The sequence below is a fragment of the Spermophilus citellus genome (assembly GCF_964194105.1).
Source record: "Spermophilus citellus genome assembly, chromosome: 7".
NCBI classification, from domain to species: domain Eukaryota; kingdom Metazoa; phylum Chordata; class Mammalia; order Rodentia; family Sciuridae; genus Spermophilus; species Spermophilus citellus.
Window position 1 is genome coordinate 93,813,239 of NC_138188.1, and position 72,089 is coordinate 93,885,327.

The following is a 72,089-nucleotide window of genomic DNA, read 5'->3' on the forward strand; positions in this document are numbered from 1 at the left end:
CTCCTTCTGAGAGGCAGCCAGTAATGCCTGGGACTCCTCATGCTTCTGCTTCCCCCCAGTCAGCAAGGGCCTCCTCAGAGTGCTGCTGATTCTGGTCCAGTGCAGCTGCTACAGAGCAGACCTTCCCAAACTCAGACAGGGCATCCCCCAGCTCAAGGTGCAGTTGGTGCCGGGCCCTTTCCACAGAGGCATTCTTGGCATTGGCCACCTGGATGGCTTCAGCAATCTCCTGTAAGTTAATTGCCAGCTTCTTCCAGAAAGGGACAGGCCCACAGGGCATGTGAGACATCAACTGTCACAGAGTACTGAAGTCTCTGTCCATCAAGTCTCCAGGGCTCAGGTTCCAAATAGGAGGGCCTCAAAGGCTGGCTTAATAGAATGAAACTAAAGCAGCTCCTTCTATCTACAGAACCCAGCTGTCAACTGGACCCCATTTGGCTCCTATGACTGCATGGATTTTATTTCCCCTTTCTTTGCAGCCTGGACTTGGAACTCAGAATCTCTTTGAATTCCTATAAATATTTACTTATCCTAAAACTTTAATAAGCAATACATAATTTATTGACAATTTCAGAAGAATTGGGGGAAATAAGATTGTTCTGAACCCCTTACCAATAGTAAGCTATGTGAAAATCCTCACACTTAGTCTCTAAAAAGCTCCTTGACTGTGTTGCTTCCAGGAACCCTCATGCTCTCCTGCTCATTCTCTCGCCCTCTCATCATGTGGCTCCTAAACATGGCACATTTTTTCCTCTTAATGTCTTCTACGTATCAGCTCCTGTGCTGAGATTTCTATTCATCCTAGATCCACCCATCATGACGTCCACTTAATAGGTCCCAGTGCTCTTGTGGGACCCTTTAGTCACTCCAGCATCCTCTGTGATGGAGTGGTTTATTAAAGTGCTTCCTCCATCACCCCCATAACACAGCACTCAAGAATTCTTAATGAATGAAATGTGTTCTCTTGCTTACGTCTCCTGCAGGGTTGCTGGCTGTCCCATTCTTACTCTCTCATTACACTTCTTAGATGAAAGGAACTGTGTATGCCAAAGCTTTCCTGCTCCACTGTTATTAAACTGAAAAAGGTCCCCATGAATCAACATGCGCCACACAACTAGTCCCATCAGTCAGAGCTCTCCAGAGGAGTGGAGACAGTAGAATGTATATATAAGAGGGTTTATTAGACTGGCTTACACGATCAGAGGCTGAACAGTTCCACAGTAGTTGTCTGCAGGCTGGATAGCTGAGGAAGCCAGTAGCTGCTCAGCCCAAGAAGCTGGAAATCTCAGAACAAAAGGGACCAGTGATGTAGCCCCAGCCTAACACTGAACACCTGGATGCCCCAGGAGAGTGGCTGGTGCAAGTCCATGTACAAAGGTTGAAGAATCTATCATCTGATGTCCAGAGATGATGGCAGCAAACAAAACAACAGCTAGCAGGCAAACAAAACAACACTTCAACTGAAGAAGAGCTGAGCATGTGGGAGCTGTCCTTTTCTTCTTCTGCATTTTGTTCCATCTAGTCCCCCAGTCCATTGGACCAAACCACCCACATTCAGTGTGAGTCTTTCTGATTTCTCTGACCAACCTGCCAAATGTTCTGGAAACTACCCCCAGAAACACACCCAGAGTGTTCTGTGTGCTTACCAGTTTTCTAGGCATCGCTCATTCCTACCAAGTTAAGAACCAGAATTAACCATCACAAAGTTCAATAGAGCAGTGTGGTAATAAGCCCCCACCCCCTTTGTTGGGTGGAATCCTACAAAAACCAATCTCTGCTCAGCATTCAAGAAGGTTCTGTGCTTAAGCAAAAACTCTTTGCTCACTGAATTTCTGACTATGTCACCTCACCTCATTTCCTCTTCCCAAGAGGAAATCTCAATAATTTATCCAACCTAAAACAGGAGTCTTATAAAATAATTACATTCATTGTGACTACTTTAGAAATACTTGATTAGTACCCAGAAAACAGGAGTGTACTTTGGGTGACTGACCATGAGGGACTCAGGACATGAGACTTTCAATGTTAAAACTGGAGAATTCTAGGGCAAATTAAACAAATAGGTCACCCTTACATTACTGATAATTTTATATTACATTTAATTAATAACAGCTACCTATTTAGCTGTTTAACTTGCTAACCATAATACCTACTTAGTTGCTTAGCATATATAAACGGATGAGAGAGTGTAAGAAATCAAATTCTTATTCTTGGAGAACCTTGAACTTCAGTTAAAAAAAAAAAAAGCAGTAATTGTACTTAGGTGAGCTTGAGTCTGCTAAACTCATAAGAACCCCATCCAGGAAAGCAAAGCAAGCAGATCTTCAACTTTCCAAATTGAAAAGCATAGAACCCTAAATATATGCTGCCTCTCTCTCTGACGTGATTTAGAAATAAAGCTTTATCTATTTGATGTTCAAATAATTTTTATATCAAAAGTATCTTCAAATACTACCATGCTTGCTTATTACTTTCCTTCTGTTGTCACATTGTGCAAAACTAGTTCGAACAAATTCATGTGGTCAAAAAGCAGTCTGTACTCTTTCTTTCTTTTCTACCCACCTATGTTAGGCGATTATTAATTGCCATAACCAGAATAACAAGAAAAACTTAAAGCAGTAAAGATTTATTTTAGGTTCACCATTTCAGAGGTCCAACCCATGTCTGGCTGAGTGCATTGTTCTGGGCCTGAGGTGAGACAGAACATAATGGAGGAGGGCATGGGAGAAAAAAGTTGCTCAGCTTATGACACTTAGGAAGCAGAATGCCAGAGAGAGCATGAGGAGCCAGGGACAAAATATAGTCCAAGGACATGGCCCCTATGACTTACTTCCTCCAGCCACATCCTGGCTATCATTACAACTCATTAATCCATTCAAATCATTAATCTATCAAATGGACTATTCCACTGATGAGGTTAAAACTCTCATAACTCAATCACCTTTGAACATTGCCACATTGCCTAACATATGAGATTTTGAGGGGGCACACTTAGCTGCTCAGGCACTAAGAGGCTACTGCAGCCATGGTCCAAAAAGGCCCAGCTACTACTTAAGCTGGTAGCAGACCTTGGCATTTTTCATGTGGTGCAGAAATTCTTTTTTCTGCAGGAATTCAGGATGCTGGAGTTAAGGGCTCATGAAGGCTTCCACTGTGATTTCAAAGGAAGGCATGGTAGTTTAGGCAAAGAGTAGCAGAGTCAGAATTCCTGGGGTCAACCCAAGAGGGTAGAAGTAAGAGATATGAGAATGTGGACCTTCTGCCAAAAAAATCTGCAGTCTATGGACAGAGTCAGTTCAGGAGAGAGGCCATGTGGGTTGCAACCAACAAGGCCATAGGAGTAGGGCTGCCCAAGCCTTTTTGGGCCCACATCTCCCCACCACATGTGCTAGATGCTGGACATGGAGATAAGGAACTTAATATTTGCCCTGCTTAGTTTTGGTCTTGCTTTGATCCTGTGGTCCAACTGTACCCCCCGCCCACCTTCTTCTTTTTTTCCCCCCACCTTCTTTTTTTTTTTTTGACACGATTTCCTCTGTTTTAGAATGGGAATGTTTCTTTGTAGCCATTGTGTAGTACATGTGTGTGGATTAGTAAGGATTCTCTAGAGGAACAGAACCAATAGAATATTTATATGTATGATTATAAAGAGGGAGATTTAATAGATTCGCTTCATCATCAAAAGCTGGATTATCCCACATGGCTGGCTGCACACTAAAGAGCCAGAAAAAAACAATAACTGCTCAGTCCAAGAAGCTGGAGCCTCAGAACATGAGGGCCCAATGATACAGCCTAAGTCCAAGACTAAAGGGCCAGGAACTCCTTGGAGAATCACTGTTCAGAGTCCACACTGAAAGAGAGAAGGCTGGAGTCCAACATCCTCAGATAATGGCAACAGCAATCAACACACCTACTAAGAATAGAGCTTACAATGCCTTAGATTCCTCCTCCTTCTGCTTTTTGTTCCATCTGGGGCCCAATTCTATTAGCTTATGATGCCCAATTCAGGTTGGAGGGGTCTCTTCTCAGTTGCTGCCCCACATGCCAATCATCTCTGGATATATCCCCTGCGGGACACAAGAGGAGATAATACACATGCTAATTAACTAGTCATTCCACAATCTAATGTGATTCTTGTAGACACATCCAGAAATTTTAATCCTAGACATTTTATAATCCAATTAAGTTGACAATCCAGATTAACCATCACACCCTTCTCCTGAGAAACAATTAAATAGAATGATAGGTAGGCACCTCAACTTGAAATCTTGAAATTAGAAGAAAAAAATATTTACTTCAGAAGCAAATAACAGATATGATATAAGGAGGCATTGCAGTTCAAAGCCCCATTTTTCTAGGGTCCAAAGTTTTTGTAAAATAACTACCACAGGTATTTTTAGTACCTGTCATTCCAAAATCCTTTTTAAGTCACTGCAGATACAGAAATGGATCACTTGGTACCCCTTCTGGGACAGAACACAGCAGTTGTTCCACAATTATACAGTAATGTAGCTCAATGATTTAGTTGAAGACCAAAAAAGGACATCATTTCTGGTTGAAATTAAAAAGAAATGTATTGATCTGCACTGGATCTTTGCCAAGCTACCAGGCCAGGGACACATCCGTTTCAGTAAACGGATGATTATAAGCTGAGGTTAATTTGATGCTTTATCTCAAATATATAGTCTCTCAACCTCTAAGCATAACATTTCAGTACTGTACCCTGGTACTGGGTCTTCATTTAGCTAGGCTCCAAATTTCTATAGCTCCTGAGAGAAACTTTTAAAACCTCTTCATGGCATTGGCTATGAAATTGATATTCTAACCTTATGGGTGGCCTGGGGATGACCTCTTTTTAAAGCAACCTCTGTCCCATAAGTCAGGCTGATAGATGCTTATGCGTGTCTAATCTTCCCTGTCCATTTTTCAAGAGACACACTTGTTAGTCTATAAGTTATACACCAGAGACACAACGATGATGAATATATATAAATATACACACACAAACACACACACACACTCAATTATTTAGGTGTTCCAAATAAAATGTAGTATTTTAAGTGATATCCCAGTTTTCAGACCATAGTGAAAAGATATATCTTCAATAAAGATTTCACTTATACCACTATAAAGAGTCTTCTTTCTTCCCATGGACTTCTTTATAGTCTCTACAATTTTAAAAATATGTTTTAGCCTTCTAGAGTATGTGCTTCTTGCCACCAGTGATGATTTAGTTTTGGTCTTGGGCTTGCTCATGCATGATGCAAGGATTTGCTAAATGCATCATGAGACTTGAAGACACAGTTATTATTCTCAGACTCCTGTGTGTGATCAGCACCAGTTGAAGGACAGTCCTGCCGTACTCACCTAGCATCCTCCAACTCTTCAATTCTCCGAATGACATCATATTCATAATTCTTTCTCCACTTTAGTATTGCCTTTGGATGGGGTCCAGTGCAGCTCAGCCTTGACCTCTGGTTCTTCCTCACAGAAGGTCACAGTTATGCCTAATTGACAGCACATATTCAAGGAAACTCTGGGACCAGAGGGTACACATGTTTTAAATAGGTACCACTATCAATAACGAGGAAATTCTTAGAGGTGACAAAACTTATTTAAAGATAAAGTTAATAACAACCTGCCACAATTCAAGCAGAACTTCAACCTCATAAGATAATACCAGGGGTAAAATTTGGGACAGGACAAGAAAGGATAGAGAGTAACCTTTGCCATTAAAACAGGGAAGAGTCCTATTTATGGATATGGCAGTCCAACTATGTGGGCTTCAGTGATGGACAGGCTTGGAGTCCTAGAAGAACTTGGAGTCCTGGAGAACACAAAGGTAGCAAGGAGAAACTCATTATCAATTAGGCACTAAGATTTGTTTTAACTGATATGTGAGACTCAGATCTTGTGTGAATCACAAAGAACCACTGTGATTCAGACTAGACTTTTCATTCTGTGGTTGAGGAAACATCTTTAATCTCACATGCAAACCTCTGAAAACTTCACCTCTCATCATAAAATAAAGCTTCACAATAAAGCTTTCTATAACTAGTCAAAATGTTCTATGTGAACATTGTCCAAGATGATAATGAGAAGCCACATGTAGCTATTGAACAGAGACTGTCCAGAACATGAGTAGTCAAAATCGAGTCTTTAATTTCATTTTAATTAATGTATATTTAAATTTAGGTAACTACCTGTAGTATAGTAGTACCTGCTGAGTATAATGAACATTTCTGTCACTTAAATTTTGGTCTGTCCAACCAATCAGCATTATTCCTGGGAGGTAACATCATATAGTAGAAAGAATAGGGACTTGACCAATCTTCAGGGTCCATTTCACAAATTAAAAACAGAATCATCTTAGGCAACTGCAGCTCTGAGCACAAAGCTTATTTAATGGCACCCACAGCCAGACATCCTTGGGCTGAGGAGCATTAATACAAGTTGAGTCTGAGCAGGACACAGGATTTGGAATCAGATAAATTTGGATTAAAATTGTGGCTTCTCTTCTTCTTTAACATGTATTTTTGAGTACCCTTTTAGGCATTAGAATTATAGAAGTAAAGGAGATAAAGACTTTGACCTAAGGAACCAAAAAAAGAATAAGAGCATACACAAAAATCAACATGTAAACTAACAAACATTCTAATAGTTTAAAAAAATACCAACATGATATATAACGTTTGTGTTCTTGTCGTCATTCCTCAAAGAATTGGGAGAGAATATCAGGTATAACAATTCTAAGGTATGAATTATAAAGGCTTATTTAAGAGGCAGACAGGAAGCCAGTTCAATTGGAGGATAGTAATGAGGTAAGCAGATGTGTGAGGTAAGTTCATAGGAGGAAACTGGATCCCAATCAAGGTGGCTTTGTAGACTAATGGGAAGCCCCTGTGAAGGCAGCCAGGAAGATTCTCTAAAATCTAAATCAAGGCATCTCACTATACAAATTCCTTCACATTGCATGTCTAGTTGTGTGGCCTTCATCATGCTGTCTTCTTAGAGCCTTATTTTTTTCATGTGTAATGTAATTCTACCTGCTTCATACAACCGATAACAAAAAATGAGATAACATCAGAGAAGTATCTAGTAAAATGTCCATGTATAAACAGTGGTAGTACTTTAAAAACATATGTGATATACAAATTAAGTAGAATGAGGGAACAAAATTGTACAATTATTATTATGGTTTGCATGTAGAATGTCCTCCATAAAGCTCATGTGTTGGAAGCTCTGTCACCCATGTAGCAAGGTTCTGAAGTGGGGCTTTCAGGTAATGATGGAATAGGAGATCTCTGACTTCATTAGTGAATTAATCCATTTGATGGATTAATAATTTGAATCAACTACAAGGTGATAACTGTAGGCAGGTGGGTGTGACTGGAGAAAGTAGTCCTGGAAACATGCCCTGGAAAATTAGACCTTTTCCCTAGCTTTACTCTCTGTCAATCTCTTTGCTTCCCAGCTGCCATGAGCTGAGAAGCTTTCCTTTACTATGTCCTACCACCATGGTATTTCTACCTTGGAGCCAACTAACCATGGACTGAACTTCTAAAACCATGAGCCAAAATAAATTTTTTCTTCTTCTAAGTTGCTTATTTTTAGCTATTTTGATCACAGAGGTGAAATCTAACAAAAGTATGTTGATTATAATGATGAAAAGCTAACAGTACTAAGTTACTATGTTCTACTACCTCCACCCTCAGGGTATACGTCTTTTAGTGAGATCATGTATAAGTGAGGTACTTTGGCATCATAATAGAAAGATAACTTTGAATATAAACTAAAAATTAGCCTTAAGCACCAGAACTTGAAGTATTGATCTTTTGTCTTTCCACTGTGCTTTCACTCTAAAGAGTTATTTTCCTTTTGGTCATCTACTAACATTATTTCCATAGGAAGAAATGACTAATTTCTACAACTCAAAAGTAAAATAATGTTTATGCAACTTTAGCTCCACTTCTTTCATTCTAGTCTTTGTTTAATTACACTTTTTGGTGAGCAATTCAGGACCAAATCTATAGAGACTTACTGACAGTCTGTTCAGTTAACAATGCAAAATGGAAGCATATATTTTGTTTACTCTAAAGCTGATAAACTATAGAAGTGATTTTAATCACTGAGCAAAATATTTTAGTCATCAGCATTCTTCCTAGTACTTACAAGGTCCAGCATGGGTTTTTCTTCATTACATCTATAGCACTTTTCTCTTCATCTTTTTTGGGGGATGGGGTACTTATAATTGAACCCAGAGGTGCTCTACCACTGAGATACATCCCCATCCATTTTTATTATTTTATTTAGAGACAGGGTATAAATCGCTGAGACTGGCTTTGAACTCACCGTCTTCCTGCCTCAGCCTCCCAAACTGCCAGAATTACAAATATTTGAACACTTATTTTTTAAAACACAGTTAATGATGAGAAATAATTTTACCCTGATTTCCCACTCTAGCTATCTCAGTTCTTCAATTTATGATAAAAGTTGTCTTTTCCTTGGTAAATTGATTTATCAGAGCCCCTTTTTCTTCCAGCCTCCTTAGGAACTCAATTCCAGAAAGTTTGTATAAAATAAATTATTAAGAGATTGACATCTCTAGGGCTGGGATTGTAGCTCAGGGATAGGTGCTTGCCTAGCACATGTGAGGCACTGGGTTTTATTCTCAGCACCACATACCAATGAATAAATAAATAAATAATTTGAAAATTCATCAACAACTAATAAAAATATTTTAAAAAGAGATTGTCACCTCTACTTGACTTACTGAATTTAAAGACACACAAAGTGACTCCTACTCACATGTGTTTGATATTTTGGAAGACTCTAATAAGAGTTCTATTATCATCAAAACCACAGAAATAAGTCTTCTAAGGACACACAAGAACCCTTAAAACAGAACTGATGTCTTACTAGTATGAGTCAATAACAGATAATAGCTACTATTATTGAAAACCTTTCTATGCTCCAGGTATTTTATGTATACTATCTAGGTTAATTCTCATAACTGCTTGGTAATGAAAGTACTATATTATTGTAGAGGAAGAAATCATTTTGTAGAGGAAGAAATAGGGCAACTCACTTAAATGTGAGACAGAAATAATCATAGCTAGTAGTTGGTGGACATATATTCAACTGAAGTTCTTACCATAAGAATATCACTATACTTTTTCTTCTATGTCATACTCCCTTATTTATTATATGTGGTTCTCACAATTTATGGCTATATAATTTTTAGATAATTATAATATTTTTGTCTTATTTGTAAATGAAGCTAGTGTGTTAATCAACTTTTTGTTACTATGAAAAGTACATGAGATAATCAACTTATACAGCGAAAAATTTATTTTGGCTCATAGTTTTAGAGGGCTCAGTCCATCATCAGTTGACCCACTGCTTTCAAAAAGGCAGCAAATAATAGTGGGATCATGTGACAGAGCAAAATCGCTCACCTCTTGGCTTGGAGTAAAAGAAAAGAAAGAGGTGGTATTAAGAACCCACAACCCCCTTTAAGGGTATGGCCCCAGTGACCTCAAGACCTCTCAGTAGGTCATACTGCTTAATGTTTTTACCACCTATTCTAATGGTGTCAAGCTTGGGACCACATTTTTAACACATGGGTCTATAGGAAACATTCTGGATCCAAACTCTGGTAAAGAATGATGGAATGAAAAACTGCTAATGAAAACTGATTATGAATGTATTTTGTAGACTGAATTGCTAAATTAATAAGACAGTCATTTAAAGGTATGAAATGTGACCACAAGAGGGGGTAATGCCAATACATTCGACTTCTTTGCTTGATTTATTTATTTTTATTAGTTCTAGTTAGTTATATATGATAGTAGAATATATTTTCACACTTTGTACACAAATGTAACATATATTCCTCTGGCTATATATGGTATAGAGCCACACCAGTAGTGTAACCATGTGTATATAGGATAATAATGTCTGTCTCATTCTACCACCCTTCCCTTCCCCACAGTACCATCCCCTGTCACTCCCCTCTGCACAATCCAAAGTTCCTTCATTCTTTCTTACCTCTTCCCTTAACTGTGGGTCAGCATTCTCTTATCAGAGAAAACATTCAGCTTCTGTTTTGGGGGGGGGGGGGGGATTGACTTATTTTTCTTAGCATGATATTCTCTAGTTCCATCCATTTACCTGCAAATGCCACAATTTAATTTTTATTTAAGACTGAATAATAGTTCATTGTATATATTTACAACATTTTCATTATTCATTCATCTGTTGGTTCCATAGTTTAGCTATTGTGAATTGAGCTGTTATAAATTTTGATGTGGCTGTGTCATTGTAAGCATGCAGATTTTATATCCTTGGGGTATAAACAGGTCAAAGGGTGGTTCCATTCGAAGTTTTCTAAGGAATCTCCATACTGCTTTCCACAATAGTTGCACCAATTTGCAGTGCCACCAGCAATGTATGAGTGTGCTTTTTCTCCACATCTTCACCAATACTTATTGTTGCTTGTATACTTGATAGTTGCCATTCTGACTAGAGTGGGATCAAATATTAGAGTAGTTTTGGTTTGCATTTCTCTAATTACTAGAGATCTTGAACATTTTTTTCATATATTTGTTGATTGGTTGTATATTTTATTCTGAGAAGTGTCTATGAAGTTCCTTAGCTCATTTATTGATTGGGTTATTTGTTTTTCTTGGTGTTCAGTTTTTTGAGTTTTTTATATATCCTGGAGATTAGTGCTCTATCTGATGTATGTGTGGTAAAGATTTTCTCTCACTCTGTAGGCACTCTCTTTACATTGATTGTTTCCTTTGCTGAGAAGCAGCTTTTTAATTTGAATCTATCCCATTTATTAATGCTTGGTTTTATTTCTTGCATTTTAGGAGTCTTGTTAAGAAAGTCAGTTCTGAAGCCAACATGCTGAAGATTTGGGCCTACTTTGTCTTCTATTAAGTGCAGTGTCTATGGTCTAATTCCTAGGTCCTTTATCCACTTTAAGTTGAGTTTATGCTGCATATGGATTTCCAGTTTTCCCAGCACCATTTGTTGAAGAGGTCATGTTTTTGGCACCTTTGTCTAGTATAAGAAAACTATATTTATGTAGGTTTGTCTCTGTGTCTTCTATTCTATACCATTGGTCTACATGTCTGTTTTGGTGCCAATACTTTAACTGCACAAGTCCAATGTTCTACATGATGAATGGGTTTTTTAAACTATGAGTAAACTTGTGCCAAATAAACATTGGGTTATGGTAGAGCTAAATAAATGCCTCTTCAGCAGAGTAAATCTAAAGCTTTACAATATCTTTTAAAATTACTTATAGCATTACTCTCCATACACCATTATAATTAAATTACCATTGTTTGTATTGTTCTATAATTTGTCTTAATGAAAATAAACATAATAAAAGTATTTTCAAATTGATATGTTCACATTAATTCATCAATTTATGATGTTTATTTTCCAATATAATTACTCTTCACTGAACTTGTACTACCTCCTTCATATGTAATTATACCAGGTATAATTTAGTTTAAGTCAGTCTAATACTAAATGATGCTTATTAGTATCTGAATCTGCAGGTTGGATAGTGAAGAAGCAGAGTAGGTTGCTGTCATTTTCTATAGGGCACGTAAACAAAGGATTACAGGCTACAAATGCTCTTGTTTGTGTATAAAATAAAACAATTTCTTTAAAAGTATTTTTGTTGAGACATAATTGGATTTGATGTTTGTTTTTACTAAAAACATCACTATGCACAATATTACAAAAGTATTTTAGTATGAATTCTCTGAAATTTTTTATTTTGTGCTTCTAATATTATCTGTAGAAGATAAAAAGGCACATTGACTATCTTTATGAATAAAGAAAAATACTAAGCAAAAACATCAGTTTTCCTATTAGTTTGAGAACCTATGTTTTAGTCCATTAAACAACATTTAGGTCATGAGCATTTCTGAGCATGGTCAAAACAATGTTCTCATTTATCCTTTAATTTTTATATCTCAATAGAGAGTTATTAAACTTTAAATTATTTTTTGATTGACTTTTTAAAAATTTCATTATTTTTCTTTAAGGAATTCTAAGCTCTTACTACTGTACACTGTAACAAAATTGGACAAGCAGAACAAAACGGAGAAAAATCATTGTGATTTGAAATTTACTTTTAGTTCACTTAATGGATTTCACCTTAAACAAATCAAAATGAAGAATGATGACTTTCTGAAACATTTAAGAGAAAAGTACCCACAGAGTAAATTTAAAACCAGCAAAGTGGAGAATGGTTAAATATAATTTATTATAGATAGAAGACTTGTGATTTTTTTAAAAAATGTTAAAAATATAAGAAAAATATCTCCAATCAAGTAGCTGACCTGCAGAGATAAAAAAAAAATATGCTACAGTATAACAACAAAGTTACTTAAGATATTTTAAAATTACTAATCATATAAATTAAATGTGTTAATGGATAATGAAATATTAATAATTACTCAAAAAAACTAAATGTAATAATATTTCTTTGCCTTAGGTTTTTAAAAAATATGTTGATTAGTGACTGGTGGAATTGGATGATGAAGATTAAGATAAATTTGTACTCATCTTCAAACCTTTTCCTTTCCTTTTTATTCAAGCCATGAACACACACAGCCAAGGCACCAGATCCTATGTTCTGAAGCCCTGACAAACTTTCAACTAAAAGATGCAGTGGAATATTCCACAGGAGCAGCACTGCATAAGACCAGTTTTTTCATTATCCTACTGATTTGTGAATGGGAAGGGAGGGGCATAGAGACAAAGGCTGAATACAAGTAGTTCTTTCAAACTGTAAAATGAACATACACAGAAATTTCACTGTTCAATACACTAGGTCCAGAAGACTAGTCCATGTTCTGCAGAGTCAATGAGAAATGTGTATATAAACAGAGAAAGTAAATATATATATGATCCACAATCCATATTTTTCCATTTATTCATAGCAATGCAAAAGAAAAAGCACAATCATATGTGTCTATGCCTCCCATAAAAATTTACATCAAAACAATTAACATGTAAGCAAAAGTAACCATGTCTTTTTTTATGTGGATCAATGTAAATAAAAATTTTAAATTCAGGCATTGATTTTGAAATGGAAATAATTGAAGCAACTTGAATTAGTTCACATTTTTTTAAGGTTTAAAGCTATTTATTTACAAGTATTTAGCACTATAAAATAAACACTGATATATTGGGTCCTAGTTAATAGCAATACGTATCATTTGGATGATCATACTATTTAAACAACAAACTACACTGAAAAAATAATGCTGATAAAAAATAATATTATGATTAAGAATTTTTTATTTTTTTCAGTTGTTGATAGACCTTTATTTTATTTATTTATATATTTATATGTGAACCTTAGAATCAAACCCAGTGTCTCACATATGCCAGGAAAGTGTGTTATCACTGAGCCATATTATTAAACAATAAAATATATGAATTGAAAATATGATTGCTTGAAATTTGTACATGGAAGTAAACTCATTTGTGATTTTGAATTTATTTTTAGTTCACTTTTAGCGTATAACATAATCTGAGGGGGCAGTGGAGGGCTATGACCCAAATGATATCTTTCAAATGAAGAGAAGGATAAAAATGCAAAGCAACATTCTTTATCCTTTCCTTCTACATGAATGCTGGATCATTTGCTATTGTGTCACAGGACTCTGACCCAAGTTTCATGTTATTTTCCAGAATATTTTCTCTGTGTTGTTCAGACTCAATAGGTCCTGTTAGTCTGTCTTCAATTTCAATAATTCTACCCTCGGTCCTCTCCATTCTACTATTGAGCCCATCAGGTGAGATCTGAATTTCTCCTATTGTCTTTTTCAATTCTAGAAGTTCTATTTGAATTTTAAATAATGTCTATATTTTTCTTAATGTGGTCTATTTTCTGTTTCAAGAAAATTTTAATTGCATATTAGAGCATTTTTATAATGATTACCTCATAATATTTGTCAGATAATTCATAATGTGGATAACTATTATATCTAAAACTTGGATCTTTCCTCTTTTCCAGATTATATATTTTATTTCTTATTTTTACATTTCTCTCAAAGCCTTGATGTCACTCAAAGGGCAGTTCAGAGTAAAATTTCTCACCAGCTAAAGGGAGAGTTCAATAGTTATCATCTCAGATGGAGCCAGGAAGAGAGAACTACTAAAGGGATTTGCAGGGGACTGTGACATGGTGGCACATAGTGCAGTGCACAGTCTCTGAGGACTACCACGGGATCCCAATATCATAATAGATGGCTGTGTTTTCTTTATTCCTTACAACTGGCCCTTTGAAATAAAAGGGAGGGTAGGCATCATATTTGTGTAAAATGTTTTGTGGAAATTACTAACAGTTTCTCAACATCAAGGCTTCTAGTCTTTTGCATTTTCTCTTTTTTAATTAAAAACATTATTTTTAAAGTATGCTACTTTTTACTACATTGTTTTACTATATTTTATTTTTTACCTTTAAAAATATTTTTAGTTGTAGATGGACACAATGCCTTTATTTTATTTATTTATTTTTTCCTATGGTGCTGAGATTCAAACCCAGTACCTCACATGTGCTAAGCAAGCACTCTACCACTAAGCTATACCCCTAGCCCTGGTTATACTATTTTAGATCTAGGCACACACAAATTTTATTCACAGACCTGAAATTTTGCTAGTTATACTTTTTTTTTATTTTTGCACTGTGGATTGAACCCAGGGGCACTTAAAAATCTTTTATTTTGAGACAGGGTCTCACTGAGTTGCTTAGGGCCTCATTAAGTTACTAAGGCTGGCTTTGAACTTGGAATCCTCCTGTCTCAGCCTCTTCACCCGCTGGGATTACAGACATGCACCACTGCACTCTGCTGCTAGTTGCACTTTTAAATACATTCTTGCTATGCCAAATAAAAATGTTTCACATTTTTTTAATACATGTTTTTTGTTGTCTAAAAGTACTGTGTTCTTTAGAACAATAAGAGATATAACTTAGTTTTGGTTAAAAATTAAGGAACTGAATAGTGTATCAGAAAGAATATCTGAATATTTTTTCTCCAATCTCAGTAATAAATTATATCTCTGCAGATTTCCACACGGTCTGTAACTGACCCTATTCCTATACCTCTTGGTGATTCAAATGTCGACAATGATGCCAAGTCTTCAGAAAAACAGAAAAATAGGACAAATTTGACCAATGAAGAGATGATGGAGAAATTAAGTATGTTACCTACATTCCAAATTATTCATGAATTAACAACATTTTTTAAAACATGTTAATTGGATCCAAGTCTGGGGATATAACTCATTATATATATCACTCACCTGGTGTGTGCAAGGCCCTCAGTTCTATCCCCAACACTACAAAAAAAAAAAAAAAAAAAAAAAAAAAAAAACAAAAACAGGTGGATTGTAATATGTGCCTTTTATTTTACCTGAAGGCAGAAAGAAAAGTTGTTTCCCTATAGGAGTAATTGCTTACATTAAAATGTAGTGAGCTGGGCATGGTGGCACATGGCTATAAGCCCAGCAATTTAGGAGACTGAAGCAAAGAATTTCAAGTTCCAGGTCAGTCTGGGTAACTGAGACCCTGTCTCAAAATAAAATATAAAATGGCTGGGGATATGGCTCAGGGGTAAAGTGCCCCTGATTCAACCCCCAGTACCACCCAAAAATAGTGAAAGCAAAGTAATATTCGTTTTGTTTGTCATGGCATTTGAAACATATTATGTATTGATAGTGAAGTCAGTCCCTTTGGGAGCAATACTTCTTTCCTGTGAACCAAATATAAAGGATATGAACATGGGTGTAGTTGGAAACTTTATCAAAGGAGGTTTGTACATATTTGCCCAAACCTATAGCTTTTCAAAATAGGAACGTATAGTAATAAGATATATCCAAGGAAAAACACATTTTCCTTGTCTCTTTTAATTCATTTACTGTCAGTGGCCTGAATACAGCATTATAAATAATGTAAACAGTTCCAGGAAGGGAGTAACAATAAGGTCTGCTTACAAGGCTCCAGTAACTATAGTTATAAAGAAGAACGTGACCTAGAAGGCTCAAGGAAAAGTACTCTATAGATGGTTTGTTATAAGCACTTACATGCTCAACATTTGTTCTTGATTCCTCAGTGCTTTCCAATATGAAACTGCTTTGACTGTGGAATACAGATATTTAGATATAATAGGACTTATCTTAGGAGGGCTGCTGTTTTTTAAAAAAAAATAAACCGGAATGGTAGTTGTGACTATTCATTTGTGACCTTTAGTTATCACATCCCCTGTCTTTATGCCCTTAGCTTCTTGATTTGAAGCTTAGTAGCTAACTTGAGATTGAGTACCTATATAAGATTATTTGTGGGACTTTTCTTGATATGTCCCTGTCTTCTTTGAGCTCAAGTAAGTAAAAATTTAATGTGATTTTCTTATGTTTTGACTTACTGGTCTTAAGAATTTACATTATAAATTTATATCCAACCTCCTAATTTTACCATTTCTTGTCATGACTTTGAACATTCCTAAAATATATACATAATTAGTTCATATTAGAGTAATCTCTACAGTAGGAGGTGGTTTCCTAAATATATTGAAAGAAGAAATACTGGAATAGTTGGTAAAGCCAGTTAGGGTTATTCATTTGACTATCATTCATTTATTATTACTAATAGTAGTTTCATAACTTTAGTGTGTAATAATACATGCAGTGGAGAAGAAAAGTAGAGTGAGGAATTTCCCAGGAATTGCCAAGTTTTTGTTTATTTTTGGTACTGGGGATTGAACCCAGGGGTGCTTTACCACCAAGCTACACACCAGCCCTTTTTATTTTTTGTTTTGAGACAGGTCTCTCTAGGATTCCAAGACTGATCTCAAGCTTGTGATTCTTTTGCCTCAGCTCCTGAATAATTGGGATTACAGGCATGTGCCACCACACCCTGCTGGAATTGCCATTTGGAAAGGTGTACATCCCGAGAATCCCCTGAGGTTTCAGGCAGACTAGAACAATTGGTTGTTCTGAATTTTAAGAAAGTGATTAGTTAGGAATCCTAACCTAAGGGAGAGTATGTGTCTTCTTGTTTCTGATACCTTTTTGCTTTTATTAAGTTTCTTTAGTGTTTTGTTGGAAACAAATCATTGTTGAAACTTGCTGTGTTTGAAAACCACTGGTTTAAAATCAGTAGAATTTATTAAAAGGAATAATGATACCAAAAGTTAATTTGCATTTAAAATGCTTGACTGAGCTTTGAATGTTGTTCTTGTTTAAAATAGGAACTATTGTGAGCATTGGTGACCCTAAGACAAAATATACAAGATATGAAAAATTTGGACAAGGGTAAGTGCTTATGATTATATTGTTATAATGTTCACTACTTACTGGGTATTGGCATGAGCTCTCCCTTTCCCCTGATATTGGGCACTCACTGTATTCTATGACTGGTACCTTAGAGGATTTCTGTGAATACATAATGCAGTTGTTAAAAACCCTCCTTGTTAGCAATAACTTTACATCATTGTTTCTACTTGAATGTTATTTCTCATAAATGACAAGGGATTATTAGATGGAAAAATTGCCCATGACATATTTAAGAGACAATTTTACTACAGAATTATAGGCCAAAAAGCATTGATTTGAGGCCAGGTATGTAGTTCAGTGTAGAGCATTTGCCTAGGATACATGAGATCCTGAGTTCCATCTCTGGCATTGCAAAAACAAAAACAAAGCAAACCAAAAACCCATGCATTTAGCTGGGTATAGTGGTACACACCGACAATCCCAGCAACTCAGGAGGCTGAGTTAGGAGGATTTCAAGTTTTCAGCTAGCCTCAGCAATTTAGTTAGATCTTAACATAAAAAGAACTGTGGAGTTAGCTCAGGGGTAAGGCACCCTGGGTTTAATCCCCACTACTAAAAAAAAATTAATATTTAAAATGTTTTTGAATTTTATCATTGAGTATTAATCTTTGGGTCTGCCACTCTGATTTTGTTCAATAATTTGTTTTTAAAGTATACTAAGCTTTTTCCTCTATTGCTTGAGAGCAAATTAACATCTTGAATTTTTAATGTTACTAACCTCTAGAAAATGTTCTGTGAATTTAGAAAGAATTAGTAGAACACAGAAGTAAAAACATTTGGAAACTTTTTTATGAATTTATTTTTAACAACTAAATTTAGTTCAGCACTGATTTTAATAATCATAAAAAATTGAAAATCACCTTAATATTTTGAACATGATAATAGATGTTATGTATTGAATAATTAGTAATGAATGAATAAGACTAATAACTATGTATATGGATACATATCAGAAATCCAGGTGAATTTATTTATTTATTTATTTATTTATTTATCTATTTATTTATTTATTTTTGGTACTGGGGATTGAACCCAGAGGTGCTTTACCACTAAGCTACTTTCCAGCTTGAAGTGTTTGAAACTTGCTTGTGCCACCATGCCTAGCCAGATTAATTTTAAAAAGCAAATTGCAGGGAAATACATAAACAGAAACATCATAGTTAAATGTGTAGAAAAGTACATGGAAATGATGCACATCCAATCAAGATAAACATCAAATACAGGTTACCCTTGGGTACAGGGAGAATGCCATATGAAAGGGCGAACCAGGAATCTTCAAGATTATTTGCAGTTCTTTGTTTCTTAAGCAGGGAACTGTATTCATGAGGGTATATTATTTGTTATTTTTTAAAATATTTTTTCCCTATATTTTTGTAGGTCTGAAATATTTCAAATAAAATTTTGGCTACAAGGATTGCCTCCTCTTTTTCCTTTTTTTCTTTTTGTTTTGTTTTTAAGATGCTAAATCTTCAGTGGTTTTGATCCTTTTTCAATTGTGAGAAGGGTTAAGTCTTTGGATATTATAAATGGCTGTGATTTAGAAGTCTTAATTCTGATTGTGTCTTTTTCCCACTAGATCTTCTGGTACAGTTTTTACTGCTATTGATGTGGCTCTGGAACAAAAGGTAGCAGCTTTCTCATACTTCTAAATGTTATGCTAGTTTTTTGTTTAGAAGAAAAACTAGATAAAGCTAAGCATAAGCAATAGGAATATATTTTTAAGTAGGATATATTGTAAGAATTAATCTACATAATTTAAAAAAATTAGATGTTGATGTACCTTTATTTTATTCATTTATTTATGTGTGATGATGAACATCAAACACAGTGCTTCATACATGCTCAGCAAGCACTCTAGCACTGAGCCACAACCCCAGTCTGCTAATCTATATAATTTTATAGCCATTCTCATTTTATGGGAAACAAAGAAGGAATTATATCATGAATAAGTAAATATTTAAAAAAATATTTTCCTAGGTTGGAGTGAAAAGAGGATAATTGCTGATACTGGACTGACCTTAGGTTGGTTAATCAACTTCAAGATAAATCTGAACATATTTAGGGTCTGGGTAGTGTAAAACACTGTACATAGTCAGTGTGCAAGTAAAACTGGTACTTGTCAGTTATTATCTCACTATGTAATATTGTGTGTTACGATAAGTTAGTAACTGGTTGGTGTTTGTTATTTTCTAAGACAATTAGGAAAACCATTGATTTTTTTTCAATTCTGTTTCCATTAGAGGTTGTGATAAAACAGATTAATTTACAGAAACACTCACAGAAGGAACTGATCCTTAATGAGCTCTTGGAGAAGAAAGAATTAAAGTATCCCAACATAATTCACTCCTTAGACAGGTAAATATGTTTGAGGTTCTTTTAAACATTGGGATAATATGGACATTTCTAATCTGGTGGTTCCATGGAGGCTAGTCACTTTGAGGTGTCAGTAGTGAGAAGGAAACTTAAAAGAGAAAGAGGAGAGGTGAAAATAACATATTCTAAGTTGGAAGGTCCTTTTGCCACAAGGATATTTCTTGGCAAGTGACAGAAGGCTGCTAAATGTAGGATATTGCTGATAGTGTGTATATTCATGCAAATGATCAGAAGCAAAAACATGAGGAATGGTCAACTGGGATTCATGTCTTAACCCAGAGAGATGACTAGCATACAATTGTTAAATGTTTAGATCAGTTATTATTTCAAATGCTGTTCTTCATGGGCAAATTATATATGTTTTTCAAAGCTCATTTAGGCGAGGTGCAATAGCACATGCCTGTATACCAGCAAATGGGGAGGCTGAAACAGGAGGATTTTGAGTCCAAAGCCAGCCTCCACAATTTAGGAAGGACCTAAGCAACTCAGAGAGACCCTGTTTCTAAATAAAATACAAAATAGGCGTGGAGATGTAGCTCAGTGGTTGAGTGCCCCTGAGTTCAATCCCCGGTACCCCTACTCCCCCCAAAAAGCTCATGTAGTTTAGAAATTGATGTTTAAAAAAAAGACAAAATGGAAAATTAAGTATATTTTTAAAAAGTTATTATATATATGAAAGAAAGACTACTAGTAAAAAATAGTACTAGTGGTTATATTATAGGGTTAAAGGTGATTTTCTTCCAAATATAAATTTGTTTAGGGTGGGGAATTGGTAATATATTTTGAGACTTTAGCCCTAATTATGGAGTATGAATTCATAGAAATAAATTTTCAGGTACATTTCTATGCTTTTTAAAATAATATTTCAAGTCAGAATGGAATGCTGGTTAAGATAAGCCATAGGCTTTGGAATCATTAGAACTTGACTTCAGATGCTGATTCTATCACTTACTATGTGATCTTAGATGAGTTCTTAACCTCTCCAAGCTTCTGTCTCTGTATCTGCAAAACAAGACCAATAATCCCTATGTTATAGGGTTATTTTGGTTGGAAAACTCCAAAATATACGCCTATACTGCTATTATGGGCAAACTATGACTTTAAAATCTTAATAAATATCATAATGACCCTCTGACTTTTTGTTCTGTTAGATAGTAACTTTCCAGTTTTCTTCTGTTTTGCTCTCAAACTATCAGCTCTGTTGTTCTATTATTATGGTGCTTAATATTTGAGTTCTTGAACATAGAGGGTCACATGTTTAAAAAAATAGAATGTAAGTTTTGGATGTTCTATTTTTAGTTACCTGGTAGGAGATGACATGTTTGTAGTAACAGAATACCTTGCTGGTGGGCCACTGACTGATGTTGTTACAGCAACCTGCATGGATGAGGCACAGATTGCTGCTGTGTTCAGAGAGGTGAGTTTGCTTTCTTTGGGATAAAGTAGGGTGATGTGGGGTTAGCAAGAGATGATTATGGGGCTGGTGTTGTAGCTCAGTGGTAGAGTGCTCACCTAGCTTGCATGAGGCACTGGGTTCGATCCTCAGCACCGCATAAATGTAAAATAAAGACAATGTGTCCACCTAAAACTAAAAGATAAATATTAAAAAAAGAAAGAGATGATTAAAAGGAAGGTTTTCCTACACGGGGAATTTTTATCGTACACATTCTCTGCAAGATATACCATATTGTTTCACCTCAGATGACAGTTTCAGCCCTTCGCATATAGGATACCTTGGGAATGAGTTATAGGTCCTTTTTTATTTTTTATTTATTTATTTTGCTTTATTGGGGATTGAATCCAGGGGTGCTCTACCACCGAGCTAAATCCCCAGCCCTTTTTATTTATTTATTTTTTTCATTTTAAGATAGTCTTAAAAGTTTCCTAGGCTGGCCTGGAACTTGTGATCCTCCTACTTCTGCCTCTGGAGTAACTGGGGTTACACACATGCCCTGCCCAGTTGAGGCCTTTGAAGAACAAAACTCACTGGGCAGATCTCATTATAGTCATCACAATAGTTTATCTTCCAGTTAGGGCACTTCTGAGAATAACTGGGGATGCTATTAAAAATATGCCACTCAGCCAGGTGTGGTGGTGCATGCCTGTAATCCCCGTGACTGAGGAGGTTGAAACAAGAGGATTGCAAGTTCAAGGCTGGCCTCAGCAATTTAGCAAGGCCCTAAGCAACTTAGTGAGACCCTGTCTCAAAATTTAAAATAAAAAGGGCTGGAGATGTAACTCAGAGGTAAAGTTTCTTTATGTTAAATCCTCAGTATCCCTCTTCTTGTGCCCACCCCTGCCCCTTGAAAACTGGGAACTAGAACTATCACAGACAAAGCAAGACACATGTCTACTTTTAAGACCTTTAAGTCTGCTTTTGGCTTCATTGAAGGTGAAGAAATTGATTGTTTCTTTTTTTTTAATGAATTTCCAGGTGTTCTATTTGCTCAGGCTAGTAGAATCTTCCGAATTGTCTAAGTCTAAGCCAAAAACAAGTGTTCCATCTGTCTTAAGTTTTTGTATAGACGAGACTTAGATTAATGGTTTGCTTATTGTCACTGAAATTGATACTACTCTGTCCTGATGTCACAGGGACCATTGTAATAAATGACAAAGTTATAAAAGTTATGAGGAACTATTATATAATACATAGTGAATTATGAACTTTGTATAGTACATAGTGAATTATTTTTATTAAGGTAACATTCTTGGAATGTTGTGAGTTGTGCTCTACCCACAAAGGAAGGAAATATTAACTCTTTCATAGTTTTGAATATTATATCCCTTAACAAAGTATGTTTGGTCACTTTAAAACTAATCAAAACTTAACAAGAATTTATCTATTTATACTTAATTTGTTTTTCTCACTTTTTTCCATAGTTGATATAAAATCAATTTCAGGATTTGTTCTAACTTCATTCACTTTGGTGGTCTCTTATGTGCCAAAATTTTTAAATTGTGACAAGTTAATTTCTATTTATTTGTACAAGTAGTTTTCTGTGGCTTTATTCTTTTCAAGAATCTGATTGAATGCCTGGTAAATATGATTGTACCCTTTATATCAGTTTTTTTCTTTGTGTAATAGTAGAATATTTTTGAATAAGAATTTTAGTAATTACAAACAATGTGCAGACTTTGTTGTTCTACTCTGATGGGAATAAAAATAAAAATACAACTAACTTTTCCCAAATGTATAATTTATCCTTTCAGTTTATATTCAAAAACTATGGGGCAAAGAAATTTTTAAAAATCTCATCTTATTCTTGTATTTAAGGAAGGGAGGAATTTATTCTTACTTTTAAAAAATATTTTTAGTTGTAGATGGACACAATAACTTTATTCATTTGTTTAATTGTGGTGGTTTTGTTTGTTTTGTTTGTATCGGTTTTGGGTATCAGACCTAGAGCCTCACACATGCTAGGCAAGTGTTCTATCACCGAACTCTAACATAGACATATTCTTTCGTTTTTGATGTCAGGTTGTGGATAGAGCTTGACACAAAATCTACCAGAGAAGAAATGAAGAAAACATAGTACATTACATTGATGAACCCCTGGATGCAACAAGACAACCTTCTATCTTACCTGCTTTTCTCAGTAGCTCACCTTGATTAGACTTCTGGGTACCTGAGGTTCAAGTGCAAATAACCACAAGTTTATTCTCTACTGTTGAAATAATTTCTAAAGAACTTATGCTTATTAATCAAGTTCTGTGTACTATTAGGCATTTAAACCTAAAAAGGCTTACAAGTTATGTGGATTCATTCATCACTGAAGACTAAGCTTTAAAAATCCATGGCAGAGACTGGGGATGTAACTCAGTGGTAGACTATTGGCGTAGCATACACAATGCCCTAGCTTTGATTCCCAGCACTGAAAGAAAAAAAGAAAAGAAAGAAAGGGAAGGAGGGAGAGAGGGAAGGAAGGAATAAGTGATGGATGAGCTGGGCATGTGACAGATATCTGCAGTTTTAGCAGCTCAGGAAGCTGAGGCAGGTGCATCATTTGAGGCCAGCCTGGACAAAATAGAAAGGCTTTGTCATAAAAAAAAAAATCATTGTGAAAGAAAGGACTTAATAAGACATGATTTAATGATGTCTCTAGCTGAGATCAGAGTGTGGGAGGGAATCTTCTTACTAATTAAGGTATTATGTTTTCATAACTTTGCATATGGTTGTCTTTATAAATGTTAAGTATTGCAGGGTCTTTGGCTGAATACTACAGGCTGTGCTCAGGCCACAACTACTATTATAATGACTCTGTGTGAACTAGTGAATGGGACTTTCCAGGACTGTTTCATTGATACCTGATTTCTTTTTTTCAGTGTTTGCAGGCCTTGGAGTTTTTACATGCCAATCATGTCATTCACTGGGACATAAAAAATGGCAATGTGCTTTTGGGAATGGAAAGAGAAGTTAAACTTAGTAAATACAAAGTGAAGAAACATACATTATTTATTTTTTACTATACTTTCTTCATATATATATATATATATATATATATATATATATACATACATACATATATATACCCCTCATCTGTTTATATTTTTGAAAATTAATAAATGGAAGAAAAAAGAATCTAGTGGTAAATATTATGAACTGATAACTGGGCAGGGTTTAAATAGCAGACCTGCTACTACATGCTGAATATTTTGGTCAAGTTAATGTCTTTGTGTCTCTTTTCTCATTTATTCACTGAGGAAGATAATAGTACCAATCTCAGGGAGTTTTTGGAGGTTAAAAAAGTAAAGGACTAAGAAGCAGTGCCTGGAACTGTCCTAGTGTTGATGCTGTCTTAACGAGATCAAGTTGAATTTGTTTCTGCCATCTGTTATGCTGGTTTTGCTCATTGTACTCTTCAGCATTCTCTGAGTTTTGTACAATATAGCCTAATCAGGAGAGGGCTAGATGACCTGACCTCAGAGATGACAAGGAAAATATCCCACTTCTCTAACATTCTTCTGTATGAGACATTAGGGTCATGAAAAACATCCTGAACTTTTATGTGTCCATAATCTCTGAATTCCTGCATGCCCTCTGGAGGACTCGAGCAGAACTATTAAATTACATCCTGTAAAGGTTATTTAATCAATCAGGGTCATCAAAATATAAGATTCTATCTTTAAATGTTCTTAGTGGGCAAGTTGGAAATAGCTAATCACATATATTTTTGATTGAGACATATGAAAATGGAATTAGACTTTTTTTGGTTAATGTTTTGTGGTGACTCTTCCATTTACTATATGAATGATCTTAGGTGAATTCGTTAATTCACCTATATAAAATATATATGCCCTGGTTACCCTATTTGTAAGTGAGAATAATCTTAATAGTAAGCATACCTGGGGCTGGGCTTAGCTGAGCATGCCTGTATTCCCAATGGTTTAGGAGGCTGAGGAAGGAAAATCTCAAGGTCAAAGCCAGCATCAGCAACATAGCCAGGCCCTAAGCAACTTAGCAAGACCCTGTCTCTAAATAGAATATTTAAAAACCTGGAAATGTGGCTCAGTGGTGAAGCACCAAGCTAAATTACCCAGAACCAAGTTTTTAAAAATTTCTTATAGGGTTATCACGAGGATCATATAGTTTTACAAGGTACTTGCAACAGTACCTGGCTTTTGTAAACATTCATTTTCATTATAAATATTATTTTACCTAACAGTTGCTCTTCTCAGTATTCACTTATATAGAATTACTAAATATCACAATTACTAAAAGGATATTCCCTGCAACATGGTAAAGAAAAACTAAACTATCTTAAATGTCAAAGAGTAAAGGAATGGTAATTTGGTATGTTTATACACTGTAATACATTATAGTTTTTTAAAATGATGCAAATGTATGTACTAATATGAAGGATCTCTTAAATAAACAGTTTACGAAATCTCCTAGTTAGTAAAACAAACCAAGCAGTTCATAGCTATTATTCATTCTTCTGTAAATACAAAACAGCTTGAAGCTTACAGACCTGATACTAGTAGTTACATAAGTAGTTGAGTGGCTTTTAACAGTAGAAGGGAAGAAAAGATTGTAAATTCTCATCCTAACCTTTTCAAAAAATTACTACAAGTACTAAAGTAGGTTTTCTGTTCTTCAGTTATAGTGGAGACAAGTAGGGTAGATTAATGCTAGTGAGTACCTTGTCAGTACAATTGCACTCAACTGTGTTATTTTTCTAAGCTCTCTGCTAAGTTGTATGCTTAGGGACTTTAGCTTATCTTTATTTTATTCTAAAGTAATTTCAGTGTCTTGACCTTTGCGGGAGATTCACTACATTTAGGATTAGTGTCCAACTTCAGTGATTCCCCCCCCCCGCCCATTTTGAACCTCTTTCAGTTTTACTAACATTTTTAGAATAAAATGTATTATTAAGAATAAAAACCCTCCTACTAATTCACACTCTGTTGTAGGAAGAAAAAGCAAAAAATGGCAATATATAACATCATCAAAATATTTTAATCCCAGTCTGGATTATTAAATTATTATTAAATTCTCTTTTTTAAAAACTAAAAGAGCCTGAACAGTCAGGATGTAATTATGGCATAACCATCCCTAGAAGCTATTAACTCTAGATGTTTTGTTTTTGTTTCTTAGCCGACTTTAGTTTTTGTGCTCAGATCACCCCTGAGCAGAATAAACGCACTACCATGGTTGGAACACCTTACTGAATGGCACCAGAAATGGCTACTCGGAAAGCTTATGGCCCTAAAGTTGACATTTGGTCTCTAGGTATCATGGCTATTGAAATGCTCAAAGAAGAGCCTCCACACCTGAAGGAAGATCCCACAAGGGTAAGACCGGTTTAACACCAGCTTTACTGTAAGAAAAATACTTCTCCTTATAGCATAGTTCAAATTTCCTTGTGTTGTTCATTGGCCAAGAATTTACAATCAAAACTTTATAAAACCTAATGTCTGCCCTTATTTTGTATCTACAAATTATACTGCTTCTGAGTTAGAGAGGTGAAAGTGTTAGCTGAAGAGTGTAGATTTTTGTCAGTCAGTTGTATGGTTTCTTATTTGTGGTATAAGTAAGAATATACTCAGCTTTCTACATAGTTGAAGTACCCTATTTAGATGCCTTTTTTCTACACAGAATTAGGGTACTTTTCTTATACATTTAAGTACCCTGGATATAGAAATCAGGTTATATCCACTTTGAACTTTAGCCTCTGAACCCCAAGGTCCAGAAAAGAGGAATGCAAGATCACACCTCTGCGAAAGGTGCATAACTGATAGTCTGTTTGAAAATGGACTTGAATACTTAAAACAAGTAAATATTCTTGCAGTTGAGGTGAAGAATTTCAACCATCCTCTCATCTCCTTTTAACTTACCATATGTGGGACAACATCATCAGTAATTAAGGAAATAGATGTAATGTTGGCAAAAACTTGATGAATGGGGATGTCTGCTTTCTGTCAAAATGAAGTAACAGGGACCAGATCAGCCCTCCTTTCCTGATACAACCCCCCAAAACTAGATTATATGAAACAGTAGTTTCAAGACACTGCATCAGACAATGAATGAGGGACAGGGATGTCTAAAAGTGAGTAACAACTAAAGTGAACGCCATGACTGGCCCAGTTGCCAGGCCATTTACAGAGAGGGATGACCCTGATGGGACATGGCTGGGAAAGCTGTGAAAGGAGGAAAGATGAAGATTCTCAAGATCTGTGCAGGGTGCCCCCTTAAGCTTTCAACAGAGATTGGTGTGAAGAGCCAATGTAAGGACTAAGATAAGATTGGAAAGAACCGGGCTGAGGTATAGTTCAGTGGTAGAGTGCTTGCTTACCATGTGCAAGGCCCTCAGTTCAACCTCCATTGCTAGGAACAAACACTGGGGCTGGGTGTAATGGTGCACACACATAGTCCCAGCCAGTTGGAAGGCTGAGGACCACTTGAGCTCAAGTCTGGGAAACATAGTGAGATCCCCAGCTCAGAAAAAAAAAAATAGTCTAGAAAGAGCAGTGCCTGCTGCCTTTGTAAGCTTGGGAGTAGTGCCTGTTTCTCTCAACCACCATGGAAAACCTTATTGCTGAGTATAAGACTCATAAGAGTCTTGTCTCAGTGATGGGAAATAACTACCATTAAGTTAAATGCTACTTCAGTTCCACCTAACAAATCTTACAAATGAGACCCAAATAGCTTAAAACTGCATCCCAGAACAAAGCCTAAGAATATTTACAGAGCCACAACCATGGTTATACTCAGACCTCAGAAGAGGCTTGTAATCAGCATCCTCTGCTGTGAATTTTTGGTTGGACCCAGTGAGACCATTCAAGTCCCAAATGTCATCAACTCTCAGCAGATCCAGAAGGTGATCAAAGTTGGGATGTTCACCCACGAGCTTGAGACTGTCCATTACCAGGCTCAATCTGGAAAAACACCATGGCCTGCAGGAAGGGGAGTCATATGGGCATATGTTAGTAAAGGTAACCTGGATGAGAAGGGTGAGAATGGGGCACCAGCTGCTCAGAAGATATCACGAATCTGAGATGGTTGCCACTTGTACTAGAGCCTGTACATGAAGATAAAGAAACCTGGCCAAAACCAAAGCAGATTCTCATGAAACATATGCACAAGCTGAAGGCAGACAAGACCAGTGAGAATGCTGACTGACCTGGCTGAGGCCCATGGGTCTGAAACCTGGGAAGACCACAAGCTTTGTGAGGAGTACTTCCAGGCCAAGAAAAATTGTTCTAGGGTGAAGAGACCCAGAAATAAAGCTCTACCTCCTGTGTGGCCTCCACAGTTACACAGATCAGTCATTCAAATAAAAGAAGCCTGACCTACCTAGAAAAAAGTAAGAGAATATTGATAGGAATCCAGATGTGGCCAGAATCCAAAAAGTACCCAGACATCCAATAAAAGTTTTAATAGACAAAGGGGAGGAAAATGTTGTCCATCATGAGCAGAAAAATAATCAGCTGAAACAAACCTAGAATAACACAAAGAAAACAATTAGCACAGAATTAGTCATTAAGATAATTTTTATAATTGTGTTCCAGGTATTAAAAAGTCAGACATATTTTTAAAAGACACAAATTAAACTTAGTCATGTGTTGTGGTTTGGATATAAAGTGTTCCTGAAAAGCTCCTATGTTAATGCAAGAATATTTGTAAGTGAAATGATTAGGTTACAGCTGTCACAATCCTATCAGGCTATCCTAGTTTGAATGGACGAGGTGGAAACTGTAGGAGTGTGGCTGGAGGAGATGGGTCACTGGAGGCTGCCCTCAAAGCATTTGTTTTCCCTGTGCCCTTTTTCCCTTTCTCCCTCTCTGGGCTTTCTGGCCACCTTGAGCAGAGCAGCACTCCTCCATCATGCCCTTCTGCCATGATGTTCTGCTTCACCTTGAGCCCAGAGCAATGCCATCAGTGCACCATGGACTAAACTGCTGACACAGTGAGTCCAAATACCTGTGCCTCTAAGGTTTTCTTGTCAGGTATTTTGGTCACAGTGACACAAAACTGACTAACACATTATGGAAACTATAACATCTGAGGTTGGGTTAATGGTAGATTTTCATAGAAATAGAGACTAGCCACAGTGAAACATAAAGATAAACATGGAAAAATATTAAAGAAATAGAATCAGGAATTATAACTTAAAATTTAAAATAAGTATCTATGAGCCCATGCTGGAATAAATGATTGAATAAATAAATTTGGGAGAAGAGACAGGTCTCAATCGCCTATGCAGAAGAATTCTAAAAGTTTATGTGGCTGCTCCACCCTGCAGGAAGTAGAGCATTACTCAAGTACGAACCACACATAGTGACGTCCAGAAAACACAGTACGGGAAGGGAAGAGGAACTTCACAGTGGGAGAAGTTAACAAGCCCTTGGCCAGGTGATTAGGTCAACATCAGCAGTCATAAATCATGTTGCTAATAGGTACCTTTAATATGTTGCAATGAAAACAGTACTGATGCCAGGCATCACAGCCCAGCTATTTGGCAAGAGGGTCACAGGTTGGAGCCCAGCCTCAGCAACTTAGTAAAACCCTATCTCAAAACTGAAAATAAAAAGGGCCGGGGCTATAACTTGGTGGTAGAGCATTTCTAGGTTCAATCCCCAGTACTTCAAAAGAAAAAAAGAAATATCTGTGATCTTCTTTTCAAAAACCCATTTGATATAACTTTGAAAAAAAATGTCAGACACATTTCATTAAAGGGTATCCTACAAAGTATGATATAGTATCTGGCCAGTACTCCTCAAAACTATCTAGAGTCATCAAAAACAAAGAAAGTCTGAAAAATTGTCACAGCCAAGATTTCTTAAGTCAATGTTTGGAAATGGATGTTGAGAAAAGGGGTTCAGCCAAGGAATTGATGCAGGTAAATTTGGAAATTATGCCATTTTTGGAAAATGTTGACTCTTTTTAAATAACCAGGAGAAAGTTTTCATATTGTTAATAACATTTCACTATTCATTGATCACTACCATTAAGGCAGCTGCTATATTTTAGAGTTTCATCTGCCATAAATAAAAGTTTAAGATCATTATGTTCTTTTTTTATTGGTTGTTCACAACATTACAAAGCTCTTGACATATCATATTTCATACATTAGATTGAAGTGGGTTATGAACTCCCAATTTTACCCCAAATGCAGATTGCAGAATCACGTCGGTTACACATCCACAATTTTACATAATGCCCTATTAGTAATTGTTGTATTCTGCTACCTTTCCTATCCCCTACTATCCCCCCTCCCCTTCCCTCACATCTTCTCTCTCTACCCCATCTACTGTAATTCATTTCTCTCGTTGTTTATTTTCCCATTCCCCTCACAACCTCTTACATGTAATTTTGTATAGCAATGAGGGTCTCCCTTCATTTCCATGCAATTTCCCTTTTCTCTCCCTCCCATCTCATGTCTCTGTTTCAAGTTAATCTTTTCTTTCTGCTCTTCCTCCCTACTCTGTTCATAGTTGCTTTCATTATATCAAAGAAGACATTTGGTATTTGTTTTTTAGGGATTGGCTAGCTTCACTAAGCATAATCTGCTCTAGTGCCATCCATTTCCCTGGAAATTCCATGATTTTGTCATTTTTTAGTGCTGCGTAATATTCCATGGTGTATAAATGCCACATTTTTTTTATCCATTCATCTATTGAAGGGCATCTGGGTTGGTTCCACAGTCTAGCTATTGTGAATTGTGCTGCTATGAACATTGATGTGTCAGTATCCCTGTAGCATGCTCTTTTAAGGTCTTCAGGGAATAGTCCAAGAAGGGCAATAGCAGAGTCAAATGGTGGTTCCATTCCCAGCTTTCCCAGGAATCTCCATACTGCTTTCCAAATTGGCCACACCAATTTGCAGTCCCATCAGCAATGTACAAGTGTACCCTTTTCTCCACATCCTCGCCAGCACTTGTTGTTTGACTTCATAGTGGCTGCCAATCTTACTGGAGTGAGATGGTATCTTAGGGTGGTTTTGATTTTCATTTCTCTGACTGCTAAAGATGGTGAGCATTTTTTCATGTACTTGTTGATTGATTGTATATCCTCCTCTGAGAAGTGTCTGTTCAGGTCCTTGGCCCATTTGTTGATTGGGTTATTTGTTATCTTATTGTTTACTTTTTTGAGTTCTTTGTATACTCTGGATATTAGGACTCTATCTGAAGTGTGAGGAGTAAAAATCTGTTCCCAGGATGTAGGCTCCCTATTTACCTCTCTTATTGTTTCTCTTGCTGAGAAAAAACTTTTTAGTTTAATTAAGTCCCATTTGTTGATTCTTGTTATTAACTCTTGTGCTATGGATGTCCTATTAAGGAATTTGGAGCCCGACCCCACAATATGTAGATTGGAGGCAACTTTTTCTTCTATCAGACACAGAGTCTCTGATTTGATATCAAGCTCCTTGATCCATTTTGAGTTAACTTTTGTGCATGGCGAGAGACAGGGATTCAGTTTCATTTTGTTGCATATGGATTTCCAGTTTTCCCAACACCATTTGTTGAAGATGCTATCCTTTCTCCATTGCATGCTTTTAGCCCCTTTATCAAATATAAGATAGTTGTAACTTTGTGGATTAGTCTCTGTGTCCTTTATTCTATACCATTGGTCCACCCGCCTGTTTTGGTACCAGTACAGGAGACAATTAGAAATTATTTTGAAAACCTATATTCCAATAAAATAGAAGATAGTGACGACATCGATAAATTTCTTAAGTCATTTGATTTGCCCAGACTGAGTCAGGAGGATACACACAATTTGAACAGACCAATATCAATGGATGAAATTGAAGAAGCAATCAAAAGACTACCAACCAAGAAAAGCTCTGGACCGGATGGGTATACAGCAGAGTTTTACAAAACCTTTAAAGAAGAATTAATACCAATACTTTTCAAGTTATTTCAGGAAATAGAAAAAGAGGGAGCTCTTCCAAATTCATTCTATGAGGCCAACATCACCCTGATTCTGAAACCAGACAAAGACACCTCAAAGAAAGAAAACTACAGACCAATATCTCTAATGAACCTAGATGCAAAAATCCTCAATAAAATTCTGGCGAATCGAATACAAAAACACATCAAAAAAATTGTGCACCATGATCAAGTAGGATTCATCCCTGGGATGCAAGGATGTTTCAATATACGGAAATCAATAAATGTTATTCACCACATCAATAGACTTAAAGATAAGAACCATATGATCATCTTGATAGACGCAGAGAAAGCATTTGACAAAGTACAGCATCCCTTTATGTTCAAAACATTAGAAAAACTAGGGATAACAGGAACTTTCCTTGACATTGTAAAAGCTATCTATGCTAAGCCTCAGGCTAGCATCATTCTGAATGGAGAAAAGTTGAAGGCATTCCCTCTAAAATCTGGAACAAGAAAGGGATGCCCTCTCTCACCACTTCTATTTAATTTAGTCCTTGAAATACTAGCCAGAGCAATTAGACAGACAAAAGAAATTAAAGGCATAAAAATAGGAAAAGAAGAACTTAAATTATCACTATTTGCAGATGACATGATTCTATACCTAGAAGACCCAAAAGGGTCTACAAAGAAACTATTAGAACTAATAAATGAATTCAGCAAAGTGGCAGGATATAAAATCAACACACATAAATCAAAGGCATTTCTGTATATCAGCCACAAAACTTCTGAAACGGAAGTGAGGAAAAACACTCCATTCACAATATCCTCAAAAAAAAAAATACTTGGGAATCAACCTAACAAAAGAGGTGAAAGATTTATACAATGAAAACTACAGAACCCTAAAGAGAGAAGTAGAAGAAGATCTTAGAAGATGGAAAAATATACCCTGTTCATGGATAGGCAGAACTAACATTATCAAAATGGCGATATTACCCAAAGTTCTCTATAGGTTAAATGCAATGCCAATCAAAATCCCAATGGCATTTCTTGTAGAAATAGATAAAGCAATCATGAAATTCATATGGAAAAATAAAAGACCCAGAATAGCAAAAGCAATTCTAAGCAGGATGTGTGAATCAGGTGGTATAGCAATACCAGGTTTCAAACTATATTACAGAGCAATAGTGACAAAAACAGCATGGTACTGGTATGTTTTTGTATATTATCAAATATTGTATTTATTCAATGCTGGCGTGAGTTGATTTATGGGCTGTTTAACTATAAATTTTTAGAAAGTAGAAAACTAAACAATTCTGTTTTCAACTATGAAAGTTATGTACTGATTATGAGGGGTTTGGGCAGGTTTTAAAGTATGTGTTGTTTAAGTAAATTGTATTTATAAGTAGTCTTCAGAGCTTAGTTGAAAGAAACTGTTTTGCTTCTAAATTATGCACTTCTTTGTTCCCTCTTTTTGGTAGCACCCATTTCTGAAACTGGCGAAGCCATTATCTAGCTTGACACCATATATCCTGGCAGCTAAGGAAGTCCTGAAGGGAATCCTTTAACATTGTTGATGTGGCTTCATAGTCTTCTTCCATTTTCTAGAAAGAAAACATTTTTAAATTTAATAAAGTATTTATTGTTGCAAAAAATGTGTAACATAAAATTTGCCATTTTATCCATGTAAGTGGACAACTCAGTGACATTAATTACACTCACAATATTGTACAACACAGTAGAATGCACTTTGACACATCAGACATAAATACGGTATAACTTCTTATTTTTCTGGTTGTATATGATATAGAATCACTTACTTATACATGTGCATAGGGTCATGATGTCCAATTCATTCTACTATTCTTCCTAACCCCGTTCCCTCTCTATTCCAATCTCTTCCCTCTGCCTATTTTAAAGCAACTTTATTCTTCCATAGTAACCTCCCTCCACCCCCAATTGTGAATTAGTGTCCACATTATCAGAGAAAACATTCAACCTTTGGTTTTGGGGGATTGGCTTATTTTACTTAGCATGGTATGCTCTAGATCCATCTATTTACTGGCAAATGCCATCATTTCATTCTTATTTAAGGCTGAGTAATATCCCATCATACTGTATATAGATCACATTTTCTTTATCCATTCAACTGTTGAAAGACACCCATGTTGGTTCCATATTTAAACTATTGCAAGTTGAGCTGCTATAAACATTGATGTGGCTCCATCATGGTAGTACTCTGACTTTAAGTCCTTTGGGAATAGACCAAGGAGTGGAATAACTCAGTCAAATGGTGATTCCTTTCCAAATTTTCTTAGGAGTCTCCATACTGCTTTCCATAGTACTTAGCAACAATTTTCATTCCCATTAGCAATATATTAGTGTTCCTTTCCCCCCACATTCTCATCAATGTTTATTGTTGCTTGTGTTCTTGATAATTGCCATTCTGACTAAAGTGAAATAAAATCTTAGTTTGGATTTTCATTTCTCTAATTGCTAGAAATGTTGACCATTTTTTCGTACTTGTTGATCAATTGTATTTCTTCTTCTGTGAAGTGTCTGTTCAATTCCTTAGCCCATTTATTGATTGGGTTACTTGATTTTTGGTGTTAAGTTTGTTGAGTTCTTTATATACCCTGGAGTTTAATGCCCTGAGGCATACATGGCAAAGATTTTTCTCTCATTCTGTAGCCTCTCTCTTTACATTATTGTTTCCTTTGCTGAGAAGAAGCTTTTTAGTTTGACTCCATCCCACTTATTTATTCTTGATTTTACTTATTGAACTTCAGGAATCCTTTTTAAAAATTCAGATTCTAAGCTGACATGATGAAGATTTCAGCCTACTTTTTCATCTATTAGATGCAGTGTCTCTGTTCTAGTTCCTAAGTCTTTAATCCACTTTGAGTTTTGTGCAAGGAGAGAGATAGGGGTTTAATTTCATTTTGTTGCACATGGATTTCCAATTTTTTCAGCACCATTTGTTGAACACGCTATCTTTTCTCTAGTGAATGTTTTTGGTGCTTTCGAGTAGTATGAGATAACTGTATTTATGTGGGTTTGTCTCTGTGTCTTCTATTCCATACCGTTCATCTAAATGTCCCTTTTTATACTATGCTGTTTTTGTTACTATGACTCTGTAGTATAGTGTAAAGTCTGGTATTGTGATGCCTCGTGCTTCACTTAATTCTTGATAAGAATTGCTTTGGCTATTCTGGGTTTCTAATTTTTCCAAATAAATTTAATGATTGATTTTTCTAGTTCTATGGAGATTGTCTTTGGGATTTTAATAGGAGTTGCATTAAATCTCTATAATGCTTTTGGTACTATGGCAATTTTGACAATATTAAATCTGCCTATTCAGGAGCAGGGTAGGTCTTTTCATCATATAAGGTCTTCTTCAATTTCTTTTAGTGTTCTGGAGTTTACATTGTAGAGTTCTTTCACCTCTTTTGTTATATTGATCCCCCCACCTTTTTTGAGGCTTGTGAATGAGGTAGCTTTCCTAATTTCTCTTTCAGAGGGTTCATTACTGATATATAGAAACGAATTTGATTTTTGGGTATTGATTCTGTATCCTGCTACTTTGCTGAATTCAATCATTAATTCTAAAAGTTTTCTGATAGAATTCTTTGTCTCCTCTAAATATAGAATCATCTTGTTGGCAAATAGTAATAGTTTGAGTTCTTCTTTTCCTATCTGTATCCCTTTCATTTCTTTTATCTAATTGCTCTGGCTAGAGTTTCCATGTTGAATAGAAGTTGTGAAAGAGGGCATCCCTGTCTTGTTCCACTTCTTAGAGGGAATGCTTCCAATTCTTCTCCATTTAGAATGATGTTGGACTTGGGCTTAGCACCAGAGAGCTTTTACAATGTTGAGGTATGTTCCTACTATCCCTAGTTTTTCTAGTGTTCTGAACATGAAAGCATACTGTATTTTGTCAAATGCTTTTTCTTCATCTTCTTACCTTTAAGTCTGTTGATGTGATAAATTATATTTATTGATTTCTGTATGTTGAACCAACCTTGCATTCCTGGGTTGAAATCCACTTGATCTTGGTGCACTATCTTCTAAATATGTTTTTGTATATCATTTGCCAGAATTTTATTGAGAATGTTTGCATCTATGTTCATCAGGGATATTGACCTGAAGTTTTCTTTCATGTGTCTTTGTCTTGTTTTAGTATTGGGGTGATCCTAACTTTATAGAATGAGTTTGAAAGGGTTCCCTCTTTTCTATTTTATGGAATAATTTGAAGAGTACTGGTATTAATTCTTCTTTGAAGGTCTTGTAAAATTCAGCTTAGAATTCATCTGGTCCTGGACTTTTCTTAGTTGATAGTGTCTTCTATTTCATTGCTTAAAATTGATCTGTTTAAATTTTGTATATCCTCCTGATTCGGTTTGGGCAGATCATATGTCTAAAAATTGTGTCTTCAAGGTCTTCTATTTTATTGAAGTACAAATTTTCAAAATAGTTTCTAGTTATCTTCTTTATTTTAATAGTGTCTGTTATATTTCCTTTTTCATCAAAAATTTTAGTAATTTGAGTTTTCTCTCTAATTTTCGTTAAGTGGTGAAGGGTTTATCAATCTTATTTTTTTTCAAAGAACCAGCTTTTTGTTTTTTTCAGTTGTTTCTTTTGTTTCAATTCATTGATTTCAACCCTGATTTTAATTGTTTTCTATCTTCTACTACTTTGGTGTTGATTTTTCTTTTTCTAGGGTTTTGAAATAATGTTAGGTCATTTCTTTGTTGACTTTTTCTTCTTTTAACTAATGAGCTCAATGCAAAGAATTTTCCTCGTAGCACTGTCTTCATATGTCCAAGAGATTTGGATATGTTGTATTGGATTTACCTCTAAGATTTTTAAAAAATCTCCTGATGTCTTCTGCTATCTATGTTTCATTCAATAGCATATTATTTAGTCTCCAGGTGTTGAAATAGCTTCTGTTTTTTATCTTATCATTGATTTCTAATTTCATTCTATTATGGACTGATAGAAAATAGAAAAAGAGATACTACTCTGTATTCTAAGACTTGCTTTGATATAACATATTATCAAAAAGCACCAAACTCTGAAAAGAAAAATGAGGTGGATAAAGATGAAGATAAAGGATATGAAGAACATGAAACTGGTGCACTGATCAAACTAAAGAATCTGAGGAACAGGAGCAGAAGGAAAAAGAGGAGCATAAAGATCAAACAGGCTCAGAACTAGAGGAGAGGAGAGTCCGTGTGCCTCTCATATTTAACAAAAGAAATTCAGGAAGATGATGATGATGACTATTCTGAAGATGGAGAATAGGGGGAGGAAGATGAAGAATATTTTTGGAGTAAAGAAGAGAAAACAATATGCTGATGATGAAGAGGAAGAAAATCATCAGATCTTCTTATATCACTCTAAGCTCTGATGCCCTGATGATCCTGGGTGTGCAATAGAACAATCACATTTTTATTTCTTCATGTAGAATAGTTATTCTTACAGAAGACAATGAGTAACTTTTTATAGGAAAATTGTGATTTTACTGTTTTTTGTTTAATCATTCCAAATAAGACTCACTGATCTATGAATGATCATATTATATGCAGAGAAAAATTTTCATTTGAACCCCACTGTGAAATTCCCCATTTACTTAAAATTCTAATTTTTCTAACACAAGCTCACTGTAATAGTCATTTTTAGCTTCTAATTAAAATCTGATTACTTTTACACAAGTGTTGCTTGGTGAACTTCAGTCCTTGGCTTTAACATTATTAATTAACTAAAACTACAATCAGATGAAATACAAAACGATAATAGATTTTTGAATGATACATTGAAATTTTTAGAGGTGATCCAGAGATCTTTGATTTGAGGACAATGACTTTTTTCTGGCCGAAGGTACTTGGGTGCTTATTCGTCACTTGAACAACTTGGAAAGTAGAAGCAGAACAGTAAAGATTCTATTCAGAAATATAGCTCCTGAATTTTTTGATGACTGATAAGATTTTCCTTCCTGTGTCATTCCTCTCCATTTATCCCAAAAGAAAGTTGGGAAACTGGTGGAAACACAGGAAAATCTTTAGTCCTATGCCTCAATCACCTTTTCAGACCTGTCTGGTTTTAAACAAGCATAGTGGAAGAAACTGAGTTATCTTCTGATATATGAATATTGTTACCAATGCAATTCTATATAACAAGCTCTGCTTCTTGCAAATCTTTTTTGGTTAACAGTAAGACTGTACTTGTGGGATGTAGAAAGAAAATCAGTAGAGAATGCTTTCGACGTTCTTCAAAATTTAAAACAATTGCCTGGGTAGATAATTAACAGACATTCAAAACATTTTTTTGAGCCACATCCCCAGCCCTATTTTGTATTTTTTTTTAATTTAGAGACAGGGTCTCATTGAGTTACTTACTGCCTCACTTTTGCTGAAGTTGGATTTGAACTCAAAATCCTCCTGCCTCTGCTTTGGAGCAGCTGGGATTACAGGCATGCCCCTCACACTCAACCAGATGCTTAAGTTTTAAGATAGCTTTCCAAATGATTTTGATACCAGTTCTATGAAGTATTTATAATTTTTCTAAGTAGAATCTTTAATTATTATTCTTATAGTCTTGGCACAAGAGCTGATGTAAGATTTAATTGGAGCATACTAGGCAGTTGGAAAATATTTGAAACTAAATATTAAAATTAAGATTTATTGTCAAAGTGGATGTCCATTAAAAATATAAAAATATTTAGTATAAGCATGTTTCCTTATATGGTTACTAAATAAAGTATAGTAAGCAGACAACATTTTTGTCACAGAGGCTTCATGTTCAAAGCATTTGGGTTTTTAAAAATATTTTTTTGTAGTTGTACACAATAACTTTTATTTATTTATTTATTTTTATGTGGTGCTGAGGATCAAACCCAGGACCTTGCATGTGCAAGGCGAGCGCTCTACCGCTGAGCCATAACCCCAGCCCCCATTTGTTTTTTAATCTAAACTATCTAAAATTTGTTCCCCTTATTTTGAATATTTGTAAGTTTTTAAAAAGTGTCAGCAGATTAATTGAAATTGTGATTCGACATTGGGACACGTTTAAATTACTGAGTATAAATACTGCTGCTGCTTTTTAGTTTAAGATCTATAATTTAACATTTTAAATTAAAAATTATGAAGTTATTTATGGAGAAACAGAAATGTTTCAAAATTGAAATAAAATGCTCGGAATCAATTTAGTGTGGGGGATTGGAATCAGCAAAAGAATAACATTTCTTTCCTAATTTTCACAACTGAAGTACCCCGCTTTAGGTTGTAAGAGTTCTCATTGCATACTCTGCCCGATATAAAAGTACTTATTTTTTAAATGAAATCTACATATTGGCTTTCTTATCATCTGTACAATCTAAATAGTATTCTTTACCTTACAAAGAACACTTAGAGCTTCAGATAACTTTTAAGACTTATTTTCGATTTGCGGGTGGTATTTTTATACAAATAAGTAAAGGCAGGTTTTATATTTTGTAGTTCTTGATCCTATTTTAATGCTTTTGTTTTGTGTGGCATTATGTATACAGGGTGTTAACTTAATCAAAAACCAATCCCCAAAAACCTTAAAGTTAATACTTTCAAGCAACTGGGCTCTGAATAAAGGAATGACAATCTTAAAACAAATACAACAAAAAATCAATTTTTAAAATATTCATCTTTTTCTAAAAATATTAATTTATTTTAAAATAATAAAAATATGCTAACATGTTAATATACACAAAAATTAGGGAAAAACTATTATTTCCAAAACCCCAAAAATATTTTTGTTTTGACATTTGATATAATTTGATGAATTTGATATAATTTAACTCTCTGGCTTAATGAAAGACAGAGTCTCATATCTGCTTTTGTATTATATCTACTGTAATATATTATTTTGTTTGATATATATAAAGAAAACACAGCCTCCCACAGTACCTAGTTCCAAAAGAGAAATATTTTCTTAGCCTCTTTAGGTGATTGTGAACATCATTTGACACCACAGCAGAAGCCAATAAATGAAAGTTTCTTAAAGGTTAATTACAATATGTAATCCAACTCTATCAGTGAACATTTTTACTCTTACATTAAAAATTACTGGTCACTAAATAAAATACAAAAAAGGGCAGGAGATTGGGCTCAATGGTAAAGTGCTTCTGGGTGAATGACTGGCTATACATAAGGGTTCCCATGACCCTCTCTTCAGGTTTAACTAATCTGCTAGAGCAGCTCACAGAAATCAGGAAAATACATTACTTACATTTGGGATTATAAAGAGTATTACCAAAAATACAGATGAAAAGCCAGAGGGAAGATATGCATAGGGCAAGGTATGTGGGAAGGAACACAGTTTTCATGCCCTCTCCTGGAGAACTTCCACTTAGGAACATATTCAGCAATGAGGACACTCTGGAACCTAGTCCTTTTGGGTTATATAGAAGCCCCATTGTGTAGGCATGATTAAATTAATTGGTCATTGGTAATCAACTCACCTTTTAGCACTTCTTCCCTCCCCAGTGTTTGGGGGTAGGAATAAAAGTTCTAACCCTCTAATCATGCCTTGATCTATTTAGTGATCAGTACAACTTCCAAACTCTTTCTCTAGGCACCTCATTAGCATAGAAAAGACGCTATTAATATCCCAGAGATTTCAGGGTCCATGTATGGGGAAACAAAGGCACACACACGCACACAGAGCTCCTCCTTATCCTTTGCATGGGCTCTCTCTCATCCAGCAAGGAGGTCCATGGAACAGGGTAGAGGAGAGTGTGGCTACAGAGTCACTATTCAAGACCTATGGAGACCAAGCAGTTACCAGGTCTGATTTTATTGCGCAGTTACCATGAATATATACTCAGGCAGGAGCTAAGCAGATTACAGGCAGCCACCAATGCAATTTCTGCTAACTGTCCTTGCAGCGACCAATTGAGGAGTGGGCCATGGAGCAAGCACAGGGACTACAACACATGGCCTCACGCCCAGGGCTGTGCCTATGGGGTAAGCAGCCTGCCGCTCACATGCCTAGCATAAGGGGAGTAGCCTGCCACTCAGACGCCCTTAATGTATGCCATGTATGCAGTACTCCATGCACTTGTCCCCACAATCCTTGGCTTTACTTCCTGAGAGTTTAATTACCCAAGGTCAACTATGGTTAGAAAAAAATATGTGGAAAATTCTAGAAATAAATAATTCATAAGTTTCCAATGATGCACCATTCTGAGTACAATGATGAAATTTCTCACTGTACTACCCTGCTTCACCTGGGACACAAATCATTCCTTTGTCCACCATATATACCCTGGACATGTCACCTGCCTGTTAGTCATTAAGTAAGAAAAAAAAAAAAAACATAATATACATAGGGATTTGTATGGTGTGAGATGTTCACTAAGGGCCTTAGAATGTATTCCCCACAGGTGATTTTTTAAAAAAAAGAAAGAAGAAGGGACTACGGTGTCTCTTTACATAAATCATAATATCACATACAGTATCTTTTAAAAATAATATTGGTTAACATCACCACTAATCTTATCAAAAAGTCTTTAAGGGCTGGGAATATAGCTTAGTTGGTAGAGTGCTTGCTTCACATGCACAAAGTCGTGGGTTCAATCACCAACACCACACACACACACACACACACACACACAAAGTCTTTAAGAACTAACTGGAGCTCATTTCAGCATATTCACGCAATCTACTTTTCATCTTAAAGTTCTTATTTTATTATTGGCAATAAATGCTGTCAGTTGTTTTTCTCAAAGTGACAGGCTTACTTTGCTCTTATTTGAGAAAATATCTGCCAAATATGTAAGTCTGAATAATCACAGTTTGTCAATTGTTTTCAAGTGAAAGTGACATTCCCTGAATAAAACCACTAGCTCAGCTCAGACTAAATCACACATCTTACTTCAGTATGAAACAGAAGTTCTTAATGCAGACTTTTTTGTCACACAGAATATTAAAAAGACATATACTCGGGGCTGGGGATGTGGCTCAAGCGGTAGCGCGCTCGCCTGGCATGCGTGCGGCCCGGGTTCGATCCTCAGCACCACATACCAACAAAGATGTTGTGTCCGCCGAGAACTAAAAAATAAATATTAAAAAAAATTCTCTCTCTCCCCTCTCTCTCCTCTCTCACTCTCTCTTTAAAAAAAAAAGACATATACTTAGAGTAGAGATGGAATACAATTAATTTGTACTGCTTCATTAAGGCCATTCTTTTTAAACTTTGAGTACATATTAATGAATACATTAATTAATAGTACACTATAGTGCTACAGGCTGGATTTCTAATAAGGCTAGATAAATTTAATTTGTCAGTGCTTTTGCACAAGCAATACAAGTGGCAAAAGAATTTAAAAAGCAAATAGCATCTAAGTGCTAAAATGAAATAATATTAACCTCATAGACCTCAAAGATATTGAAGACCCTGGGGATCTATGGACCAAACTTTAAGAATCTTTGGGTGAAACATCTTTTTTTTTTTACTTTTTTTTATTTATTTTTTTTAATTATGACTTTATTTTTGTAGATACTCCAAGATTTTCATTCATTTGATTTATTCAATAAATATTTATTAAGAATCTGCTATGCCAAACACTGTCCCAGCTACTAGAGATTCAGTGGTGAATATAACAGAAAAAATCAATGCTTTCATTCAACTGGTAGAGCCAGATAACAATAAATAATGCATTATTATAATTTTTTTATTGGTTGTTCAAAACATTACATAGTTCTTGATATATCATATTTCACACTTTGATTCAAGTGGGTTATGAACTCCCATTTTTACCCCGTATACAGATTGCAGAATCACATTAGTTACACTTCCACGGATTTACATATTGACATACTCATGTCGGTTGTATTCTACTGCCTTTCCTACCCTCTACTATCCCCCCTCCACTCCCCTCCCCTCCCCTCTTCTCTCTCTACTCCCTCTACTGTAATTCATTTCTCCCCCTTGTATTATTTTTCCCTTTCCCCTCACTTCCTCTTGTATGTAATTTTGTATAACCCTCAGGGTCTCCTTCCATTTCCAAGCAATTTCCCTTCTCTCTCCCTTTCCCTCCCACCTCTCATCCCTGTTTAATGTTAGTCATCTTCTCATGCTCTTCTTCCCTACTCTGTTCTTAGTTATTCTCCTTATATCAAAGAAGACATTTGGCATTTGTTTTTTAGGGATTGGCTAGCTTCACTTAGCATAATCTGCTCTAATGCCATCCATTTCCCTCCAAATTCTACAATTTTGTCATTTTTTAATGCAGAGTAATACTCCATTGTGTATAAATGCCACATTTTTTTTATCCATTCATCTATTGAAGGGCATCTAGGTTGGTTCCACAGTCTTGCTATTGTGAATTGTGCTGCTATGAACATCGATGTAGCAGTGTCCCTGTAGCATGCTCTTTTTAGGTCTTTAGGGAATAGACCCAGAAGGGGAATAGCTGGGTCAAATGGTGGTTCCATTCCCAGCTTTCCAAGAAATCTCCATACTGCTTTCCAAATTGGCTGCACCAATTTGCAGTCCCACCAACAATGTACAAGTGTACCCTTTTCCCCACATCCTTGCCAGCACTTGTTGTTGTTTGACTTCATAATGGCTGCCAATCTTACTGGAGTGAGATGGTATCTTAGGGTGGTTTTGATTTGCATTTCTCTGACTGCTAGAGATGGTGAGCATTTTTTTTTTATTTTTTTATTTTTTTAAAATTTTTTAAAGAGAGAGTGAGACAGGGGAGAGAGAGAGAGAGAGAGAGAGAGAGAGAGAGAGAGAGAGAGAATTTTTAATATTTATTTTTTAGTTCTCGGCGGACACAACATCTTTGTTGGCATGTGGTGCTGAGGATCGAACCCGGGCTGCACGCATGCCAGGCGAGGGCGCTACCGCTTGAGCCACATCCCCAGCCCCGATGGTGAGCATTTTTTCATGTACTTGTTGATTGATTTCATGTACTTGTTGATTGTATATCCTCCTCTGAGAAGTGTCTGTTCAGGTCCTTGGCCCATTTGTTGATTGGGTTATTTGTTATCTTATTGTCTAATTTTTTGAGTTCTTTGTATACTCTGGATATTAGGGCTCTATCTGAAGTGTGAGGAGTAAAAATTTGTTCCCATGATGTAGGCTCCCTATTTACCTCTCTTATTGTTTCTTTTGCTGGGAAAAAAAACTTTTTAGTTTGAGCAAGTCCCATTTGTTGATTCTAGATATTAACTCTTGTGCTATGGGTGTCCTATTGAGGAATTTGGAGCCCGACCCCATAGTATGTAGGTCGTAGCCAACTTCTTATTTAAAAGGATTCTGAAGAAATGTAAATCCATTAGGATGCTGAGACCAATGAATCATTTATATTACAAAGCAAACACATACTTAACATGGCTGAATCAACCACATGTATGACTGGTCTCCTATAGAAGCAGGGTATAATAAGAGGACAGCGTATAAGAAAGAGACTTTGGTAATAACAGCAGAAAAGCAGCAAATATTAAAAAGTCTAGAACATGGACCCAGTGGGGGTAGGTAACTACATGCTTAAAATTTAATTTATACAAAACCAAAAGGTAATGGTAAGAATTAAAAGAAGCAAGAAAAAGGTCCTGCATCCTAAGTAGAATTATACCTTACATCCACTTTCATTTCACTCACTTACCCACCAATTTCCTCATCAAAAAAGTGAGTAGAAAATTAATGCCAATAACTAGGAGGAAGAAGTCAGTGCCTATTAAAACAAGTTTTGCACAGAACTTTCTTCAGACCCAGATATCCAAATATACTCTGGCTTTGTTTCTGGATTGTGGAGTCCACACACAACATACTAAAATAGTACAAAAGATCAAACTGAGGGATCATAAGGAGACCAAATGTCACACTTCCTCCCGACAATCTAAGAAGGGTCCTATTTGGTGTCTTTGCTAGAACCCAAAACACTTTCCTTGGCTAGGTTTCCAAGTTTCTAACTCATTTTAATTTTACCTTGAGCCTAGAGTTAACATATAGAAAAAGAGGTGTCCAGTGTCAGAACAATGCTAGACAAGTCAATGGCTTTCATTTTGTATTTAATAGTGTGTGCCTCTGAGTATCAGTAACACACCATTTATTTCCACTCTCATAGGATATTCATCTCTGAAAATATATTACTAAAAATAATTCTAATTACAGACAAACATGAAGCCACATGCTATTCATAGCAAACAAAGTCAAGTTACAGGGAAAGGGTAAATAAACTAGTGTCCATTTATTTAAAGGGTGGGGAGCAGCCATTATAAATGATTAAATAGGCAAGATACGGTAAAGCTTACAATAAAGTGAAAATGAAATGAAAAAGATTGGGAAACTATATCAATAGTGGTTTATAGTAAAGAATAAGCACAGGGCATTTTACTACTTCTAATTTACCAAATGTATATGGAGCACCAGTACATGCTGGGCAATGTTCTAGATGATAGGCATACACCAATGAACAAAATAAAGAGCCATGCCCTCTTGAGGTTTATATCAAGAAGACAGAGACAAAAACTAATTGGGTCAAGTAAACAGTTTGTGTAACAAATATTCTGAAAAAAGAAGCAAAAGTAGAAAATGGGTTGACAGTGCTCAAATGCCACTTTTTCAAAGGGACTATTCTGATTTGCCCCAGATGTCCACTTGATTAAATGTCATCTCCAAGACTTTGCAGAATTAACAAGGTATTTCAGGCAGATGAAATTGCTAGACCCAGACTCCAGGGTAGGAGTGAGCCTGTTGTGTTCAAGGCAAAGCAAAGAGTTCACTGTGGCTAAGAGCAAAATTAGAGAAGCAGCAGGTAGTAGAAGAGGCCAGAGAGTGAACGGGAGTATAATTATGTTAGCCATTGTACACATTTGGACTTGCACTGAATGTAAAAACAATGAAGGTTCTTCGCTAAAAATTAGCAACAGTGCTCATCGACCAGAAGTTGTAAAGAAGTCATGCCTACTAGACAATGTGGACAGCCCCTATGACCCTTTGATTTTGCCAACTGCACAGTGCTTTTCTTCTGCGCAGAAGCTCCCAAAGCAGCAAAGAGATGACCCATTACAGACAGAAGTATATCTGTGGACAAGGATAATGCAGAAACTTCATTTAACTGAAATGGCCTTTGGAATACAAAACCAAAACAATAACAAAAATGTAAAATGTTAAGGATGAACTAACTTCAGAATGAGTTGGCACAAATTGCCACAAATCATAGATCCCAACAGCCATTGGATAAAAGTACTATGTGAAGCATCTTTATTTCAAATATTTCCAATAATAAATAAAACTTTAACCATATGAGAAATGGGACTTTTGGTAGTGGACCTGAATACATTATGTTATGCACCTACTTGCAAAGAGTGAAAGGGCCCAGATCTCTATAAGATCACAGAGTCAATGGTATTTGGAAATAGAAAAGGAGCAAGAGATTCCTCAGTTTTCAGGAGAGGTCCATGTGTTGAGAGTCTACTGGGCTTTGCAAATCTGAGTGATCAGCCCACCTTGGGCAAACAGGAAAAGCACCTATCTTTAGGCATATGACAAGTGGGGCATGGTGGTGATGGTACTTGCCCTTAGACAAACCTTCACATGGTGATTATAAATAGACACTGCTAACCACTGGCACAGTGTTTTCAATTTATATTTTCCAAAGCACGATTTGTGTACTTATCTAAAGTTGGCCTGCACAGGGATATAGAGTTGTACTGTCAAAATGATTTCTAATTTAAGCATAGAGAAAAACAGTAAATTTTGATATCAGGAAAGAGGAGGTTATTGGAATAATGCACATTCATCTTAAAGCTGCTTCTTAAAATGATGCATAAAAATGCAGAAACCAATGGGAATTCAAAATAATCAAGATAATTGTGAGATTGCCTATCACTTCTAAATTGCCCTGGGCCTCTCTGTCAGCATCATATGCTTTTGAAAATGCTTTTATTTTCACTGTATCACTAAGCATTTGCATTCTTGGCATTATAATTTGAAAAAAGATGGAGTAAACAATTCAAACAAAAGTTTAACATAATATATACCCACTTGAGGGTGAATAGAATAAATTAATCCTACCAAAAATATTTGAGGCAGCAGAATAGGGCCACCTACAGACTTACGCAGAATTTGGAGTTGTGGCCCATCTCTGCCATATAATTTTGTGACCTTGGACAAGTCCCTGAACCTATCAGCCCAAGAGACCTATGCAGAATAATGCTAGTAATTAAGTGCAGATTTTCTACAAAGCATCATAAGCATGAATCAAATGAGACCTTATTTTTGCCTTAGGGCTGCTTTCCAGACAAAATTAAAAGATTATAAAAGGCAAGAGAGGAAGAAGAAATCCTAAAGTACTCCAACAGTTTAGGAATAGGCAATTTAAAAAAAATTAAAGTTATTATACATGACAGCAGAATGCATTACAGTTCATATTACACATATAGAGCACAATTTTCGTATCTCTGGTTATATAGAATGTATATTCACACCATTTGTGTCTTCATACATGTACTTAGGATATGATGTCCATCTCATTCTCCGTCTTTTTTATCCCCTTGCCCCCTCCCTTCCCTCCCTCCCCTTTGCCCTATCTAGAGTTCCTCTAATTTTCCCATGCTCCCCCTCCCAACCCCACTATGAATCAGCCTCCTTATATCATTTGGCATATTTTTTTTTTTTTGCGATTGGCTAACTTCACTTAGCATTATAGTCTCCAACACCATCCATTTACCTGCAAATGTCATGAGTTTATTCTCTTTTATTGCTGAATAATAGGGAATAGGCAAATTTTTAACATAAGATATTGAATTTGAGTATTCCAGAAAGTAGAATTAGTTTGAAAATGACTCATTGGTAAAAAAAAAAATGGATATTTGGTGAAAGTCAATCATTTTGGCTGGAGAGAAATGAAGGTCTGTGAATCAAAGTAATGAGATCGAAACTGCCAAGACAGGTGGAGCCTGATCACAGCCATAGGACACCTTGAAAGTGGAAGTTTTTAGTTCATTTTTAATCAGGGACATAATTCAACAAAGTCATGCTTTAGAAAAATTAGAGTATAATACAGGATGGATTGGAACAAAGAAAGGTGAGAAGCCAAAAAGATAATTTAAGAAACTACCATTACAGTACAGCTAGAATGTAATGGGAGACCTGTATGGATATAGGAGAGGAGAGTGGCAAGACAATAAAGAATTGACCTGCTGCAATAATTGGAGAGCAAAAATGAGAAAGGAAAAAAGTAAAGGGCTTGGAGCTTGGGCGATAGGAAAAATCAGTGCCAGTGCCAGATACATCCGGAAGGAAATGCCAGCTTCAGGAAAATGTGGTCGTCTGGTTTTACATATGCTTATTGGGGGAAATAAAGATATTACTAATTTGAAAGAACAATTTAAGAGCACACTTTCAAAAAATAAAGCAAAGGAAATAGACATATTTCACATATTGAAGAGTAAGCAAGCGATGAAGTATACACCTACATGTAGCACACAAGTCTTTAAAGATAGCCTGCCAATGAGCCACACTCACTGGTATTCACACCCTTATGCAGACCCCAGTCCCTGTGGCTTGTAACTGACAGGAGGAGTTATAGAGACTCTATAGCATTGTAAGTCACAAGAATATTTGCAATGTTGCCTTAGTGTTTTGGAACATGTACCCTTTATACCCTGAATTGCTGAGTAAGAAGTACAACTCCTCTGTGACTGCCATGTTGTAATAAAGTCCATATTAGCCCTGTGAAGTGGTCCCAAGGAGAGATCCAAGTTTCTATCTATCCCAGCTCAAGTGTCAGATACCTGAGCAGAGGTACCTTCAAATGACTTCAGTCTCAACTGTCATCTAACTGTACACTTACATGTTGTCCCTGGCAAACTCCAAAAACAAAAGGGATAGTAGTAAATTTTTAATTTGAATTACATGATTTTTCAGATGAATTGTTAGATAACAAGAAATAAAAATAAAACTACTCTTTTGTTAGAGACACACATACCAATGCCTTGCTTTCCTCTCAAGACACCACCTCTATGGCTTCTAAAGTTAGGTCTTTATACTTGGATTTGCTTCTCTTTTTTGTAATAGATAAATGATGGTCATGTGGGACAATAATTTATTCACTGAGAGAGAAAGAAAAGAAAGAAGTGGAAAGAAAAATGCATAAGCTGAGGAGACAAGTGGTCTTAATTTTAGTTGGACTTATTTATTGAAAGAATGTATTCAGAAAGGCAGGTTTAGAATATGAGGAAAGATTTTGATTAAAATAGTATGATCAAGAACTTTTGAGCAAAAATGAAAGTCTAGATAATGTTGGAAAGTGTAAAATACATACCTAGTTTGAATAAATGGACAATGAACCTATCAACAGCTTTCATGTTTTATGACTTTCTAGTAATATTTGCAGAACAGAAAAGTTCCCAAGGATGAAAATCATAGTACAAAATGGTGGCTGAGATAAGCATCCAAAACCTACAGAGCATGGAGAAAAAAAGTTTACAGTACCCAGGGAAAGAGAACCCACGAAAAAATGCAGAAATGAGAAAGAGGGGGCTGGAGTTCTCACTAGATAGAAACAAGTTAATTAAAATGCTTGGAACCACAAGTGCTTCGAATTTCAGGGTTTATTTTTTTTTCCGATGCTGGAATATTTGCACATACATAATAAGACATTTTAGGGATAGGACTGTAGACACAAAATTCATTTTAGTTGCTGATATACCTTACAATTTGAAAGTAGTTTTATACAATGTATTTAATAATTTTGTGCATGAAACAAAGTTTGTGGTATGAAATTTTCTACTTGCAGCACACGTTGGCGCTGAAAACTTTCAAAGTTTGGAGTACTTTGGATTTTGAATTTTCAGATTAGGAATTCTCACTTTACGTTCTAAGATAATCAGGAGATGGTTATGTGGCAAGATACTGTAGTGTGATGTGTGCCCCAAAATTCATATGTTGTAATTTATTCAACAATGTGATAGCATTAAGGGGTAGAGCCTTTAGGAGGTGATTATATAGTGCAGAAACAGACGAATGGGTTTAGTGACCTTATTAAAGAAGTACAAAGGAATGTTCATTCCTTTCCCCCTTTGCCATGCGTGTACAGAGAATTTGCTCTTCCCAAAGGTGAGAACCAGGCAAGAGGCAGTTTTTTACTTTTTACTTTTGTCTTTTGTGGGTTGTTTTGTTTTGTTTTGTTTTTTGATACTAAGGATTGAACCCAGGGGTTCAATCCACGGAACTACATACCCAGACCTTTTTATTTTTTTATTTTGAAATAGGTCCTGCTAAGTTTCTTAGGGCTTCACTAAGTTCTTGAGGCTGTCTTTGAACTAGCAATCCTTTTGCCTCAGGCTCCTAAATTATTGGGATTACTGGCCTGTGCCTCCATGTCTGGCAAGAGGAACCTTCTTTAAAACAGAGAGCCCTCACCAGACACCAAATCTTCTGGTGCCTTGATTTTTGCCTTCCCAGCTTCAGAATCATGAGAAATACATTTCTGTTATTTATAAATTGCTCAATCTTAGGTATTTTGTTATGTCAGCACATCCAAATCAAGATAAAATTGGCACCAAGAGGTGAAGGTGCTGCTGTAATAAATACCAGTATTTGGGTTATGTGTGTCTCCTATGAATTTACAAATTCTGCTTACAAGGAGCAGAGGTTGCAATAACCAGTCATTTGTTTTGCTTAATATATAGCAAAACTCCTCTCTACTACTAGAAGTCAGAGTTGCTATTACCCATGATTGGAGACTAACCCTTTGACATGAGAACTTCCAGTACATAGGTTCACAGACTCAGCAAAGAAAGGATACATGATAAAATTTTCTTCTAGTGCTAGCTGGTAAAAAGACACCAGAGGATGTAAGAAGAAACAATTCCCTCTTCTTATCAAGGGTGTTTGTGTCCACCATTCATTTGGACAGACTGTTAGTACCTAAGCCATCCCTAAGGAGTGCTCAAAACTCAAAGCCGTTCTTCATGAGAGACATGGCTAGTGGCTTCACTTTTCTAGTCAACTTACTAATAGAATCATGAGAAATCTTCATAAAGAACATGGACTAGGATTCTGACAAAACCAGAAGCCACTCTCAGGTGTCATTCAGAGCATGATTGCATGACAGTAACGGCCACTGAGGTCAGGCATGATCTAGTCATTTGCAAGAGCTACATCCTGCTTTAGCTAACACCTTGAGTCATCATTCTGCTTTGTTTCTCCCCTCCCTTCTCCTACCTATGTCCATGCTTAGAAGTCCACGAGGAGGGCTCAGGAGTAGCTACCTTAGCTCTAGTCATCTACTCAACAAGGTTCCAGAGGTCATCCACTTTTACTTACAAGTCACTCTTTTTCCAGTTTCTGCTTAATATGCTGTAGGTTTTCTTCCTGGTCCTTTACTGTGAGAAATAGTTTCTGTTAGTCATAAGCCCCAAACCTATGCCAGTTTGTTTTAGCATCATGAATAGACCAGGACACTGTTCCAGTCATCTTTTGTGTCACTGTGACCAAAACACCTGACAAGAACAACTTAGAGGAGGGAAAATTTATTTGGAGCTTATGATTTCAGAGGTCTCAGTCCATAGATGGCTGAGCCTATTGCTCTGGGCTCAAGGTGAGGCAGTACATCTCAGGCAAAGGGCCCAGCAGGAGGAAGCTGCTCAACTAAGGGCAGTGGTGTTAGGAAGGAGTAGGAGACAAGTATGAATTTTTCCAGGACATACCCTTAGAGACCCACCTCTTCTAGCCATGCTCCACCTGCCTGCAGTTACCACCCAGTCCATTCACACTAGAATGGACTTATTAGGTTATAGCTCCCACAATTCAATTATTTCACCTCTGAACATTTCTGCATGAATAAAGGAGATTACTCCTCACATCAAAACCGTGAGACCAAAAGAGAATGTGTCTGTAAACACACACACACACACCCATAATTTCTTATATTAAGGTTTGTGAGATAGGCAATTGTGAGATAGGCAACAGATAACAGAGGACATTTATACAGAGACAAGAGGAAAAAGAACAAAAAAAATCTACTTTTTTATAGCATTTTAATAAAAACTAAGCTTTGGAGACTAATATGAAATTTTATGAATCCACACTGTCAGTGGCTCAGAGAGAAATGAAAAATTATGAACCTACACATTGAGACTGGTCTGAAACATTTTGCCTTCACAGGGTGTTTAAAGGCAGAACAGAGCCTCATCTTTAAAATCTCACAAGTACTTTTCAACAGTATAGGTAGAACATAGCTCGTGACATCTTTAAACATCTTTAACTCAACACACCAATAAAAAATAAAAATTTCAAGGCAACATGGCCTTTAAAACCAGTCCCTCAACACCAGTGTCAAACAGGGTACCAGCATATATGTGGAGCAACACCCGATTCTGTGGGAGCTTTGGAAAATAGTCAGTCCTTTAGAGTCATAACCCTTCACTATTCATTTCTTTGTTCTTCTGTTATGGACCAGGGTTGTATGAAAGCCATATTAAAAAACTTAATATTTGGTAGGCCTCATGCTGTGTGGTTCAGTGTAAGTAAACAAAAAAATAAACAGTTCTACTTCTAAATACTGAGGGAAACATACTATGATGGTTTTTTTATAATGTCAAGATAAATTTACTAATTAAAAACCCTAAAAAGACTATGCAGGTGGCAGAATGCAGGTGCTGTTACAGTTTGTTTATATGGTGTCCCCCAAAAGCTCATGTGTGAGACAACGCAAGAATATTCCAAGGTGAAATAAGAGCCTTAACATAATGAATATATTAATCCACTAATGGGTTAACTGGGCACTAACTGTAGGCAGGTAGGGTGTGGCTAGAGGAGATAGGACACTGAGGGTATTGCTCTGGGGTTTATAGTTTGACCCTGATGAGCAGAACTCTTTCTCTGCTTCCTGTTTCCCATGTTCTGAGCTGCTTTCCTTCTCCATATCCTTCCACCATAAATCTATAGACCTCTGAAACTGTGAGGACTCAATAAATTTTTCCTCCTCTAAAATTGTTCCTGTCAGAACTTTTGGTCACAACTGTGAAAACTCTGACAAAAACAGGTGTTCTGCATAGGACTCTGCCACAGAGAAGAACCAGGGCAACAAAGAAAAAGCTATTTCAAGGAGAGTCTTGAGAGGGAACTCTGGAAATCAGCAGAAAGTGAAGGGAACCTAAACAGTATGAAGACCTTGAAAGGAAAACTGGAGAAAAGAAAAATGATTCATACCTTCAACCCTGGCTTTCCAAGTGTGGTGGAGATTGGGGTGGGGAGGGGGGTGCCACTCAAAACTACCAGGAAAAGGAGAGCAGGGAATGGCCAGTAATGCCAGTCACAGCAGTTGTCCTAACTGCAGGATAATCTCATTGCTTTATAAGTTTTAAGTTCAGTTCAGGGAGTAGGGTGCTCTCACAGTAACTGCTCTGCTTCAAAGAATAAATTTACTTTGGTACTTCCAACTTCCAGAACCCAAACCACTGTGATAATCACTGTCTAATGCCCTCTTGGCTGAGGGGTCGTCAAACAGTCCCCCTGAAACCATTAGAATTCTTGGGCCAATGTAAACCTCACAGAGTGAGGACTGTCCCCTCAAACACCCTGCAGCTTCAGGACCAGAAACTTCCCTAGCACAAGCACTTGCACTATTGGAACTATAGAAGATCTCCTTCTCAGCCCACAACCTTGAAACTGTAGCTACTATTGCAAAATCCTGACTTCAGTTATTTCTGCCCATTGGTGTTGAGAGCCACAGCCAAAGGGGCCCCAGCAAACTTCCAGCTGCCGGCTGATGATTGGCTCACAGCGGCCCCAGCAACATCTAGCTGATTGGCTCCTCTGCGGTGATGCTCATTGGGCTGCTTCCCCGCCCTTCAGACTGCCAGCTGATGATTGGCTCACAGCGGCCCCAGCAACATCTAGCTGATTGGCTCCTCTGCGGTGATGCTCATTGGGCTGTTTCCCTGCCCTTTCAGACCACAGAGCTGCTCATTAGGGGACTTCTTTGGCTCCGCCCACACGACCCAGCCAATCGGCCTCAAGAGCAGGAGGATTGTGGGAGGTGGAGAGGCTGGTGTTGGGGAGAGAGGCTTGTGGGAAGCCGGTGGTGGCAGTTGGGCTCTGAGGGTTTTTTCCTGAGGAGCTGTTTTGTTTGGCATGTGTAGTTCTAAAAATAAAGTTAGTTTCTTTTGACAAGTGGCTCCTGAATTGTGCCCAGCCAGACTGCGGCACATTGGGATCTGGGAAAACTCCTAGTCGAGTCCTATAGCTTCAGTAATGTGGCTACCAGTGACCCCAATCCCCAGCACTACCTGTACTCCTTCTCAGTCTATAGCCCAAGGACAGAAGCTGCTGATCCAAAAAAACTTGGCAATATCCAAACTTGCCTCTGGGAACCAGGAGAATATCCCATCCATGTATGCCAATCCTATGATAATGGCTACCAGCATTACAAGTCTTGTCCACACCAGAGTTTTTCCTATGTGACCTAGGGGCATTCCCATCCACAACATGTGCCTCCAGGACTACAGAGTCATAAGCCCGAGCACTGCCCATGTACAAACTGAAATAGTAAGAAGGTCTCTTTCTTTTCCTATAATGCCAAGAGTGTGGTTACAAAAAACAGGTCTCAAAAATACCTGCACATACACCAGGAGACCTGGGGAAATTATCCTCCACAGTTGTAAACTTTGGACCACTGATACTGGTGCCAAAGACCTGATACACCTTGTGCTTGTCCTTTTGGATCTAGAGAGGATATCATCTGGGTCCCTCTGCTCTATAAAAGTGATTAAAAGCATTACAAGCCTTAGCACCAACACCAATCACTGCACAAGAAGACCTAGGAAAGGTCCTATTTGTGTTCTAAACATCAAGTCCTTTATTACCAGTACCACACACCCCAGAATTGCTGGTACTCGTCTGCAGCCCATCTTCTATGTGTTGAACTATGACTTAAAGTGCCACAGGTTCAATAATCTCCAGCACTCATTTTGAGGGTCTTTGGTAAGGTATCCTTCACATTGTGCAGCTTCGAGACGATGGTTCTTAGTACCACTATCATGGCTGTCACCTGTGCCTATCCTGAAGGATCTTTAAATTGTCCTCTCTACCTCCCACTCCAAGACTCTCACAGTTGCCACCACAAGCTATAGTGCCATCAGGATTCAACCCTGTGGAGTGTGAGGACACACACTTTTAGAAGTCCACTGCAAAGTCATACAATCATTTTCCTGAACTGCTGTACTCAGGACTATTGAGGCACTCATAGACGTTGCTGACATATATTGAAGAAGAAGATATCAAATAGAGACTCTATTTTTAAGCCCTCCTATTAACCCAAACCTGACTGACATCCTGTATCCCATCTAAATGAAGATATATTTTCCTACAAACACCACTTCAAAATATTGGAAGATATAAATGTTATATCAGATGTGCCGACATCAATGTAAGAGCACAAGAACATGAAAGGAGATGTGATACTTCCAATGGAGAATAATAATTCTCCAGAAAGAGATCCCAATTTGAAGAAAATCTCTGATGTACCTGAAAAATGATTTAAGATAACAATACTAAGGAATCTTATGGTTTAAATAGAAGGTGTTTCCTAAAAACTCATGTATGAGACAATTTAAAATTTTTCTAAGGTTAAATGATCAGATTATGATAATCTTAACCTAATCAATGTATTAATACACTGGTAGACTAACTGGGCACTAACTGTGGGCAGGGAGGGTGTGGGAGGGAGGTAGGGCACTGGAGATGTAAACTTAGGGTTTATATTTTGCCCCTAATGAGCAGAGCTCTCTGTTTCCTATTGTCATGTCCTAGTGTAATGCCAGATTCGTGGGACCCCAATAGACCTCCAGGAGCCGAATCTGATGCAATCACACAAGAGTATTTATTGCAACCTCAAGCCTGGACTCACAACAGTTCCCGTTGTAGTGGTCCCAGGGAGTGAGTCCCAGTCCTTTGTTCAGTGAGATTTTATAGGTTTGGGGGGTACTCTATGCGTCGCAACATCAAACAGCAAATCATTCCATAACATGGTAAAATCAAACAACAACTCTTAACATTGATTAGCAATTCAATGGCGGGAAAATATTGGGTAGGGGTGATTGGTTAGTACAAGAGGGGGATTCATTTTAAATGATTGATTTAGGCCATGATGGGTGTACATGCTAAACTACATGGTTTCCCAACATGTTATCAACCACCATAAACTACTTGGAGGTCATCTGGCATTCCAGGTATTTTCCCTGTCTCATGCTGATTGGAGGTTGCTTTGGTTGGGTCCTCACCTAGCCTAACTGAGTCAGGGACACCTGGCGCTGCAGACCTCTCCTGTTATTTATAGACAAACAACTCAGCAGGATGGGTATGTGCTTAGGAGTGCTCTGTGGGTTTTTCCAAGGACAAGGGTCATGCCCCCTTCCTTAGGACAGGCCTTGAGGTAGAAGCTGCCTCAAGGCAGCTTATTTAAAAATGGAGTCACTGCAGTTTCTCACTAGGATGTTTACCTCTGCCATTATGTTCTTTCTCACCTCATGCTCAGAGCTATGGCATTGCCATCTATGGACTGAGACCTCTGAAATCATAAGCCCCAAATAAATTCTCTCTCTTCCATGTTGTTCTTATGAGGTCTTTCAGTCACAGTAATTAAACAAAAACAAACAAACAAACAACAAAAAATACATGACTAAAACAGAACTGGTACCAAGAAGTGAGCCTGTAGCTATGAAGAACCTGACCATGTAGTTTAGAAGCTTTTGGAACTTTTTGGAATTTGGAGGAGGAGTTTTAAAAAATTTAGAGATGAAAGCTGGAAAAACTTTAGAATGTTTTAAGTGCAGCTTAGTGAGTGATTCTAGTGATAGCTCAGAAAACCAAAATGTCAATTGGACTGTGGACAGTAAAGACTGAGATCAGGAGGCTTCAAAGGAGGAGGAGAACTCTATTGGGAATTGGACTAGAGGCTATTCATATTATATTCTAGCAAAAAAAAAAAAGTTGTCTACATCTTTCCCATATCCTGAGACTTTTTGAGAGACTGAATTTAAAGATAATGTATTAATTAATCTGGTGGAAGAAATTTCAAGGCAGCACAGAATTTAGGTGGTGGCATGGATGTTACTGGTGGCTTTTAGTCAAGTTTACTGTAGTAATCAGGAGCAGAGAACAGAGAAGAAAGAGTAAAAAATCTTGAATTTGGCAAAAAAAAAGTGAAATTAAATCTAAGGCTAAGTAAGATGTTTGGTAGACATTAGAGTCACTAAAGAAATGCTAAGACTTTACACAGACACAGTAGGAAAGATAGCTTGAGAGCATCTCAGGAATTGGCAAGATCACACCCATTTCAGACTCAAGGGTCTAAAAAGTAAAAATCCTTTAAGAGACCATGGTGGGGTCCCTGCTTTAACAAGGCGAACCTAGGAAGGTTTTTTTGTTTTGTTTCATTTGGGTTTTTTTTTTTTTTTTTTTTTTTTTGCCATGCTTAGAGCCACCCAGGCATCAGATGCTCCTTCAGTCATGGTTCCAGAAGGCTTGGCTACTGCTCAAGATGGTGGCAGACCTTGACACAAACCACATGGTGCTGGTTCTCCAAGGAAGACCTGGGAGGCCAGACAAAACATAGCAAGGTTGGGGTCCTTAAGGGGAGCCCCTGAGAGGGTGATGCTTGGAGATGTGAGAAAGAAGCCATAGTTACAATGGAGACCCCCCACACCTGAGATTAAGAGATGCCTATAATGTGGGATGTCTGACAAAGAAAGCTGCATGAGTCAAGCAGAGACAAACCAAGAGAGAAGCCATGGGATGCAGACAGCAATAACATAGGGGCAAAGCTACACAAGCCCTTAAGAGAGAACCTCATGATGTCATATTCCCCAGATGCTATACATGGAGCTATAGGACTTATTTGCCAAGCTGAATTTTGGGTTTGCTTTGGTCCTATCCCTTCTATGCCCCTATTTCTCTCTTGTGGAGTATAAATGTTTACTCTGTGCCATTATATATTGGACATATGTAGCTTTCTTTTAATTTTCACAGGCGCTTACATTTAGAGAGTTTGCCTTGAGTTTTTGAGACTCATTGAGACTATGCGGTCTCTTAGAAAAGGACAAAATATATTTTGCATTGTGAGATGGGCACAAGCTTTGGGAACCAGGGAGTGAACGTTATGATTTAGATGTGAGATGTCCTCCAAAAGCTCATGTGTAAGACAAGGCAAGAAAGTTTAGAGGTAAAATGATTCTGTTATTAGAGCATTCATCTAATCAATGCATTGATCCACTTGAATTGGTAACGGTAGGCAGGGAAAGCAGGTAGGGTTAGGGTGTGGCTGGAGGAGATGAGTCACTAAGGATGTGCCTTTGGGGTTTATATTTTGTCCCTGGTGAGCTGAGCTCACTCACTGCTTCCTGATTGGCATGTTCTGAACTGCTTTCTTCCTGAATTGCTTCTCCTCCAGCCCAGAGCTATGGAGTCAGCCAACTGTAAACTGAAGCTTTGAAAGTGTGAGCCAAATAAAAACTTTTCTCCTCTAATTGTTCTTGTCAGGTTTTTTGATAACAGTGATTAAAAAGCTGACTAAAATAGAAACTCGATGAGATTCAAGAGAATACAGATAAACAATATTCAGAAATGAGAAAAACAATTCAGGATATGATTGAGAGATTTACCAAAGAAAAAGAAATCATAAAAAGAAAATAATCAGAAATCATGGGGTTGAAAACTTTAATAAATTAAATAAATAATATTATACATTAAATAAATAATACCTTACTACACAACAGTAGACTGTCATGAGTCATCCATAGGCTGTGTGTGTGAGCTCTGTGCATTGTAGCTAGGAGAGAGCACAGATCTGGCATTGCACACTGATTGGGCTGTGCGATGAAAGTGCACCTCTTCTCTCACTCTGCCTGTGATCCCACACAGCACTCCAGATGGGTGTTAGACTTGCCAAGATGTCAATCAATCTGCTGACCACAAGACATCACAAAACAAGACTCTACCTTTGAAATCTTATCCCCTTCCTTATTTGGTTAAGAACATTTCACCGAAACTCTTTTGTGGGTTCCCTCTACAAAAATAAAGAGATTCGGGGTGCACACTCTCTTTCCCAGCTGACCCTTAGGGCCACAGAACCATCCTACCCTTGATCTGATATATTCATGTCTGTGTGTCGTTACATGATTTCTTCACCATTTTCTTATCTTAAGGTTGCAGCCAGCTCTTTTGAACTCAGCTTATCTCCTCAGTGCCAGTAGCTGACAAGAATAGACTACAAGCAGAAGAAAGAACTTCTAAACTTAAGGACAGGTCTTTCAAATTGTCCCAGTCAGTCCAAATAATGAAGAATGAAATTTAGGGGACACAATTAAGCAAAGAAATATTCACATTGTGGAAATTCTAAAAGGTGAAGAAAATAATTTTTATAAAATAATGGTTGAAAACTTCCAAAATCTTAAAGATATGGGACATCTAATCTTAAGGGAATCCAGCTCATTTCAAACAAACCAGACCTTCTCCAAGTCATAATATGGTCAAATTGTCAAAAGTACAACCAAAAAAATCCTAAAAACAAGAGAAAAGCATCAAGTCACATAGAAGGGAAATCCCCTTAAACTTTTAGCTAGAAGAGAATGAGATGAAATATTTGAAATACTAAAAGAAACACACCCTAAAAGAAACATATCCAGAAAAATCATCATTCAGAAATTAATAAGAAATGAAGTTTTATCCACATAAGCAGATGCTGAAGGAATTTATAACCACTAGACCATCCCTGCAAGTCATTATATATTAGTAAAAGGATCAATTCAACAAAAAGATAAAACAATTGTTAATGTATATGTATCCCAATTATGGACCACTTAAATACATAAAGCAAATATTTCTAGAAGTAAAAATACACATAGACTCTAATATAATAATAGTCGTGGACTTCAACACCCCACTTTTCTCAATAGACAGACTGTCCAGAATGAAAATCAACAAAGAAATATCTGCTCTGAACCATACTTTAGATCAAATGGAGCTAAAATAAATTGACAGTTTTCATCCAATAGTACCAGAGTGAATGTTCTTCTCATCAGCACATGAAACATTGTCCAGGACAGATCATCTGTTAGGCTACAAATCAAGTCTTAGTAAATCAAAAATATTGAAATCATATCATGTATCTTCTCAGACCCACAAAAGAATCAAACTACAAATCAACAGAAGAAGAATGGAAAGTATACAAATGCATTGTACATTTTTACAATAACATGCTCCTACATCACCAATTAATAATTTAAGAAATTAAGAGAAATCAAAAAATTTCAACAAATAAAATTTACAACACAATATCAAAACATATAGGATACAACAAAGCCAGTATTGACAAACAACTTCATAGAAATAAATACATGTATAAAAAAATGATCTCCATTAAACAACAGAAAAATGCACCTCAAATACTTAGAAAATCAATACAAAAGCAAATCCCAAATTAGTTGAAGGAAAGACATAATACGAGCACAAATAAATGAAATCAAACCTGAAAAACAATAAAAAGATTAATAAAATAAAATTTTTGAAAGGATTAAAATTGGCAAACCTTTAGCTAGACTAACCAAGAATAAAAAGAGAAGGCCCAAATAAATGAAGTCCAAAATGAAAATAAGATAGTATAACTGATACCACAGAAATAGAAAGGATCATAAGAAACTGCTAAGAACCATAATACACTAACAAATTGGAAAAACCAAGAAGAAATGGATAAATTTATAAACACAAATAAAGCAAAATCAAATCATGAAAAAATAGATAATCTAGACAGACCAATAGTGAGTAATCTAAAATTTCCTATCTAAAAAAAGTCTAGAACCTGATGACTTTACTGTTGAATTCTACCAAACATTTAAAGAACTCTAATCCTTCTTAAACTAATTCAAAATATTGAAATGTAAGGAACTCTAACAAACTTTCTTCAAGGCCATTATCATTACCCTGATACCAAAACCAGATAAAGATACCACAAAAAGAAGACTATGAACTCATACCACAAAAAGAAAACTATGAACTCATATACCTGACTAACACCGATGTAAAAATTTCCAATGAAATACAAGTAAACTGAGTTCAGCAAGATGTCAAAAAGACCATACACTATGATTAAATTGGAATTTTCCCAGAGATGCAAGGATGGTTCAACATATGCAAATCAATAAAAATGATACAACATATTAACAGAATGAAGGACAAAAAACATATGATCACTTCAACATATGTTGAAGAACTATTTGATAATATTCAACATTCTTTTATAATGTGTACAGAAGGAACATACCTTAAAATACTGAAGACTGTATGTGAAAAACCCACAACCAATATTCTACTAAATGGGGGAAAGCTGAAAGCACTTCCTGTAAGATTGGGAACAAGACAGGGATGTCACCTTTCATCGCTCTTATTTAATGTAGTTGGCAGCCTAAGCAAGAAGAATTATGCAAGACAAAGAGATAAAGGGTATCCATATTGGGAAGGAATAAGTTAAATTTCCTTATATGACATGGTTTTATACATAGTAAAACCTAAATACTTCATCCAAAAACGATTATAATTTATAATAAATCTGTAAATTGCACAGGATACAAGATCAACATACAAAAACAGTAGTCGTTTTATACAACAATAATGAGCTTTTTGAAAAATAAACATTAAGAATGCAGTGCCATTCACAATGTCTACAGAATACATATATTTAGGAATAAATTTAACCAAGGAAGTAAAAGATCTGTACAATAAGAATTATAAGGCACTGATTAAAGTGAAGAGGAGATAAGAAAAAGAAGGTTATCCCATGTTCATGGATCAGAACTAAGTTTGTTAAAATGACTATACTACCAAAATAATCTATAGAATCAAGTAATCTATAAAGTCAAATTCCATCAAAATGTAAATGATTTTCTTCACAGAAATAGAATAAAACATCCTAAATTTCATATAAAACCATAAAAGACTCAGAATAGCCAAAACAATTCTGTGCAAGGAAAAAAAATGCTGGAGGCATCACAATAACTGACTTTAAGACATACAACAAAACGATAGTAATCAAAATAGCATGGTATTAGCATAAAAACAGAAATACAAGCAAGTGGAACAAAATAGAGAAGTCAGTTATTAATCCATGTTTATACAGCCAAAAGTTTTTGATAAAGGCACAAGGAATACACAGTAGAGAAAATATCTGTAGCAACATGTTTGGAATTGGGGGTCATTACATTGAGTAAAATAAACCAGACACAGAAAAACAAATATTATATGTTATCATTCATTTGTGGAAAGTGCAGGGGACAGAGGGGGAAAAATGAAGTTCAATAAGGGGCAACAAAACAGCAATTACTTCTGACTTTTCTATAGCACAGTAGGGTAACTTTTGGTTAAAAAATCTATATTTCAAAATTATTATAAGAGTACAAAATTCCCAACATAAAAATGACTCATGTTTGAAGAGATGCAAATGTCATTACCCTGATTTGAATATTACACACTCTATACACAAACTTAATTGTCACAATGTACTTCATAAAGATGTACAAATATTATGTCTTAGTAATTTTTTTTTAATTGGAGATAGGTATGAACAGATTGATTGCTAACTAGCTCCATCCATTGCTACTTACCTCATCAATGTGCTGTCCCAGGTTCAGACTTGCTTTGCTCAAGTTGCTCAGTTTCTCCTCTGTGTGCACACACTCCTGGGTTGGCTAAAGAGCTTTCTGCATGGCCTTGGTTGCTCAGTTAAGTTTGCTGATTTCATCATTATTAATTCTACCTCCTTAGTCAATCTCTTGACCTGTAGGAAGAAGACAGAGATCTTCATTAGAGCCACCCTGAGAAGCTTGAGAATGACATCAAAGGTCTTCCCTTTTGTGGTCCAAAACCCTCATGAGGTATCCAATGTCATCAAGAGCTACATTTAACCAAATTCCTGATATAGTCCATAAAACTATAAGTTCATGTTTTCTTTCACAAAAACAAAACAGAACAAAAAATATACATGTGCATATATGTATATGTGATCTACTATGATGAAAGGTATTACCAATATGGCTTAAAGGACAGATAATTGTCAGAGCATTGTATTATTGTATGATAACACCAGTAAAGGTAATTGTGCTTTCTTTTGAGGATTCAGGGGACAGGCACTAATTGTGTTTTGCCCCAGAGTCCCAAGGGAGGGACAGATAGAGAAGGGTTCCAGCAGATTACACATGCAAAAGTGGAAGCTAGCTTTATCAGGCCCTGGCGCTTTTTATGGAAGGGAATCAATAAACACAATAACTGATATTTAATTATTTGCCAAAATTACAGAGTCATTTTGAAGATTAGCTGTTTGTCAAAGTTTTGATAAAGACTCCTCACTAATCTCAATCCACAAGTAGACAAATCAAAACTCACAAAAAAATACTGGAATCCTCTCTGAACTGGAATTAAAGTGATGGCTGCAAGGTCAAAATCCAAATCACTGGCAGAAATTGGTTTTCAAACACATCCCAAATCACCTTTTTGCAAATGGCATCATGCTCTTTCTCCTTCCAAAAGATAGATTTGGGGACCCCATGAGACTATTTGGTTCTTTCCATTAGATTTCAGATGACATAGAATAAAGCAAATGATAATGTTTCATTTGGTGGATTAATTGGGGTTGCCTCAATTCAAACTGGAAATTCAAATTGGGAAATCGCAGTTTATCAGACCCTTTATTTTAATGCCAGTTCAGACTCAGTGCTATGAAGTTGCAGGCCATTGTGTTAAGTAAACAGCACATTTTGGGTACTGAAGCCTGGTCTGGGAGTGGAATCCAGGCATCTCTGCCTTCCTAATACCACAAGAAACGCACCTGATTCTCTGAAGCATGCTTCTCCTTCTCTGTCTTCGCTAATATTGTTTCCAGGACATCGATTTCTTTCTTCAACTCAGAACATTCATCTTCGAGTTTCCGACCGCTGGCAGTCAGTGCAGAATTTATCTCCTCTTCTTCCTCCACCCACTCAGACAGCTTCTTGACTCTGGCCTCCAGCTGGATCTGGGATTTAATCAGTGACTCTGCTCTTCAACATTTGCCAGGGTCTCTCCTTCTCTCAGGAGGAGGAGAAAATTGTTGCCAACAGCTGGAAGTAATTTATCAGTTAGGCCAAAATGCTGCTTAACACATAGCAAAGAGATAATTGCCTGCCCTCTGCCCAGCACCCTCACCTACCTTTCCTAGGCAGCTGAAATAATATTCCCAGGTCCCTGATCCTGTTGTTGAGAAGTGGAGCAGCTGCTTGTGTTTGGAAGAGCTTTCCAAATGTCAGGCCTATTCAGTAGATTAGATGACCTCTTCTAAAGCACTTAATAGAATCCCGTGGCCTAAGGAGTTTGCATGCCTGCAATGATCAGTGATGTGCAGCTTAAATCACAGCTTCTGGAAGCAACAACGTGGGCACTTAGCTTGAAGTTGATACCTGCTTTTAATAAAGCTGTGTTTCCTCAGACAGTAGACTATAACATTATTATAAATGCCCTGATGCATATGTTTAATATATATGAATTTTAGTAAACTGAGCAGAGCTGTATATATTTTATACACAGGCTGAATTTAGAATTCACAAGGTTATTTGCAAGTCACAAACAATATTACTATTGTTTCTGACTAATTTTTGCCTCAAAGATTCTGCAAGTATTAATTCCATAAGTTCTACACATCAAGCATAAAATGCTTTTATTCATATGTACTTTAAATCTTACTAAGTGCCTATTATTCCTGTGTTTGGGGTCAAAAAATGTTTTGTTTTGTTTTGTTTTGTTTTTTTGCTATAGAGCATCTTTCACAACTTTGATCTCCTCTAATTTGTCTTCTTTAGAGGCTAAATAAAACCTCTTGCTTATAAGTTCTTACAGGTGTGTTATGAATAAGTTCTCATTGCAAAGTGACTTCACAAGCGTCTTCATCTTTCACCTCTCTCTCATCCATCCTCCACAACATGCCAGTGGGGTAATTTCTTAACTCTCCCTTTGCTTGCATAAGGTGTTTCAACCAATTAGATCAAGAACTGAAAAATGTAAAAATCTGGACTACCTGCCTCTGCACAACTCTTGGATAGAGAATATCTGCCTGTCCAAGAAACAGGATCACAGGGCACAGATGGAGAGAAGAATAAAATGATAAATCTCCAACTTCACTGAAGACCCATAAGAGAGGGGCCAAATTAAAAAAAATATATATATATCAATATATATATATATATATATATATATATATATATATATATATATATATATAAAGTTACAAAGAAGAGTCCATGCAAATCAAACAGGCCTCTAACATTTAGGAAATAATAGATAATAGAGACATTTGATTTTAGTTCACTGGGGATTGACATGCAAAATGGCTCTTTGCTGCATTTCAGTCAATATGTGTACAGGAGCTGTCACCATCATCAAAAAAATAAAGAGAGAGAGAACTCTAATAAAACACCACTGATCCCTTTGTTAAACAACAGTGGACTTTGGGGGTCAGCTGAGCAATGATGTGTCCCATATTTTCCCCAATAGAGGTTATTCTCACATAATTGTAATGTTAATTGGAATGGATTCACCCAGTTCTGCTGACATTTCGAATAAATAAAGAATTTTAAAAGGATCTTTGATGTGTTGATCTGAGGGTTAGACATGTCCCTCAAACTAAATTTTAAAATATTTCATAGTTCTGTTAACTTCTTACTCAGTTACAATTTGAACTCATCCTAGTCTTTGTACATTTGCTCTAGAAACTTGCTTCCATGTATTTCTGTGGCCCCCAAAATGATCTTTAACAAGTATTCCAAGCCTTTGTACACCATGCCGCTATACACTTTGGATTCATTTCTTCCTTTCACATCACCTTGGATAGCACAGGCTATTCTCCATCAGTAAGAGGAATGAAGGGAATCAGGAGGCTTTCATCCAAAGCTACCTCTCCAATATGTCAAAATGTGTTTTAAATTGATTGTTTTATTATGTATTTTGAAGTAGGTTTCCAATTGAACACAGGAATTTATTTTTGACAAAGGTGAATATTTATTTAGCACAAAAATAGAAATTGCAATAAAATACAATTTTTATACTAATACTCTAATTTATGTTTTTAATAAGTATCCCAAATGAGGCTGAGTTCTAGAATCACTGTTATGATAAGTATCCAGCTCTTAATCTGGATCAAAAGAAATGTGTTGCCAGATCAAGAGTAAAGGAAAAGAAGGTAAACTCACCTAGACTATGACAGCTATTTACATAATAAAGATCCTTAATAAGCCCACCTTTTCTTAAAAAGAATCATAATATACTTTCATTAGTATTCAAAGCACTTTTATATCTGGTTCTCATTTGATTTCTGTTAACCTCTCTATTAGGGAGTTCTAGGGCAAGCAAGATTGTGCAGTAGGTACCTTGAATATTCTCCATCATAAACAGGCTTTGAGAGCTAAGCCTGAAAGAGACTAGGAGACTAAGAGGGAACTAAAAACCTTGATATTAAATGAAAGCATGAATAGTCTGGATGTGTTCAGGGAAAGAGGGAGTCAGTTTTGCTATAGTAAATATTTCTACTTTCATGTACACATGGAAAGAGACACAGGTGGAGTTCTTTAAAGATTTTCACCTTTAAAGAGGACTTAAAAAAATCTACCTACCATCAAGGAAAGATATCAAAGATAAGTACATCTGATATGATATTTGTAGGGGGAAAAATCCTACTTTGGACATTTATTACTGGTTTTTTTGTGTGTGTTTTGTTTTATTTTTTTATTGTAGTTCAGCATGACTAGCATTTTTGAGCTTTAAATTTTACTATTCATTGGTACAGAAATAGCCAATAAATAAGCATTATGTTTTTTTACATTGGTAGTAAATATCCTTTGGATATTTGGAGTAGAAAAATTTCAATATATACTGAAGAACATACCCTAAATCCAAGTACCAGAGATTCTCTTAGCTATATCGTTCCTGGAAATGCTCTTACAATCCAAAATTACAAAACACATATGGATAAAAATCAATCACCAGTGACTGTGAGCACACAATATAAAAATCTGATACCATAAAATAATTGTGCTAAAATTATTAAAGACAAACAAAGGGATTTAAAAGAAAAAAAAGTAACAAAATCAACCACTACAATAAATGGTCATTCAGATGTCCCCACCTTATGATGGTTTAACTTAAGATTTTCCAACTTTAGAATAGTGTAAAAATAATACACGTTTAATGGCAACTGCATGTCAAATTTTGAATTTTGCTCTTTCCTGTGCTAACAATATTAAGTATGATATTACTTTGTGATACCTACTTGTGTTAACAAGCCACGGCTCCCAGTAAGTATGCAATCACAAGGATAAATAACTGGTGCCCTACAGTGTACTGTGTGGTTAACTATGATGTTCAGTAGGGTTAGATGTATTAAATGCACTTCTGACTTATTTTCACTGTATCATTGGTTTAGCAGAAGTTACCCCCATTGTTGGTCCAAGAATAACTGTAAATGAATGGGGAATAAAATATCTAAAACTGAAAAAAAATATAATAATTGAAATGAAATGCTCAATGGAGTAGGTATTTTATTAATGACTTACGAAAAGGATGAACCCTAGTCTGATCCTGATGCCCTCATAGCCCTGGGTTCCACAGCTCTTCCAGTGCCAGGCCAGACATAGTCTCAAAGCACAGGCCCGTCCACTGGGTCCAGATTGATAAACCATCTTGGTGAAACCAGACATCAGGCTGCCATTGCCACAAACTCAGGTTCTAGGACCCCCACCATGGACTCAGGCACCAAAGCTACCCATGCAAACCCAACTTCCAGGCTTGCCTGCAAGGACCCAGGCATTGGACCTGCTTGTGTAGTGAAACTGGCACCAGGACAGTAGACCCCAGGACTTTAACAGCAATAATTTCTTGGGACTCCACAAGAAGGCCTGCCCAGAATCTCTGACTAGGATCACTGATAAAGGGCTTTCCCTGTTGAAGCTAGCTTATAAAGACTAGAAGAGGTACCTGCTTGTTTAAATGTACACATGCTAACACAATACCCAAGGATCATGAGTAATCAGAGAAATGGGACAAAAAAAATGAATAAAACAACACTGACTGTATGGGGGACAAATAAAGTAACAAAATCAGACAACAGGAAAACCAAGAGATTATAAATTCCTGAAACAAAATTTAACAAGTAGATACCCAAGACAGAGAAAGGGACAGAAACTTAAACAATAACATAAAACATTACTAATATGAAGAACAAAATGAATATCCAGATGCATGAATCTCAAAGTACAATAGCCTAGAAAAGATTTCCAATTTCTAGGAAAGATGTCTGGTGATGGTCTCTCCCAATCAAAGCCAATCCATAAATACAGGTAGGGGAACTGTTTCCTCAAATGCACAGACACTAATGCAACATTACAAGGGATGTGAAGACTCAAGGACACAGAACACAATAAAAAGAACTAAATAAATATCTAATAATTAACCCGTAAGAAGTAGAGATCAAGAAGTACCAAACAAATAATTCAAAATCATCTAAAGAAACTAGAACAACTAAATAAAATCAAGGAAATAATTCATGAACAAAATGTCAAGTCCATCAAAGAAATAGGAAACAAAATCAAGGACAAATTCTGCAGCTGAAGACTGAATGAGAAATTCTACAGAAAACTTTCAACAGCACAATCAAACAAAAGAAAAAAAATCATTGAGCTTTAAGACTGAAGATCATTTGAAATTACCCAGTGAGAGGAAGAAAAATTAATGAAAAATGATAAAGAATACGTACAAAACTTATAAAGGACATGGTCAAGTACACCACATTATAGAATAATAGAAGAACAAGAGAAAGATAGAATAATAGAAGAACAAGAGAAAGAGAAAGGGGCAGAAACTTAAAAAACAACATAAAACATTACTAATATGAAGAACAAAATGAATATCCAGATGCATGAAACTCAAAGAAATTTAAATATGTTAAATAAAAAAGAGATCACCAAGACACATTGTCATGATAATCTCAATGGTCACTGACAAAGAGTTTTGAATGTAGCAACACAGTACAACTCATCCCATTCAAGGGAGCCCACATTAAAACATCAGTGAATTTTTTTCATCAAAATCCTTGAATATTAGGAAAGAGTGGTATTGTCATGAACCAGCAAGATGTTTGATTAGTTCTCTGAGAGTGGGCAAGAGGATCGGAAATAAGACAAATGCACAAATAGAGAAAAGCTTGACTCAGTGTATCAACTGAACTCCTGATAGAAGAAAGGCCCTAAACAGGCTCCACATGTTTGTTATATAGGTTTAAACATCGAAAGGATTTATTGTGAGAAAGCCTCTTCAAGATAAACAAAAATGAGGTTGTCAGCAGGAAAAGCCCAATTAAAAGCTTATCAGCTTGTGCCCATATCTTTTCTACCTCCAGGCAGCTGGCATTTGAACTTAAGGCTACTGAACCAATATAGTCTGTGAGCTACAGAACCCCCTTGGAACAGCATCTCACCAGCGACTGAGCAGTCTCCAGCAGCGTGTTTCCACCAAGAATTAGAAGGGTATCCTCTTGGGATGGTTCAAAGAAACCTGTAATTCATTCACCACTCCTAGCATGGTATGGTATATTTAAAGTACTAAGAGAAAAGAAACTTCCAACCAGTGAAACTATACCTAGCAAGGATGTCCTTTGAAAGTGGAGAAATAAATACTTCCCTAGATAAATTAAAAACTCTAAGAGTTGATCACTACTTCCTGCCTTACAAGAAATGTTAAAGGGAGTTCTTCAAGTTGAAACAAAAAGATACTGACCAATGAAAATATATGTAAGCACAAAACTCACTCTAAAAGTAAAAATAAAGTCAAATTCAGAAGACTGATACTGTTACGGTGGTGACTTTTAATTCTGGTGCAAAGTTAAAAGACAAAAGTTTAAAAAATAATCATAGCAATAATAATTAGTTAATGGATGCAAAATATTAAAGGATATAAATTGTGATAGAAGTAACAAAGTATGGGGGAGCAGAAGTTGAAGTGATGAGTTTTGGGAATGTATAAAGGTTCAACATATTCAAATCGGTAATGTGATACACTGTATTCTATTCTATTCTATTTTCTGTTGTTATAAGTGAATACCACAGACTGGGAATTTGTAAAGAATAAAGGTTTACTTAACTCGTGGTTTTGTGGAGGTGGGGAAGATGAAGAGCATGCTGCTGGCATCTGGTGAGTACCTTCTTGCTGCATCATAACATGGCAGCAGACATAACATGGTGACACAGAGGAAGCATGCAATTTCAGGCCTCTCTTCACTAAAGACATGAGGGGGCTCTACTTTAAGAACTTCATCTAATCCTAATTATGCCCCAAAGGTCACTTCTTAAGCCCACTGGCATGCAACTTTGGGGATAGAGTTACCTTCACAGGAATTCTGAGGGATAACACTTAATAGAGACACCAAAAGAATTTGATAAAAATTAACAGTTTTATGACAAAAAAAACTTTGAATAAGTTCAGTAGAGAAAAAAATGTTCCTCAACATAACAAAGGCTATATGACAAACCCACAGCTGACATTATATTCAATAATAAAAAACTAAAAGCTTTTCCTCTATAATTAGGAACAAGACAAGAATATTCACTCTTATCATTTGTAGTCAATATAGTACTTTGAAGTCCTACCCAGAAAATTAGGAAAGAATAAGAAATAAGGGGGCTGGGATTGTGGCTCAGCAGTAGAGCACTCGCCTAGCATGGGTGGGACCCTGGTTTGATTCTTAGCAACACATAAAAGCAAAGGCATTGTGTTGTGTCCATCTACACCTAAAAAATAAATATTTTAAAAAAGAGTTTAAAAAAAGAAAAGAAATAAAAGTCATTAATAAATAATTCACTGAAGTTTCAGGATACAAAATCAATATACAAAAATCAGTGGCATTTCTGCATACTAATGATTGACTAAGAAAGAAATCAACAAAACCATTAAAAAAGTACTTAGGAAAAAAAATTAACAAAGAAGGTGAAAAATTATAAAAAATTATAAAACATTAATGTAAGAAATAAAACACAAGTAAATCAGAAAAAAATTCTGTGTACATTGATTGGAAGAATTAATATTGTTAAAATATCCTTACTTCCCAAAGTGACATGTAGTTTCAGTATATTCCCTATTATAACTTAAATAGGATTTTATTTTTCAGAAATAGAAAAGAATGACCCTAGAATTCATATTGGACAACCAAAGGTCCTGAATAACCAAATAATCCTTGAGCAAAACACACAAAGCTAGAGGAATCATATTACCTGAATTCAAAATATACTACAAAGCTTGAGTAATCAAAACATGATACGGGCACTAAAATAGATTTTTGGACAAAAGTAACAGAATAGAGAGCCCAGAAATAAATCTAAACATTTATGGTTAACTGATATTCAACAAAAATGACAAGACACACTGTTGAGAGCCACTGCCGAAGGGGCCCCAGCAAACTTCCAGCTGCCAGCTGATGATTGGCTCACAGCAGCCCCAGCAAACTTCTAGCTGCCAGCTGATTGGCTCCTCTGCAGTGATGCTCATTGGGCTGTTTCCCCGCCCTATCAGACCACAGAGCTGCTCATTGGGGGACTTTTTTTGGCTCCGCCCACTCGACCCAGCCAATCGGCCTCAAGAGCAGGAGGGGTGGGGGAGGTTGAGAGGCTTGTGGGAAGCTGGTGGTGGCAGTTGGGCTCTGAGGGAATTCCTGAAGAGCTGTGTGGTGTGGTGTGTGTGTTCTAAAAATAAAGTTCATTTCTTTTGACAAGTGGCTACTGAATTGTGCCCAGCCAGACTGCGGCATTTGGTGGCCCGTACGGGGATCGGACCCGCGCGACCTTGGTGTTATCAAGGAGGAGTTGTTAAATATATCACAATGGAACCATCATGGTGAAGATTTAAAAAGAATAGAAAAGAAAACCAAGGGACTCTGCCAGTTGGCACATTGCCATTGTG

At 36.4% G+C, this 72,089-nt stretch overlaps 1 pseudogene across 1 annotated transcript; it reads left to right on the forward strand.

The window, feature by feature from the left end:
* Positions 1 to 5,776: 5,776 nt before the first annotated feature.
* Positions 5,777 to 33,643, forward strand: LOC308653362 (serine/threonine-protein kinase PAK 2-like; annotated as a pseudogene). The gene is made up of 9 exons: positions 5,777 to 5,842; positions 15,106 to 15,238; positions 17,286 to 17,349; positions 18,947 to 18,995; positions 19,613 to 19,725; positions 21,043 to 21,160; positions 24,067 to 24,166; positions 26,339 to 26,535; positions 33,557 to 33,643. The product of its transcript is annotated as a serine/threonine-protein kinase PAK 2-like (transcript).
* The last annotated feature ends 38,446 nt before the right edge of the window (positions 33,644 to 72,089 follow it).